This window comes from Argopecten irradians, chromosome 3 (genome assembly GCF_041381155.1).
Source record: "Argopecten irradians isolate NY chromosome 3, Ai_NY, whole genome shotgun sequence".
In the NCBI taxonomy this organism is placed as follows: Eukaryota; Metazoa; Mollusca; class Bivalvia; order Pectinida; family Pectinidae; genus Argopecten; species Argopecten irradians.
The window spans coordinates 65,218,264-65,290,352 of record NC_091136.1 but is presented as its reverse complement, the minus strand read 5'-3'; the positions used below and the strand labels follow the sequence as shown (position 1 = coordinate 65,290,352).

The window sequence follows — 72,089 nt, the reverse complement described above, 5'->3', positions numbered from 1 at the left end:
CTCACTAAACCATGGATGTAAGTACATGTATATAATGTACAGCTCACTAAACCATGGGTGTAGGTACATGTATATAATGTACAGCTCACTAAACCATGGGTGTAGGTACATGTATATAATGTACAGCTCACTAAACCATGGGTGTAGGTACATGTATATAATGTACAGCTCACTAAACCATGGGTGTAGAAACATGTATATAATTTACAGCTCACTAAACCATGGGTGTAGGTACATGTATATAATGTACAGCTCACTAAACCATGGGTGTAGGTACATGTATATAATGTACAGCTCACTAAACCATGGGTGTAGGTACATGTATATAATGTACAGCTCACTAAACCATGGGTGTAGGCATGTATATAATGTACAGCTCACTAAACCATTGGGTGTAGGTACATGTATATAATGTACAGCTCACTAAACCATGGGTGTAGGAACATGTATATCATGTACAGCTCACTAAATCATGGGTGTAAGTGCATATATATAATGTACAGCTCACTAAAAACCATGGGTGTAGGTACATGTATATAATGTACAGTTCACTAAACCATGGGTGTAAGTACATGTATATAATGTACAGCTCACTAAACCATATGGGTGTAGAAACATGTATATAATGTACAGCTCACCAAACCATGGGTGTAAGTATATGTATATAATGTACAGCTCACTAAACCATGGGTGTAAGTATATGTATTATTGTACAGCTCACTAAACCATGGGTGTAGGTACATGTATATAATGTACAGCTCACTAAACCATGGGTGTAGGTGCATGTATATAATGTACAGCTCACTAAACCATGGATGTAATTGCATATATATAATGTACAGCTCACTAAACCATGGGTGTAGGTACATGTATATAATGTACAGCTCACTAAACCATGGGTGTAATTGCATATATATAATGTACAGCTCACTAAACCATGGGTGTAGGTACATGTATATAATGTACAGCTCACTAAACCATGGGTGTAGGTACATGTATATAATGTACAGCTCACTAAACCATGGGTGTAAGTACATGTATATAATGTACAGCTCACTAAACCATGGGTGTAGGTACATGTATATAATGTACAGCTCACTAAACCATGGGTGTAGGTACATGTATATAATGTACAGCTCACTAAACCATGGGTGTAAGTACATGTATATAATGTACAGTACAGCTCACTAAACCATGGGTGTAGGTACATGTATATAATGTACAGCTCACTAAACCATGGGTGTAGGTACATGTATATAATGTATAGCTCACTAAACCATGGGTGTAATTGCATAATGCATATATAAACCATGGGTGTATATATAGCTAAATACAGCTCACTAAACCATGGGTGTAGGTACATGTATATAATGTACAGCTCACTAAACCATGGATGTAAGTACATGTATATAATGTACAGCTCACTAAACCATGGGTGTAAGTACATGTATATAATGTACAGCTCACTAAACCATGGGTGTAAGTACATGTATATAATGTACAGCTCACTAAACCATGGGTGTAGGTACATGTATATAATGTACAGCTCACTAAACCATGGGTGTAAGTACATGTATATAATGTGTACAGCTCAGACCTATAACCATGGGTGTAGTAAGTTCATGTATTTTACAATAAAGCTCACTAGACATTGTATAAGTACACATAATCCTACCGACATTTTTACAGTCTTGTAAATACATTTTGTATATGTAAAAATCCCAGAGTAAAGATTGCTAAAACTTTATCCTGTTATAGTCTATATTAATCCTCAATAAATTTCTTGTTATCTCAATAAAAGACAAGTTCAAAACATGTTTCCTCTGATCTACATGAATTTTTAATTGGTTTTGTAGTGTAGTTATCTGAGATCAGTGAAATTGATGATGCCTTTCGTCGACCCAGCAGCGTTTTAACCGTGTGTAGTGTCAAAGTTCACCTGTTAATGAGTCATTGGCAACACACCTGGGATGATATGAAAATTTATCTGAAATCTCTAAATGATCTCTGGTTTAAATCCTACCCAGAAGTGGATATAACTGTGGTAAGTATCTGAGATCTCTAAATGATCTCTGGTTTAAATCCTACCCAGAAGTGGATTATAACTGTGTGGTAAGTATCTGAGATCTCTAAATGACCTCTGGTTTAAATCCTACCCAGAAAGTGGATATAACTGTGGTATTTAAGTATTTGAGATCTCTAAATGACCTCTGGTTTAAATCCTACCCAGAAGTGGATATAACTGTGGTAAGTATCTGAGATCTCTAAATGACCTCTTGGTTTAAATCCTACCCAGAAGTGGATATAACTGTGGTAAGTATCTGGAGATCTCTAAATGATCTCTGATTTAAATCCTACCCAGAAAAGGATATAACTGTGGTAAGTATCTGAGATCTCTAAATGATCTCTGGTTTAAATCCTACCCAGAAGTGGATATAACTGTGGTACGTATCTGAGATCTCTAAATGACATCTGGTTTAAATCCTACCCAGAAGTGGATATAACTGTGGTATTTAAGTATTTGAGATCTCTAAATGACCTTCTGGTTTAAATCCTACCCAGAAGTGGATATAACTGTGGTATTTAAGTATCGAGATCTCTAAATGACCTCTGGTTTAAATCCTACCCAGAAGTGGATATAACTGTGGTAAAGTATCTGAGATCTCTAAATGACCTCTGGTTTAAATCCTACCCAGAAGTGGATATAACTGTGGTAAGTATCAGATCTCTAAATGACCTCTGGTTTAAATCCTACCAAGAAGTGGATATAACTGTGGTAAGTATCTGAGATCTCTAAATGACCTCTGGTTTAAATCCTACCCAGAAGTGGATATAACTGTGGTATTTAAGTATTTGAGATCTGCTAAATGACCTCTGGTTTAAATCCTACCAAGAAGTGGATATAACTGTGGTAAGTATCTGAGATCTCTAAATGACCTCTGGTTTAAATCCTACCCAGAAGTGGATATAACTGTGGTAAGTATCTGAGATCTCTAAATGACCTCTGGTTTAAATCCTACCCAGTAGTGGATATAACTGTGGTAAGTATCTGAAATCTCTAAATGACCTCTGCTTTTAATCCTACCAAGAAGTGGATATAACTGTGGTATTTAAGTATCTGAGATCTCTAAATGATCTCTGGTTTAAATCCTACCCAGAAGTGGATATAACTGTGGTAAGTATCTGAGATCTCTAAATGACCTCTGGTTTAAATCCTACCCAGAAGTGGATATAACTGTGGTAAGTATCTGAGATCTCTAAATGATCTCTGGTTTAAATCCTACCCAGAAGTGGATATAACTGTGGTAAGTATTTTAGTATCTGAGATCTCTAAATGACCTCTGGTTTAAATCCTACCCAGAAGTGGATATAACTGTGGTAAGTATCTGAGATCTCTAAATGACCTCTGGTTTAAATCCTACCCAGAAGTGGATATAACTGTGGTAAGTATCTGAGATCTCTAAATGATCTCTGGTTTAAATCCTACCCAGAAGTGGATATAACTGTGGTAAGTATCTGATCTTAGATCTCTAAATGATCTCTGGTTTAAATCCTACCCAGAAGTGGATATAACTGTGGTAAGTATCTGAGATCTCTAAATGACCTCTGGTTTAAATCCTACCCAGAAAAGGATATAACTGTGGTAAGTATCTGAGATCTCTAAATGATCTCTGGTTTAAATCCTACCCAGAAGTGGATATAACTGTGGTAAGTATCTGAGATCTCTAAATGACCTCTGGTTTAAATCCTACCCAGAAGTGGATATAACTGTGGTAAGTATCTGAGATCTCTAAATGATCTCTGGTTTAAATCCAACCCAGAAGTGGATATAACTGTGGTAAGTATTTGAAATCTCTAAATGACCTTCTGGTTTAAATCCTACCCAGAAGTGGATATAACTGTGGTACGTATCGGAGATCTCTAAATGATCTCTGGTTTAAATCCTACCCAGAAAAGGATAATAACTGTGGTAAGTATTTCTAGATCTCTAAATGACCTCTAAATGACCTCTGGTTTAAATCCTACCCAGAAGTGGATATAACTGTGGTAAGTATCTGAGATCTCTAAATGACCTCTGGTTTAAATCCTACCCAGAAGTGGATATAACTGTGGTAAGTATCTGAGATCTCTAAATGACCTCTGGTTTAAATCCTACCCAGAAGTGGATATAACTGTGGTATTTAAGTATCTGAGATCTCTAAATGACCTCTGGTTTAAATCCTACCCAGAAGTGGATATAACTGTGGTAAGTATCTGAGATCTCTAAATGACCTCTGGTTTAAATCCTACCCAGAAGTGGATATAACTGTGGTAAGTATCTGAGATCTCTAAATGACCTCTGGTTTAAATCCTACCCAGAAGTGGATATAACTGTGGTATTTAAGTATTTGAGATCTCTAAATGACCTCTGGTTTAAATCCTACCCAGAAGTGGATATAACTGTGGTAAGTATCAGAGATCTCTAAATGAACCTCTGGTTTAAATCCTACCCAGAAGTGGATATAACTGTGGTAAGTATCAGATCTCTAAATGACCTCTGGTTTAAATCCTACAAAGTGGATATAACTGTGGAAGTATCGCTGAGATCTCTAAATGACCTCTGGTTTAAATCCTACCCAGAAGTGAGATATAACTGTGGTAAGTATCTGATTGAGATCTCTAAATGACCTCTGCGTTTAAATCCTACCCAGAAGTGGATATAACTGTGGTAAGTATCTGAGATCTCTAAATGACCTCTGGTTTAAATCCTACCCAGAAGTGGATATAAAACTGTGGTAAGTATCAATCTCTAAATGACCTCTGGTTTAAATCCTACCCAGAAGTGGATATAACTGTGGTAAGTAAGTTTTAGTATCTGAGATCTCTAAATGACCTCTGGTTTAAATCCTACCCAGAAGTGGATATAACTGTGGTAAGTATCTGAGATCTCTAAATGACCTCTGGTTTAAATCCTACCCAGAAGTGGATATAACTGTGGTAAGTATCAGATCTCTAAATGACCTCTGGTTTAAATCCTACCCAGAAGTGGATATAACTGTGGTATTTAAGTATCTGAGATCTCTAAATGACCTCTGGTTTAAATCCTACCCAGAAGTGGATATAACTGTGGGTAAGTATCTGAGATCTCTAAATGACCTCTGCTTTAAATCCTACCCAGAAGTGGATATAACTGTGGTAAGTATCTGAAGATCTCTAAATGACCTCTGGTTTAAATCCTACCCAGAAGTGGATATAACTGTGGTAAGTATCTGAGATCTCTAAATGATCTCTGGGTTTAAATCCTACCAGAAGTGGATATAACTTTTTTTAGATGTCTGAGGTAAGTATCTGAGATCTCTAGATCTAAATGATCTCTGGTTTAAATCCTACCCAGAAGTGGATATAACTGTGGTAAGTATTGACTCTAAATGATCTCTGGTTTAAATCCTATCCAGAAAAGGATATAACTGTGGTAAGTATTGCTCTAAATGACCTCTGCTTTAAATCCTACCCAGAAGTGGATATAATAACTGTGGTAAGTATCTGAGATCTCTAAATGACCTCTGGTTTTAAATCATACCCAGAAGTGGATATAACTTTGGTAAGTATCTAATATCTCTAAATGAATCTCTGGTTTAAATCCTACCCAGAAGTGGATATAACTGTGGTAAGTAAGTTTTAGTATCTGAGATCTCTAAATGACCTCTGGTTTAAATCCTACCAGAAGTGGATATAACTGTGGTAAAGTATTTGAAATCTCTAAATGACCTCTGGTTTAAATCCTACCCAGAAGTGGATATAACTGTGGTAAGTATCTGAGATCTCTAAATGACCTCTGGTTTAAATCCTACCCAGAAGTGGATATAACTGTGGTATTTAAGTATTTGAGATCTCTAAATGACCTCTGGTTTAAATCCTACCCAGAAGTGGATATAACTGTGGTACGTATCGGAGATCTCTAAATGATCTCTGGTTTAAATCCTACCCAGAAGTGGATATAACTGTGTTATTTAAGTATTTGAGATCTCTAAATGACCTCTGGTTTAAATCCTACCCAGAAGTGGATATAACTGTGGTAAGTATCAGATCTCTAAATGACCTCTGGTTTAAATCCTACCCAGAAGTGGATATAACTGTGGTAAGTATCAGATCTCTAAATGACCTCTGGTTTAAATCCTACCAAGAAGTGGATATAACTGTGGTATTTAAGTATCTTAGATCTCTAAATGACCTCTGGTTTTAATCCTACCCAGAAGTGGATATAACTGTGGTAAGTATCTGAAATCTCTAAATGACCTCTGCTTTAAATCCTACCCAGAAGTGGATATAACTGTGGTAAGTATCTGAGATCTCTAAATGACCTCTGGTTTAAATCCTACCCAGAAGTGGATATAACTGTGGTAAGTATCTGAGATCTCTAAATGATCTCTGGTTTAAATCCTATCCAGAAAAGGATATAACTGTGGTAAGTATTACTCTAAATGATCTCTGGTTTAAATCCTATCCAGAAAAGGATATAACTGTGGTAAGTATTACTCTAAATGACCTCTGCTTTAAATCCTACCCAGAAGTGGATATAACTGTGGTAAGTATCTGAGATCTCTAAATGACCTCTGGTTTAAATCTTACCCAGAAGTGGATATAACTGTGGTAAGTATCTGAGATCTCTAAATGATCTCTGGTTTAAATCCTACCCAGAAGTGGATATAACTGTGGTAAGTATCTGAGATCTCTAAATGATCTCTGGTTTAAATCCTACCCAGAAGTGGATATAACTGTGGTAAGTAAGTTTTAGTATCTGAGATCTCTAAATGACCTCTGGTTTAAATCCTACCAGGAAGTGGATATAACTGTGGTAAGTATTTGAAATCTCTAAATGATCTCTGGTTTAAATCCTACCCAGAAGTGGATATAACTGGTAAGTATCTGAGATCTCTAAATGACCTCTGGTTTAAATCCTACCCAGAAGTGGATATAACTGTGGTAGTTTAGTAATTGAAGATCTCTAAATGACCTCTGGTTTAAATCCTACCAGAGTGGATATAAAATGTGGATATAATCTGCATGGTATTAAATCCTACCCAGAAGATGGATATAACAGTAAGATCTGATGATCTCTAAATGACCTCATGGTTTAAATCCCTACCCAGAAGTGGAAGGATATAACTGTGGTATTTAGAGTATTTGAAACTATCTCTAAATGACCTCTGGTTTAAATCCTACCCAGAAGAGGATATAACTGTGGTAAAGTATCTTGAGATCTCTAAATGACCTGGGTAAGTCTGGTTTAAATTCCTACCCAGAAGTGGATATAACTGTGGGTAAGTATCTGAGATCTCTAAATGATCTTCTGGTTTAAATCCTAATCCAGAAGTGGATATAACTGGTAAGTATCAGATCTCTAAATGACCTCTGGTTTAAATCCTACCAGAAGTGGATATAACTGTGGATTTAAGTATCTGAGATCATCTAAATGACCTCTGGTTTAAATCCTACCCAGAAGTGGATATAACTGTGGTAAGTATCTGAGATCTCTAAATGATCTCTGGTTTAAATCCTACCCAGAAGTGGATATAACTGTGGTATTTAAGTATCTGAGATCTCTAAATGATCTCTGGTTTAAATCCTACCCAGAAGTGGATATAACTGTGGTAAGTATCTGAGATCTCTAAATGATCTCTGGTTTAAATCCTACCCAGAAGTGGATATAACTGTGGTAAGTATCTGAGATCTCTAAATGACCTCTGGTTTAAATCCTACCCAGAAGTGGATATAACTGTGGTAAGTATCTGAGATCTCTAAATGACCTGGATATAACTGGTTTAAATCCTACCCTACCAGAAGTGGATATAAACTGTGGTAAGTATTTGAGATCTCTAAATGACCTCTGGTTTAAATCCTACCAGACAGTGGATATAACTGTGGTAAGTATCTGAGATCTCTAAATGATCTCTGGTTTTAAATCCTACCCAGAAGTGGATATAAACTGTGTTATTTAAGTATCTGAGATCTCTAAATGACCTCTGGTTTTAAATCCTACCCAGAAGTGGATATAAATGTGGTAAGTATCTTAGATCTCTAAATGACTATGCGTTTAAATCTCTGGTTTAATAAATCCTACCTCTGGTTTAGAACTGGATATAACTGTGGTAAGTATCTTAGATCTCTAAATGACCTCTGGTTTAAATCCTACCCAGAAAGTGGATATAACTGTTGGTAAGTATCTGAGATCTCTAAATGACCTCTGGTTTTAAATCCTACCAAGAAGTGGATATTAACTGTGGTATTTAAGTATCTTTAGATCTCTAAATGACCTCTGGGTTTAAATCCTACCCAGAAGTGGTTTAAAATATAACTGTGGTAAGTATCTGAATCTCTAAAAATGACCTCTGCTTTAAATCCTACCCAGAAAGTGATATAACTTGTGGTAAATATCCTGAGATCTCTAAATGACCTCTGGTTTAAATCCTACCCAGAAGTGGATATAACTGGTGGTATTTAAGTAAATTGAGATCTCTAAATGACCTCTGGTTTAAATCCTACCCAAAGTGAGGATGGATATAACTGTGGTAAGTATCCTGAGATCTCTAAATGACCTCTGGTTTAAATCCTACCCAGAAGTGGATATAACTGTGGTAAGTATCTGAGATCTCTAAATGACCTCTGGTTTAAATCCTACAAGAAGTGGATATAACTGTGGTATGTTAAGTATTTGAGATCTCTAAATGACCTCCTGTTTAAATCCTACCCAAGAAGTGGATTATAACTGTGGTAAGAGTATCTGATCTCTAAATGACCCTCTGGTTTAAATCCTACCCAGAAGTGGATATAACTGTGGTAATGTACGTATCAGATCTCCTAAATGACCTCTGGTTTAAATCCTACCCAGAAGTGGATATAACTGTGGTAAGTATCTGAGATCTCTAAATGACCTCTGGTTTAAATCCTACCCAGAAGTGGATATAACTGTGGTAAGTATCTGAGATCTCTAAATGATCTCTGGTTTAAATCCTACCCAGAAGTGGATATAACTGTGGTATTTAAGTATTTGAGATCTCTAAATGACCTCTGGTTTAAATCCTACCCAGAAGTGGATATAACTGTGGTAAGTATCAGATCTCTAAATGACCTCTGGTTTAAATCCTACCCAGAAGTGGATATAACTGTGGTAAGTATCTGAGATCTCTAAATGACCTCTGGTTTAAATCCTACCCAGAAGTGGATATAACTGTGGTAAGTATCTGAGATCTCTAAATGATCTCTGGTTTAAATCCTACCAGAAGTGGATATAACTGTGGTAAGTAAGTGATCTTGGTTTTAAATCCCTATCCAGAAGTGATAATAACTTTGGTAACGTGATATACTTAAATGATCTCTGGTTTAAATCCTATCCAGAAAAGGATATAACTGTGGTAAGTATTGCTCTAAATGACCTCTGCTTTAAATCTACCCAGAAGTGGATATAAACTGTGGTAAGTATCTGAGATCTCTAAATGACCTCTGGTTTAAATCTCTACCCAGAAGTGGATATAACTATTGGTAAGTTATCTTTATATCTCTAAATGATCTCTGGGTTTAAATCTCCTACCCAGAAAGTGGATATAACTGTGGTAAGTAAGTTTAGTATCTGAGATCTCTAAATGACCTCTGGTTTAAATCCTACCCCAGGAAGTGGATATAACTGTGGTAAGTATATTGAGATCTCTAAATGATCTCTGGTTTAAATCCTACCAGAAGTGGATTATAACTGTGGTAAAGTATCTGAGATCTCTAAATGACCTCTGGTGTTTTTAAAATCCTACCCATGAAGTGGATATAATCTGTGTATTTAAGTATTTGAGATCTCTAAATGACCTCTGGTTTAAATCCTACCCAGATAGTGGATATAACTGGTGGTACGTATCGGAGATCTCTAAATGACTCTCTGGTTTAAATCCTAACCCAGAAGTGGATATAACTGTGTTTTTTAGTATTGAGATCTCTAAATGACTACTGGTTTAAATCTACCCAGAAGTGGGATATAATTGTGGTAAAGTATCGATCTCTAAATGACCTATGGTTTAAATCCTACCAGAAGTGAGATATAACTGTGGTATAGTATCTTAGATCTCTAAACTGACCTCTGGTTTAAATCCTACCAAGAAGTGGATATAACTGTGGTAAGTAAGTATCTGAGATCTCTAATGACCTTGCCTTTAAATCCTACAAGAAGTGGATATATAACTGTCTCTAAATGGACCTAATCCTACTCCAGTAGTGATCTGTGGTAAGTATTGAGATCTCTAAAATGACCTTCTGGTTTTAATCCTACCCAGAAGTGGATATAACTGTGGTAAGTATCTGAGATCTCTAAATGAACACCTCTGGTTTAAATCCTACTCCAGAAGTGGATATAACTTTGGTAAGTGGTTACTGATCTGTATGTGATCTCTGGTTTACATGTACACTACATATACCTGGTAAAGATGGTACTGATCTGTTTAATCCAAGACAACTGGAGAAAATGTATAAACTGTATCTAATGCTAGGTCTATGACCTGGTTACCTACCCAGAAGTAGCTATCAAAAACTGTCTCTTCATCAGTAAAGTGGAGAAGAAATGACCTGGTTTAAATAAATGTATACCCAGAAGTAGTATACCTGGTTACTGATCTGGTTATAGCCCAGAGACAGACTGAGACAGAGATGCTACATGTATACACTTGAAGAGTCCCTGGATTACTGATCTGTAGCCAGAGAACAGACTGGAGAAGAGATGCACATGTATACGCGTAGATACCTGTACGATCTATTAGCAGAGACAGTCGAGAAAGATCTACAGGTGATAGCACACTAGATACCCTGTTTACTGTTCTGTTAGCCAGAGACAGACTGGAGAAGAGATGCTACATGTATAAATCATCTGTTAGATACCTGGTTACTGATCTGTTAGCCAGAAGAACAGACTGGAGAAAGAGATATGCTACACATATATGACACTGGTAGATCACCGTGGTTACTGGATCAGATTTATAGTTAGCCAGAGACGACTCGGAGAAAATAGTGCGACACGTATACACTGGTAGAAATCCTGTTCACTGAGGGACTGCGATATCCAGAGACAGACACGTAGAAGAGGTGGCTTACAGTTATCACCTGGAGTTTTACTGGTTACGATTCTGTTATAGCCAGAGACAGACTGGATAAGAGATCTACATGGTATACCCTATGTAGATACACTGGTTTGCCTGATCAGGTTAGCCAGAGAAAGACGGAGAAGACGAGATGCCTAACAGGGATACACTAGTATGATACCGATACCTTCTTAATGACTCTTGTTAGCCAGTAACAGACTAGAGAGAAGAGGATGCTACATGGTAAACACTATACGTTATAACCTGGGTTCTGATCTGTTTATGCCAGAGATCAGACTGGAGAAGCAGAAGCTAACATGGTTACACGATTGTTACCTGGTTTACTGATCTGTGTAGCCAGAGGACAGACTGGAGAATAGATGCTACATGTATAGCGCACTGTAGATACCTGGTTTCAACTGATCTGGTTATAAGCCAGTAAAGACAGACTGGAGAAGAGTTGCTACATGTATACACTGTAGAACCCTGGTTACTGATCTGTTTAGCCAGAGACAGACTGGAGAAGAGGTGCTACATGTATACACTCTGTAGATACCTGGTTACTGATCTGTTAGCCAGAGACAGACTGGAGAAGAGATGCTACATGTAATACACTGTAGATACCTGGTTAACTGATCTGTTATAGCCAGAGACAGACTGGAGAAGAGGTGCTACATGTATACACTGTAGATACCTGGTTACTGATCTGTTAGCCAGAGACAGACTGGAGAAGAGATGCTACATGTATACACTATAGATACCTGGTTACTGATCTGTTATAGCCAGAGACAGACTGGAGAAGAGATGCTACAATGTATAGCACTGTAGATACCTGGTTAACTGATCTGTTAGCCAGAGACAGACTGGAGAAGAGAATGCTACATGTATACACTGTAGATACCTGGTTACTGATCTGTTAGCCAGAGACAGACTGGAGAACAGATGCTACATGTGTGCTAATACACTATAGATACCTGGTTACTGATCTGTTAGCCAGAGACAGACTGGAGAAGAGATGCTACATGTATTAACACTGTAGATACCTGGTTACTGATCTGTTTAGCCAGAGACAGACTGGAGAAGAGGTGCTACATGTATACACTGTAGATACCTGGTTACTAGATCTGGTTAGCCAGAAGACAGGACTGATGCTGTATACCAGATACCTTGTTACAGACTGTTAGAGAGAGAGGAGAAAAGATGCTACATGTATACACTGGTAGATACCTGGTTACTGATCTGTTAGCCAGCCAGAGACAGACTGGAGAAGAGATGCTACATGGAGATACACATGTAGATAGATACCTGGTAACTGATCTGTTAGCCAAACAGAGCCAGAGACAGACTGGAGAAGAGATGCTACATGTATACACTATAGATACCTGGTTACTGATACTCCTGATTAGCCATGAGACAGACTTGGAGAAGAGATTGCTTACATGTATACACTATAGATACCTGGTTACTGATCTGTTATAAGCCAGAGACAGACTGGAGAAGAGAATGCTATCATGTGATACACTGCATAGTACCTGGTTACTGATCTGGTTACTAGCCAGAGACAGACTGGAGAAGAATGTGCTACATGTATACACTGTAGATACCTGGGTTACTGATCTGTGAGCCAGAGACAGACTGGAGAAGAGGTGCTACATGTATACACTGTAGATACCTGGTTACTGATCTGTTAGCCAAACAGAATCGGGAGAAAGAGATGCTACATGTATACACTGTAGATACCTGGTTACTGATCTTTATAGCAGAAACAGACTGGAGAAGAGTGCTACATGTAATACACTATAGATACCTGTTACTGATCTGTTAGCACAGAGACAGACTGGAGAAGAGATGCTACATGTATACATATAGATACTGATTACTGATCTGTTTGCCAGAGACAGACTGGAGAAGAGATGCTACATGTATAAGCTGTAGATACTGGTTACTGATCTGTATAGCCAGAAACAGACTGAGAAGAGATGTGCTACATGTATACACTGTAAGATTACCTGGTAACTGATCTGTTATAGCCAGAGACAGACTGGAGAAGAGGTGCTACATGTATACACTGTAGATACCTGGTTACTGATCTGTTAGCCAGAGACAGACTGGAGAAGAGATGCTACATGTATACACTGTAGATACCTGGTAACTGATCTGTTATAGCCAGAGACAGACTGGAGAAGAGATGCTACATGTATACACTGTAGATACCTGGTAACTGATCTGTTATAGCCAGAGACAGACTGGAGAAGAGATGCTACATGTATACACTATATGATACCTGGTTACTGATCTGTTATTTTTAAGCCAGAGACAGACTGGAGAAGAGATGCTACATGTATACACTGTAGTACCTGGTAACTGCATCTGTTATAGCCAAAGACAGACTGGAGAAGAGATCCTACATGTATACACTGTAGATACCTGTAGATCTGATCTGATTAGCCAGAGACAGACTGGAGAAGAGATGCTACATGCTACATTATACACTGATAATACCTTGTAACTGGATTCTGTTATAGCCAGAGACAGACGGAGAAGAGGCTGGACATGTATACCACTGTAGATACCTGGGTAACTGAAGCTGTTTAGCCAGAGACAGACTGGAGGGGGGGGAGATGCTACATGTATACACTATAGATACCTGGTTACTGATCTGTTAGCCAGAGACAGACTGGAGAAGAGGTGCTACATGTATACACTGTAGATACCTGGTAACTGATCTGTTATAGCCAGAGACAGACTGGAGAAGAGATGCTACATGTATACACTGTAGATACCTGGTAACTGATCTGTTATACGCCAGAGACAGACTGGAGAAGAGATGCTACATGTATACACTGTAGATACCTGGTTACTGATCTGTTAGCCAGAGACAGACTGGAGAAGAGGTTAGCTACATGTATACACTGTTAGATACCTGGTTACTGATCTGTTATAGCCAGAGACAGACTGGAGAAGAGGATGCTACATGTATACGCTGTAGATACCTGGCTTAGATCTGTTATTGCCAGAGACAGACTGGAGAAGAGATGACTACATGTATACACTGTAGATACCTGGTAACTGATCTGTTATAAGCCAGAGACAGACTGGAGAAGAGATGCTACATGTATACGCTGTAGAGATACTGGTTACTGATCTGTTATAGCCAGAGACAGACTGGAGAAGAGATGCTACATGTATATACTGTAGATACCTGGTTACTGATCTGTTAGCCATGGCCAGAGACAGACTGGAGAAGAGATGCTACATGTATACACTGTAGATACTGGTTACTGATCTGTTCGCCAGAGACAGACTGGAGAAAGATGCTACATGTATACACTGTAGATACCTGGTAACTGATCTGTTATAGCCAGAGACAGACAGAGATACCTGTTACTGATCTGTCGCAAGAGAGAGAGAAGAGATGCTACATGTATACACTGTAGATACCTGGTAACTGATCTGTTATAGCCAGGAGACAGACTGGAGAAAGAGGTGCTACATGTATACACTGTAGATACCTGGTATACTGATCTGTTACTTCCAGATGACTGGCGAGCAAGATCTGTGAAATCAATGAACACCCCCTCAGCATTATCACATGTACAATACATGTGACTGTGAGATCACAAAAAATTTGATGAAAGTATTTGATGCTTTATCCACCTACATAGAATATATGTATGTGTGTGTCATGTGTGATGTAAACTACCTTAGCTCGATATATATATACAGCCTTTCAGTTTTTAGTGTGAGTATATGCAAGGTTTTTATTAGTAGACCTTTATAGTGGTGAGTATGGCCATGTTTTATATTGGTAGACCTTTTTAGTGTGAGTATGGCCATGTTTATATTAGTAGACCTTTAGTGTGGGTATGGCCATGTTTGTATTGGTAGACCTTTAGTGTGAGTATGGCCCTTTATGTTTATATTAGTAGACCTTTATAGTGTGAGTATGGCCATGTTTATATTAGTAGACCTTCAGTGTGAGTATGGCCATGTTTATATTAGTAGACCTTTATAGTGTGAGTATGGCCTGTTTATATTAGTAGACCTTTATAGTGTGAGTATGGCCATGTTTATATTAGTAGACCTTTATAGTGTGAGTATGGCCATGTTTATATTAGTAGACCTTTATAGTGTGAGTATGGCCATGTTTATATTGGTAGACCTTTAGTGTGAGTATGGCCATGTTTATATTAGTAGACCTTTATAGTGTGAGTATGGCCATGTTTATATTAGTAGACCTTTATAGTGTGAGTATGGCCATGTTTATATTAGTAGACCTTCAGTGTGAGTATGGCCATGTTTATATTAGTAGACCTTTAGTGTGAGTATGGCCATGTTTATATTAGTAGACCTTTAGTGTGAGTATGGCCATGTTTATATTAGTAGACCTTTAGTGTGAGTATGGCCATGTTTATATTAGTAGACCTTTAGTGTGAGTATGGCCATGTTTATATTAGTAGACCTTTAGTGTGAGTATGGCCATGTTTATATTAGTAGACCTTCAGTGTGAGTATGGCCATGTTTTTATTAGTAGACCTTTATAGTGTGAGTATGGCCATGTTTATATTAGTAGACCTTTATAGTGTGAGTATGGCCATGTTTATATTAGTAGACCTTCAGTGTGAGTATGGCCATGTTTATATTAGTAGACCTTTAGTGTGAGTATGGCCATGTTTATATTAGTAGACCTTTAGTGTGAGTATGGCCATGTTTATATTAGTAGACCTTTAGTGTGAGTATGGCCATGTTTATATTAGTAGACCTTTAGTGTGAGTATGGCCATGTTTATATTAGTAGACCTTTAGTGTGAGTATGGCCATGTTTATATTAGTAGACCTTTAGTGTGAGTATGGCCATGTTTATATTAGGTAGACCTTCAGTGTGAGTATGGCCATGTTTATATTAGTAGACCTTCAGTGTGAGTATGGCCATGTTTATATTGGTAGACCTTTAGTGTGAGTATGGCCATGTTTATATTAGTAGACCTTTAGTGTGAGTATGGCCATGTTTATATTTAGTAGACCTTTAGTGTGAGTATGGCCATGTTTATATTAGTAGACCTTTAGTGTGAGTATGGCCATGTTTATATTAGTAGACCTTTAGTGTGAGTATGGCCATGTTTATATTAGTAGACCTTCAGTGTGAGTATGGCCATGTTTATATTAGTAGACCTTTAGTGTGAGTATGGCCATGTTTATATTAGTAGACCTTTAGTGTGAGTATGGCCATGTTTATATTAGTAGACCTTTAGTGTGGGTATGGCCATGTTTATATTAGTAGACCTTTAGTGTGTGAGTATGGCCATGTTTATATTAGTAGACCTTTAGTGTGAGTATGGCCATGTTTATATTAGTAGACCTTTAGTGTGAGTATGGCCATGTTTATATTAGTAGACCTTTAGTGTGAGTATGGCCATGTTTATATTAGTAGACCTTTAGTGTGAGTATGGCCATGTTTATATTAGTAGACCTTTAGTGTGAGTATGGCCATGTTTATATTAGTAGACCTTTATAGTGTGAGTATGGCCATGTTTATATTAGTAGACCTTTAGTGTGAGTATGGCCATGTTTATATTGGTAGACCTTTAGTGTGAGTATGGCCATGTTTATATTAGTAGACCTTTATAGTGTGAGTATGGCCATGTTTATATTAGTAGACCTTTATAGTGTGAGTATGGCCATGTTTATATTAGTAGACCTTTATAGTGTGAGTATGGCCATGTTTATATTAGTAGACCTTTAGTTTTTAGTGTGAGTATGGCCATGTTTATATTAGTAGACCTTTATAGTGTGAGTATGGCCATGTTTATATTGGTAGACCTTTAGTGTGAGTATGGCCATGTTTATATTAGTAGACCTTCAGTGTGAGTATGGCCATGTTTATATTAGTAGACCTTTATAGTGTGAGTATGGCCATGTTTATTATTGGTAGACCTTTAGTGTGAGTATGGCCATGTTTATATTAGTAGACCTTTAGTGTGAGTATGGCCATGTTTATATTAGTAGACCTTTATAGTGTGAGTATGGCCATGTTTTATATTGTAGACCTTTAGTGTGAGTATGGCCATGTTTATATTAGTAGACCTTCAGTGTGAGTATGGCCATGTTTATATTAGTAGACCTTTATAGTGTGAGTATGGCCATGTTTATATTAGTAGACCTTCAGTGTGAGTATGGCCATGTTTATATTAGTAGACCTTTATAGTGTGAGTATGGCCATGTTTATATTAGTAGGACCTTTAGTGTGAGTATGGCCATGTTTATATTAGTAGACCTTTATAGTGTGAGTATGGCCATGTTTATATTAGTAGACCTTTAGTGTGAGTATGGCCATGTTTATATTAGGTAGACCTTTAGTGTGAGTATGGCCATGTTATATTAGTAGACCTTTATAGTGTGAGTATGGCCATGTTTATATTGGTAGACCTTTAGTGTGAGTATGGCCATGTTTATATTAGTAGACCTTTAGTGTGAGTATGGCCATGTTTATATTAGTAGACCTTTAGTGTGAGTATGGCCATGTTTTATATTAGTAGACCTTTAGTGTGAGTATGGCCATGTTTATATTAGTAGACCTTTAGTGTGAGTATGGCCATGTTTATATTGGTAGACCTTCAGTGTGAGTATGGCCATGTTTATATTAGTAGACCTTTAGTGTGAGTATGGCCATGTTTATATTAGTAGACCTTTAGTGTGAGTATGGCCATGTTTATATTAGTAGACCTTTAGTGTGGGTATGGCCATGTTTATATTAGTAGACCTTTAGTGTGAGTATGGCCATGTTTATATTAGTAGACCTTTAGTGTGAGTATGGCCATGTTTATATTAGTAGACCTTTAGTGTGAGTATGGCCATGTTTATATTGTTAGACCTTTAGTGTGAGTATGGCCATGTTTATATTAGTAGACCTTTAGTGTGAGTATGGCCATGTTTATATTAGTAGACCTTTATAGTGTGAGTATGGCCATGTTTATATTAGTAGACCTTTAGTGTGGGTATGGCCATGTTTATATTAGTAGACCTTTAGTGTGAGTATGGCCATGTTTATATATTAGTAGACCTTTAGTGTGGGTATGGCCATGTTTATATTAGTAGACCTTCAGTGTGAGTATGGCCATGTTTATATTAGTAGACCTTTAGTGTGAGTATGGCCATGTTTATATTAGTAGACCTTTAGTGTGAGTATGGCCATGTTTATATTAGTAGACCTTTAGTGTGAGTATGGCCATGTTTATATTGGTAGACCTTTAGTGTGAGTATGGCCATGTTTATATTAGTAGACCTTTATAGTGTGAGTATGGCCATGTTTATATTAGTAGACCTTTAGTGTGAGTATGGCCATGTTTATATTAGTAGACCTTTATAGTGTGAGTATGGCCATGTTTATATTGGTAGACCTTTAGTGTGAGTATGGCCATGTTTATATTAGTAGACCTTTATAGTGTGAGTATGGCCATGTTTATATTGGTAGACCTTTAGTGTGAGTATGGCCATGTTTATATTAGTAGACCTTTAGTATGTGAGTATGGCCATGTTTATATTGGTAGTTTAGACCATTTTATATTAGTAGACCTTTAGTGTAGTATGGCCATGTTTATATATACCTTTAGTGTGGGTATGGCCATGTTTATATTAGTAGACCTTCAGTGTGAGTATGGCCATGTTTATATTGGTAGAGCTTTAGTGTGAGTATGGCCATGTTTATATTAGTAGACCTTTAGTGTGAGTATGGCCATGTTTATATTAGTAGACCTTCAGTGTGAGTATGGCCATGTTTGTATTGGTAGACCTTTATAGTGTGAGTATGGCCATGTTTATATTAGTAGACCTTTAGTGTGAGTATGGCCATGTTTATATTAGTAGACCTTCAGTGTGAGTATGGCCATGTTTATATTAGTAGACCTTTAGTGTGAGTATGGCCATGTTTATATTAGTAGACCTTTAGTGTGAGTATGGCCATGTTTATATTAGTAGACCTTTATAGTGTGAGTATGGCCATGTTTATATTAGTAGACCTTTAATGAAGGGGTACCAAGTTTGTTCAAATAAATGACCTTGACCTTCATTCAAGGTCACAGGGGTCAAATAGGCTAAAATCCTTTAAACAACTTTTTGTGAATAACTAAGAGGCCTAGAGACCTGATATTAGGCCTGTGGCATGCTGGGATGAAGGGCTACCAAGTTTGTTCAAATAAATGACCTTGACCTTCATTCAAGGTCACGAGGGTCAAATAGGCTAAAATCTTTAAACGACTTCTTCTCAAGAACCAGAAGGCCCAGGGTACTGATATTGGGCCTGTGACATGCTTGGATGAAGGGCTACCAAGTTTGTTCAAAAGAATGACCTTAACCTTCATTCAAGGTCACGGGGGTCAAAAAGGCTAAAATATTTAAACGACTTCTTCTCAAGAACCAGAAGGCCCAGGGTACTGATATTTTGGCCGGTAGGATGCTGGGATGAAGGGCTACCAAGTTTGTTCAAATAAATGACCTTGACCTTCATTCAAGGTCACAGGGGTCAAATAGGCTAAAATCATTTAAACAAATTCTTGTGAATAACTAAGAGGCCTAGAGACCTGATATTAGGCTGTGGCATGCTAGGATAAAGGGCTACCAAGTTTGTTCAAATGAATGACCTTGATCTTCATTCAAGGTCACAGGGGTCAAATAGGCTAAAATCTTTAAATGTCTTCTTTTCAAGAACTAGAAGGCCAAGGCTACCGATATTGGGCATGTAGCATGCTTGGATGAAGGGCTACCAAGTTTGTTCAAATGAATTACCTTGACCTTCAATCAAGGTCACAGAGGTCAAATAGGCTAAAATCTTTAAACGACTATGTTGTATTGTACTAATAGTCAGATGACCGTTAAGGCCCATGGGCCTCTTGTTAAAAAACCACGTGTAGTTGAAAGATAAACAAAATGCTAGCCAGTTAGAGTTTTTAAAGTAAAATCATGGTCGACATACACAACATGTTGTCAAATATTCAAATTGAACACGACTATTGCTGGTACCGCATCACTTTCGCGATATTCACGTTGCATATACATGTAGCATATACACGGTAGAATTATGTTTATCATTCAACTACACGTGGAAATTAAAAAATAAAACCGGAAGCGAAGTAGATTGGCTGTCGTTGGCTCTACTAAATGTGTATACGGCGGCTATTACAAATGTGTGAAATAAAAGGGTCTCGGAAGTATTTCATTGTACACAGTTGTTTAATTTCATATATGGAATGTAACATGGGGGCAAAGGAGTACATAAGATCCTAATATAAAGGTATGTGTACGTTTTCCCCGCATTGAATGGATGATATATTAGAAATATGCCGCTGACGTAGCGTAGGCCAAATCTGGCCTACGATTTCACATTTTTAAGAGTACCTACCGCGAGCTGACTATATATTAGGCCAAAAAAAAAAAAAAAAAATATAAAAAAGCCTAATAATATAGGCAGGTTTAGCGGACTAAGGTAAGACAAGCTAGGTTTGTTATAATTCACCATCTGATTAGAACACTGTCATACAGTTGGTTATAATTCACCATCTGATTAGAACACTGTCATACAGTTGGTTATAATTCACCATCTGATTAGAACACTGTCATACAGTTGGTTATAATTCACCATCTGATTAGAACACTGTCATACAGTTGGTTATAATTCACCATCTGATTAGAACACTGTCATACAGTTGGTTATAATTCACCATCTGATTAGAACACTGTCATACAGTTGGTTATAATTCACCATCTGATTAGAACACTGTCATACAGTTGGTTATAATTCACCATCTGATTAGAACACTGTCATACAGTTGGTTATAATTCACCATCTGATTAGAACACATGTCATACAGTTGGTTATAATTCACCATCTGATTAGAACACTGTCATACAGTTTGGTTATAATTCACCATCTGATTAGAACACTGTCCATACAGTTGGTTATAATTCACCATCTGATTAGAACACTGTCATACATTTGGTTATAATTCACCATCTGATTAGAAGAAATATCATACAGTTAGTTATAATTCACCATCTGATTAGAACATTGTCATACAGTTGGTTATAATTCACCATCTGATTAGAACATTGTCATACAGTTGGTTATAATTCACCATCTGATTAGAACATTTGTCATACATTTGGTTATAATTCACCATCTGATTAGAACACAGTCATACAGTTGGATATAATTCACCATCTGATTAGAACACTGTCCATACAGTTGGTTATATATCACATCTGATTAGAACAAATGTTCATACAGTTGGTTATAATTCCACCATCTGATTAGATACACTTGTCATACAGTTGGTTATAATTCACCATCTGATTAGAACATTGTCATACAGTTGGTTATAATTCACCATCTGATTAGAACATTTGTCATACATTTGGTTATAAATTCACCATCTGATTAGAACACTGTCATACAGTTTGATATAATTCACCATCTGATTAGAACAATGTCATACAGTTGGTTATAATTCACCATCTGAATAGAACACAGTCATACAGTTGGATATAATTCACATCTGATTAGAACACTGTCATACAGTTGGTTATAATTCACCATCTGATTAGAACATTTGTCATACAGTTGGTTATAAATTCACCATCTGATTAGAACACTGTCATACAGTTTGTTATAATTCACCATCTGATTAGAACACTGTCATACAGTTGGTTATAATTCACCATCTGATTAGAACACAGTCATACAGTTAGGTTATAATTCACCATTTGATTAGAACACTGTCATACAGTTGGTTATAATTCACCATCTGATTAGAACACTGTCATACAGTTGGTTATAATTCACCATCTGATTAGAACACGTCATTCATGTCATTCACCATCTGATTAGAACATTGTCATACGATGGTTATAATTCACCATCTCATTAGAACACAGTCATATAGTTGGTTATAATTCACCATCTGATTAAAACACATTGTCATACAGTTGGTTATAATTCACCATCTGATTAGAACACAGTCATACAGTTGGTTATAATTCACCATCTGATTAGAACACAGTCATACAGTTGGTTATAATTCACCATCTGATTAGAACAATGTCATACAGTTGGTTATAATTCACCATCTGATTAGAACACTGTCATACAGTTGGTTATAATTCACCATCTGATTAGAACACTGTCATACAGTTGGTTATAATTCACCATCTGATTAGAACACTGTCATACAGTTTGGTTATAATTCACCATCTGATTAGAACACAATCATACAGTTGGTTATAATTCACCATCTGATTACATAAGAACACAGTCATACAGTTGGTTATAATTCACCATCTGATTAGAACATTGTCATACAGTTGGTTATAATTCACCATCTGATTAGAACATTTGTCATACAGTTGGTTATAATTCACCATCTGATTAGAACACTGTCATACAGTTGGTTATAATTCACCATCTGATTAGAACACTGTCATACAGTTGGTTATAATTCACCATCTGATTAGAACACTGTCATACAGTTGGTTATAATTCACCATCTGATTAGAACACTGTCATACAGTTGGTTATAATTCACCATCTGATTAGAACACTGTCATACAGTTGGTTATAATTCACCATCTGATTAGAACACTGTCATACAGTTTGTTATAATTCACCATCTGATTAGAATCACTGTCATACAGTTGGTTATAATTCACCATCTGATTAGAACACTGTCATACAGTTGAATATAATTCACCATCTGATTAGAACACTGTCATACATTGGTTATAATTCACCATCTGATTAGAACACTGTCATACAGTTGGTTATAATTCACCATCTGATTAGAACACTGTCATACAGTTGGTTATAATTCACCATCTGATTAGAACACTGTCATACAGTTGGTTATAATTCACCATCTGATTAGAACACTGTCATACAGTTGGTTATAATTCACCATCTGATTAGAACACTGTCATACAGTTGGTTATAATTCACCATCTGATTAGAACACAGTCATACAGTTGGTTATAATTCACCATCTGATTAGAACACTGTCATACAGTTGGTTATAATTCACCATCTGATTAGAACACTGTCATACAGTTGGTTATAATTCACATCTGATTAGAACACTGTCATACATTTGGTTATAATTCACCATCTGATTAGAACACTGTCATACAGTTGGTTATAATTCACCATCTGATTAGAACACTGTCATACAGTTGGTTATAATTCACCATCTGATTAGAACACTGTCATACAGTTGGTTATAATTCACCATCTGATAAGAACACTGTCATACAGTTGGTTATAAATTCACCATCTGATTAGAACACTGTCATACAGTTGGTTATAATTCACCATCTGATTAGAACACTGTCATACAGTTGGTTATAATTCACCATCTGATTAGAACACTGTCATACAGTTGGTTATAATTCACCATCTGATTAGAACACTGTCATACAGTTGGTTATAATTCACCATCTGATTAGAACACAGTCATACATTTGGTTATAATTCACCATCTGATTAGAACACAATCATACAGTTGGTTATAATTCACCATCTGATTAGAACACTGTCATACAGTTGGTTATAATTCACCATCTGATTAGAACACTGTCATACAGTTGGTTATAATTCACCATCTGATTAGAACACAGTCATACAGTTGGTTATAATTCACCATCTGATTAGAACACTGTCATACAGTTGGTTATAATTCACCATCTGATTAGAACACTGTCATACAGTTGGTTATAATTCACCATCTGATTAGAACACTGTCATACAGTTGGTTATAATTCACCATCTGATTAGAACACTGTCATACAGTTGGTTATAATTCACCATCTGATAAGAACACTGTCATACAGTTGGTTATAATTCACCATCTGATTAGAACACTGTCATACAGTTGGTTATAATTCACCATCTGATTAGAACACTGTCATACAGTTGGTTATAATTCACCATCTGATTAGAACACTGTCATACATGTTGGTTATAATTCACCATCTGATAGAACACTGTCATACAGTTGGTTATAATTCACCATCTGATTAGAACACAGTGTCATAAAACAGTTGGTTATAAATTCACCATCTGATTAGAAACACTGTCATACAGTTGGTTATAATTCACCATCTGATTAGAACAATGTCATACAGTTGGTTATAATTCACCATCTGATTAAAACACATGTCATACAGTTTTGTTATAATTCACTCATCTGATTAGAACACTGTCATACAGTTGGTTATAATTTACCATCTGATTAGAACACTGTCATATAGTTGGTTATAATTCACCATCTGATTAGAACACAGTCATACAGTTGGTTATAATTCACCATCTGATTAGAACACTGTCATACAGTTGGTTATAATTCACTATCTGATTAGAACACTGTGTCATACAGTTGTTAAAATTCACCATCTGATTAGAACACTGTCATACAGTATTGGTTATAATTCACCATCTGATTAGAACACATGTCATAACAGTTGGTTATAATTCACCTATCTGATAAAAAACAAATGTCATAACAGTTGGTTATAATTTACCATCTGATTAGAACACTGTCATATAGTTGGTTATAATTCACCATCTGAAAAGAACACTGTCATACAGTTGGTTATAATTCACTCATCTGATTAGAACACTGTCATACAGTTGGTTATAATTCCCCATCTGATTAGAATAACAAATGCCATAATTACCATTTGTTATATATTCACCATCTGATTAGAACACTGTCATACAGTTGGTTATAATTCACCATCTGATTAGAACACTGTCATACAGTTGGTTAATAATTCACCATCTGATTAGAACACTGTCATACAGTTGGTTATAAATTCACCATCTGATTTAGAAACACTGTCATACAGTTGGTTATAATTCACCATCTGATTAGAACAATATCATACAGTTGGTTAAAATTCACCATCTGATTAGAACACTTGTCATACAGTTGGTTATAATTCACCATCTGATTAGAACAACACTGTCATAACAGTTTGGTTATAATTCACCATCTGATTAGAACACCGTCATACATTTGGTTATAATTTCACCATCTGATTAGAACACAATCATACAGTTGGTTATAATTCACCATCTGATTAGAACACTGTCATACAGTATGGTTATAATTCACCATCTGATTAGAACACTGTCATACAGTTGGTTATAATTCACCATCTGATTAGAACACTGTCATACAGTTGGTTATAATTCACCATCTGATTAGAAACAATCATACAGTTGGATTATAATTCACCATCTGATTAGAACACTGTCATACAGTTGGATATAATTCACCATCTGATAAGACAAACACTGTCATACATTTGGTTATAATTCACCATCTGATTAGAACAATGTCATACATGTTGGTTATAATTCACCATCTGATTAGAACACAATGTCATACAGTTGGTTATAATTTACCATCTGATTAGAACACTGTCATACAGTTTGTTATAATTCACCATCTGATAGAACACTGTATAAGTTGGTTATAATTCACCATCTGATTAAACACTGTCATACAGTTGGTTATAATTCACCATCTGATAAGAAACACTGTCATACAGTTGGTTATAATTCACCATCTGATTAGAACACTGTCATAAAACAGTTGGTTATAATTCACCATCTGATTAAGAACACAATGTCATATAGTTGGTTATAATTTACCATCTGATTAAGAACAATGTCATATAGTTGGTTATAATTCACCATCTGATTAGAACACAGTCATACAGTTGGTTATAATTCACTATCTGATTAGAACACTGTCATACAGTTGGTTATAATTCACCATCTGATTAGAACACAGTCATACAGTTGGTTATAATTCACCATCTGATTAGAACACTGTCATACAGTTGGTTATAATTCACCCATCTGATTAGAACACAGTCATAAAGTTTGGTTATAATTCACCATCTGATTAGAACAAATGTCATATATTGGTTAAATAATTCACCATCTGATTAGAACACTGTCATACAGTTGGTTATAATTCACCATCTGATCAATAGAACACTGGACATCTGATAGAGAACATACAGTTGGTTGGTTTATAATTCACCATAGAACACCATCTGAGATTAGAACACTGTCATACAGTTGGTTATACATCCATCATTTGTTATAATTCCACCCATCTAGAATTAAAACAATGTCGTAGCAGTTTGGATATAATTTTACCACTGATTAAGAAACACCTGTTCATATAGTTGGTAATAAATTCCACACACTGATAAGAACCCATCATACAGTTTGTTATACAATACACCATACCCCCTGATATAAAACACAGTCATACTAGTTTGTTATAAATTCACTATCTGAATTATAACAATGACCATATAGGTTGGTTATAATATTACCATCTGAATATAGAACACAGTCCATATAGATGTCAAATTCACCAACTTATTAGAACACAGACATACAGTTGGTTATAATTCACCATCATGATTAGACCACAGTCATACAGGTGGTTATATAAACACTATCAGATTAGAACAGCTTTCGATACATATGTTAATCATTCACATCAGATTTTACTGTATAAGTAACTATGGTCCATACAGGTTCGTTTATAAATCAATATCTGATTTAGACCACTGTCAAATAACTATGGTTGATATATTCACTAAAGGTTCGTTAGTATCCATATTTTAGTATATAAGAAACTATGGTTTTCCCTAGAGGTTTGTTATGACCATGATATAACCGTGAAAGTAACTTATGGTTCCTATAGGTTTCGTAATAAACCATATATTTAACCATATAGAAGCTACACTAATGGGTTCCAAGAGGTTTCGATATAAGACCATATTTTTTACTATCAGAAGTAACTATGGTCCCTAGAGGTTTGTTATATACTATGTTTTAACCGTAGAAAGTAAACTTATGGTTCCTAGAGGGTTCGTAATATCCATATTTTACTATATAAGTAACTATGGGTTCCTAGAGGTTCGTTATAACCTATGTTTTAAACCGTAGAAGTAAACTAACTATGGTCCCTAAGGTACTTTATAACCATGTTATACCGTAGAATAACTAGGTTCCTAGAGTTCGTAATATCCATATTTACTGTATAAGTAACTATGGTCCCTAAGTTTCGTTAAAACCAAGTTTTAGTGCAGGTGAGTAAATATCGGAACCCACAGGGTTCCCTTGTTCTAGGACTATATCTAGTTACTTATGATCCCTAGAGGTCGTTGTAACCATGATTTAAGTGTAAAAGTAACTATTAGTCCCCTAGAGGTTTCATGTTATACACCGTGATTACTGTAAAGTAACTATGGTCCCTAGATGTTCGTGTAAACCAAATTTTGATAGTAATAAGTTAACTCTGGTCCCTAGATGTTCGTTAAAAGTTATAACCATATTTTATTGTAATAGGTAACTCTGGTCCCTAGAGGTTCGATTAATAAAAACCATATTTTTATTTTTACTGTATAAGTAACTATGGTCCCTAGAGGTTCGTTAAAACCATATTTTATTGTATAAGTAAAAATATGGTCCCTATGAGGTTCGTGTTATATAACCATATTTTCCCCTGTCGTATAAGTAATTAAAACTATGGTCCCTAGAGGTTCGATAAACCATATTTTTATTGTATAAGTTACTATGGTCCTAGAGTTCGTTAAACCATATTTTATTGTATAAGTAACTAATGTTCCCTAGAGTTTCCGTTATAATCATGTTTTTACTGTATAAAGAACTCTATGGTCCCCTAGAGGTTTCGTTCTAACCATATTTTAACTGTATAAGTCAACTTTGTTCCCTATATGGTTATAACCTATTTTTACTGTATAAGAGTAACTTATGGTCCCTAGAGGTTCGTTAAACCATATTTTACTGTATAAGTAACTATGGTCCCTAGAGGTTTTTATAACCATATTTTATGTTTATAAGTAACTATGGTCCCTAGAGGTTTTCGTTTTAACCATAATTTTATTGTATAAGTAACTATGGTCCCTAGAGGTTTCGTTTAACCATAAATTTTATTGTATAAGTTACTATGGTCCCTAGAGTGTTCGTTTAAACCATATTTTATTGTATAAGTAAGTACTATGGTCCCTATGTCCCTAGAGTTTCGTTATAACCATGTTTTTACTGTAGAAGTAAACTAATGGTACTATGGTCCCTAGAGGTTGTATTTAACCTATAGGGTTCCTAGGAGGTTTTTATATCATATGTTTACTGTATAAGTAACTATGGTCCCTAGAGGTTTTGTTTATAACCATGTTTTACTGGTAGAAGTAACTATGGTCCCTAGAGGTTCTTTATAACCATATTTTACCTGTATAAGTAACTATGGTTCTCTAGAGGTTCTTTATATCCAATATTTTACTGTATAAGTAACTATGGTTTCTCCTAGAGGTTCGTAATATAACATATTTTTACTGTATAAGTAACTATGTCCTAGAGGTTTGTTATAACCATGTTTTACTGTAGAAGCTAAACTATGGTCCCTAGAGGTTCGTAATAACCATATTTTACTATATAAGTAACTTTGGTTCCTAGAGGTTTTCCAGATTTAACCATATATGTTGACTATAGTCCTATATTGTTTATAACTATGTTTTACTAGAGGTTTAGAGTTTATAACCATGTTTTACTGATATATAAAACAATGGTAACTATTTGTCCTTAATTTACTGTATAAGTAACTATGGTTCCTAGAGGTTTGTTATATAACCATGTTTTACTGTATAAGTAAACTATGGTCCCTAGAGGTTCGTTATAACCATGTTTTTACTGTATAAGTAACTATGGTCCCTAGAGGTTCGTATTATAACCATATTTTATTACTTATAAGTAACTATGGTCCCTAGAGGTTCGTTATAACCATGTTTTACTGTATAAGTAACTATGGTCCCTAGAGGTTCGTTATAACCCATGTTTTACTGTATAAGTAACTATGGTCCCTAGAGGTTTACTGTTTATATCCATGTTTTACTGTATAAGTAACTATGGTCCCTAGAGGTTTCGTTATAACCATATTTTACTGTATAAGTAACTATGGTTCCTAGAGGTTCGTTAATTACCATATTTTTACTGTTATAAGTAACTATGTGCCCCTGAGGGTTTCGTTTATAACCATATTTTACTGTATAAGTAACTATGGGTCCCTAGAGGTTTCGTTATAACCATGTTTTTATTGTTTATAAGTATACTATGGTCCCTAGAGGTTCGTTATAACCATGTTTTACTGTATAAGTAACTATGGTCCCTAGAGGTTCGTTTATCCATGTCTTTTTTTACTGTATAAGTAACTATGGTTCCTAGAGGTTCGTTAATATACATATTTTACTGTATAAGTAAACTATGGTCCCTAGAGGTTCGTTATAACCATGTTTTACTGTATAGGAAAACTATGGTCCCTAGAGGTTCGTTTAACCATATTTTACTGTATAAGTAACTATGGTCCCTAGAGGTTCGTTTAACCATATTTTACTGTATAAGTAACTATGGTCCCTAGAGGTTTCGTTTAACCATATTTTACTGTATAAGTAACTATGGTCCCTAGAGGTTTCGTTTAACCATGTTTTACTGTATAAGTAACTATGGTCCCTAGAGGTTCGTTTAACCATATTTTACTGTATAAGTAACTATGGTCCCTAGAGGTTCGTTATAACCATGTTTTACTGTATAAGTAACTATGGTCCCTAGAGGTTCGTTATAACCATATTTTACTGTATAAGTAACTATGGTCCCTAGAGGTTTCGTTTAACCATATTTTACTGTATAGTAAACCTATGGTCCCTAGAGGTTCGTTTAACCATATTTTATTGTATAAGTAACTATGGTCCCTAGAGGTTCGTTATAACCATATTTTACTGTATAAGTAACTATGGTCCCTAGAGGTTCGTTTAACCATATTTTATTGTATAAGTAACTATGGTCCCTAGAGGTTCGTTTAACCATATTTTATTGTATAAGTAACTATGGTCCCTAGAGGTTCGTTATAACCATATTTTACTGTATAAGTAACTATGGTCCCTAGAGGTTCGTTATAACCATATTTTACTGTATAAGTAACTATGGTCCCTAGAGGTTCGTTTAACCATATTTTATTGTATAAGTAACTATGGTCCCTAGAGGTTCGTTTAACCATATTTTAAATGTATAAGAAACTATGGTCCCTAGAGGTTTTCGTTATATACCATGTTTTACTGTATAAGTAACTATGGTTCCTAGAGGTTCGTTTTAATATCCATATTTTACTGTATAAGTAACTATATGTCCCTAGAGGTTTGTTATAACCATGTTTTACTGTAGAAGTAACTATGGTCCCTAGAGGTTCGATCATAACCGTGTTTTTAATAATAAGTAACTGTGTTTTTATAAGTAACTATGGTCCCTAGAGGTTTGTTTATAACCATGTTTTACTATATAAGTAACTATGGTTCCTAGAGGTTCGTTATAACCATGTTTTACTGTATAAGTAACTATGGTTCCTAGAGGTTTGTTATAACCATGTTTTACTGTATAAGTAACTATGGTTCCTAGAGGTTCGTTATAACCATATTTTACTGTATAAGTAACTATGGTCCCTAGAGGTTTCCGTTATAAACCATAGTTTTTACTGTAGAAGTAACTATGTGTCCCCCTAGAGGTTTGTTATAACCATGTTTTACTGTATAAGTAACTATGGTTCCTAGAGGTTCGTTATAACCATATTTTACTGTATAAGTAACTATGGTCCCTAGAGGTTTGTTATAACCATGTTTTACTGTATAAGTAACTATGGTCCCTAGAGGTTCGTTATAACCATATTTTACTGTATAAGTAACTATGGTCCCTAGAGGTTTGTTATAACCATGTTTTTACTGTATAAGTAACTATGGTTCCTAGATTTTTCGTTATAACTATAACATGTTTTTATCTGTATAAGTAACTATGGTCCCTAGAGGTTTGTTATAACCATATTTTACTGTATAAGTAACTATGGTCCCTAGAGGTTTGTTATAACCATATTTTACTGTATAAGTAACTATGGTCCCTAGAGGTTCGTTTAACCATATTTTACTGTATAAGTAACTATGGTCCCTAGAGGTTTGTTATAACCATGTTTTACTGTATAAGTAACTATGGTCCCTAGAGGTTCGTTATAACCATATTTTACTGTATAAGTAACTATGGTCCCTAGAGGTTTGTTATAACCATGTTTTACTGTATAAGTAACTATGGTCCCTAGAGGTTCGTTATAACCATATTTTACTGTATAAGTAACTATGGTCCCTAGAGGTTCGTTATAACCATATTTTTACGTGTATAAGTAAACTATGGTCCCTGAGAGGTTCGTTATATGGTTCCTAGACCATTTGTTATAAACCATGTTTTAGTGTAGAAGTACTAATGGTCCCTAGAGGTTCGTTTATAACCATATTTTACTGTATAAGTAACTATGGTCCCTAGAGGTTCGTTATAACCATGTTTTACTGTATAAGTAACTATGGTCCCTAGAGGTTTGTTATAACCATGTTTTACTGTAGAAGTAACTATGGTTCCTAGAGGTTCGTTATAACCATGTTTTACTGTATAAGTAACTATGGTTCCTAGAGGTTTGTTATAACCATGTTTTACTGTATAAGTAACTATGGTCCCTAGAGGTTTGTTATAACCATGTTTTACTGTATAAGTAACTATGGTCCCTAGAGGTTTGTTATAACCATGTTTTACTGTATAAGTAACTATGGTTCCTAGAGGTTTGTTATAACCATGTTTTACTGTATAAGTAACTATGGTTCCTAGAGGTTCGTTATAACCATGTTTTACTGTATAAGTAACTATGGTCCCTAGAGGTTTGTTATAACCATATTTTACTGTATAAGTAACTATGGTCCCTAGAGGTTTGTTATAACCATGTTTTACTGTATAAGTAACTATGGTCCCTAGAGGTTTTGTTATAACCATAGTTTTTACTGTAGAAGTAACTATGGTTCCTAGAGGTTCGTTATAACCATGTTTTTACTGTATAAGTAACTATGGTCCACTAGAGTTTGTTATAACACATGTTTTACTGTATAAGTAACTATGGTTCCCTAGAGCTTCGTGTTATAATCCATGTTTTACTGTATAAGTAACTATGGTTTCCTAGAGGTTCCGTTATAACCATAGTTTTTTTATACTGTATAAGTAACTATGGTCCCTAGAGGTTCGTTTAACCATATTTTACTGTATAAGTAACTATGGTCCCTAGAGGTTCGTTTAACCATATTTTACTGTATAAGTAACTATGGTCCCTAGAGGTTCGTTTAACCATATTTTACTGTATAAGTAACTATGGTCCCTAGAGGTTCGTTATAACCATATTTTACTGTATAAGTAACTATGGTCCCTAGAGGTTCGTTATAACCATATTTTACTGTATAAGTAACTATGGTCCCTAGAGGTTTCGTTTATAACCATGTTTTACTGTATAAGTAACTATGGTCCCTAGAGGTTTGTTATAACCATGTTTTACTGTAGAAGTAACTATGGTCCCTAGAGGTTTGTTATAACCATGTTTTACTGTATAAGTAACTATGGTCCCTAGAGGTTTGTTATAACCATATTTTACTGTATAAGTAACTATGGTTCCTAGAGGTTCGTTATAACCATGTTTTACTGTATAAGTAACTATGGTCCCTAGAGGTTTGTTATAACCATGTTTTACTGTATAAGTAACTATGGTTCCTAGAGGTTTGTTATAACCATGTTTTACTATATAAGTAACTATGGTTCCTAGAGGTTTGTTATAACCATGTTTTACTGTATAAGTAACTATGGTCCCTAGAGGTTTGTTATAACCATGTTTTACTGTATAAGTAACTATGGTCCCTAGAGGTTTGTTATAACCATGTTTTACTGTAGATAAGTAACTATGGTTCCTAGAGGTTTGTTATATAACCATGTTTTACTGTATAGGTAACTATGGTCCCTAGAGGTTTAGTTATATAACCATGTTTTAACTGTATAAGTAACTATGGTTCCTAGAGGTTCGTTATAACCATATTTTTACTGTATAAGTAACTATGGTCCCTAGAGGTTCATTATAACCATGTTTTACTGTATAATGTAACTATGGTTCCTAGAGGTCGTTGTTATAACCATGTTTTACTGTATAACAGTAACTATGGTTCCTAGAGGTTTGTTATAACCATATTTTACTGTATAAGTAACTATGGTTCCAAGAGGTTTGTGTATAACCATGTTTTACTGTATAAGTAACTATGTTCCCCCTAGAGGTTTTGTTATAAACCATGTTTTACTATATAAGTAACTTTGGTACCTAGAGGTTTGTTAAAACCATGTTTTTTACTGTATATGTAACTATTGGTCCCCCTAGAGTGTCGTTGATATAACCATGTTAATTACTGTATAAGGAAACTATTTCCTAGAGGTTCGTTATAACCATGTTTTAACTGTATAAGTAACTATATTTTACATTTTCACTGCAGTCCCATTATGTAACCTTACCCAAGCACAGTTTGCATTCATATAGTCTTTGAACTTCAGCGCATTTTATGACTTCATTATCATTGTGACATCACACAATTGTCGTGCCAGCAATCAAGGAGAAATAGCTTTCCGTCCATGATGAATATCGAATGATTTAATTCATTATAGATGTAAAATCAATCACTTGGAATTTCATCATTAAATTGTAAAAATGTAAATATAAGCATTTGAAGGTCTTTCAGTTGGCATTCATAACCAATATGAATGCCAACTGAACGAAGGCAAATTCATACTGGCTATGAATGCCAACTGAAAGACCTTCAATGCTTAAATGGTCCCTAGATGTTTGTTATAACCGTATTTTACTGTATACTGCTAGTAGTGCCTGTGCTCATTGGTTGGTTTTTGTTCAGGGACGTCCAACTGGTCCGGGGATTACTTTATAAACACTGGAGGTATAGGTCTAGTTGTTAACCAGAAGAGGAACAAAGCTACCTCATCTACAGAGGGGGATGTACGACAACAACTAGAGGACGTCTTTCTCCGAGACTGGAACTCACAGTACGCTTGGGACTTGAACGACATGAAACATAAACTCTGTGGAAGGACACACAGAGTTGTGATGATAGGGTCATAACGAACACTGCGAATATAAAATTATTAAAAAGTATAAGTGAGATATGTCACAGTTTATCAACTTTTCAGTTAACAGTGCTTGTAACAAAGCTCTTAGGTTATCATTCCGTCTACCAAGGGATACTAACATCTTACACAAATAGTTCTCATTAAAAATTCTACTACTTTTGTCATTATTTTTATTTCAATTTTTGTTAATACAATGATAAACCAAATTATAATCTTGTTTAATCCTATAGCTCATTGTAAATAAATGTATACTGGTAACTTGTTATCAAATTACTGGGATTAACACGTTAAGCATGTACATATGATTATATTTTATGACATTTAGTTTAAACTTTCTTTATTCAGATAATTTGCAATATACAATGAAACAAAACATTTTCTAGAAACAGGAAATAGAAACAAGTGTCTTGGACATGTCTTATGACATTTAGTAACAAAGCAGAATATGTATTCCAATTTCAATATTCCACTTTGAATTGGCTTACTGCCATCATGTGAATGGTACATTGACAATACACTGTGATACACACCAGTAGTCCATGACTTGTCATACACATGTATACAGGGTACAAATACCATTGCTATATTTTTTATGTAATAACTAGTCGTAATGTTATTTTGTGCTCAATGAATGGTCAGGATGTACATTTCACATGTTCTAAAGTTATGATATATAATTGTTGTAGACCTTGTTTATGTTACATTGTACATTATGTATGTAAGTTTGAAATGTTTTTAATGTCTGCTATCTGGTTTCGTAAACATAAAGAAACCTTTACAACATGTATACTATATTGGTATAATATTTTTAGGTAGGTAACAACATGTATTACATTTAGGTAGGTAACAAACATGTATACATAGGTAGGTAACATGTATACATTAGGTAGGTAACATGTATACATTAGGTAGGTAACATGTATACATTAGGTAGGTAACATGTATACATTAGGTAGGGTAACAACATGTATACATTAGGTAGGTAACATCTGTATACATTAGGTAGGTAACAATACATTCGGTATGGGTAACATGTATACATTAGGTAGGTAACAACATGTATAACATTAGGTAGGGTAACATGTATAGACATTAGGTTAGGTAACAACATGTATACATTAGGTAGGTAACAACATGTATACATTAGGTAGGTACACAACATGGTATACATTAGGTAGGTAACATGTATACATTAGGTAGGGTAACAACATGTATACATTTAGGTAGGTAACATGTATACATTAGGTAAGGTAACAATCATGTATAACATTAGGTAGGTAACATGTATACATTAGGTAGGTAACTGTAACATGTATACATTAGGTAGGTAACATTCATGTATATCATTAGGTAGGGTTAAACATGTATACATTAGGTAGGTAACATGTATACATTAGGTAGGTAACATGTATACATTAGGTAGGTAACATGTATACATTAGGTAGGTAACTGTAACATTAGGTAGGTAAATGTATACATTTGGTAGGTAACAACATGTATAACATTAGGTAGGTATGTACATTAGGTAGGTAACATGTATACATTAGGTGTAGGTAACATGTATACATTAGGTAGGGTAACAACATGTAATACATGTAGGTAGGTAACATGTATACATTAGGTAGGTAACATGTATACATTAGGTAGGTAACAAACATGTTATACATTAGGTAGTAAACAACATGTATACATTAGGTAGGTAACAACATGTATACATTTAGGTTAGGTAAACATGTATACTCATCTAGGTAGGTTATCAACATGTATACAATTAGGTAGGTGGGTAACATGTATACATTAGGCTAGGTAACAACATGTATTACATTAGGTAGGGTAGGTAACATGTATACATTTGGTAGGTAACATGTTATAATACATGTAGGTAGGTAACATTATGTACTACATTAGGTAGGTAACATGTATACATTAGGTAGGTAACATGTATACATTAGGTAGGTAACTTCATGTATACATTAGGTAGGTAACATGTATAACATTAAGGTAGGTAACACATGTATACATTAGGTAGGTAACAATTGTATACATTAGGTACGGTAACATCATGTATAACATTAGGTAGGTACAGGGAACTATGTATACATTAGGTAGGGTAACACAACATGTATACATTAGGTAGGTAACATGTATACATTAGGTAGGTATACATGTATACATTAGGTAGGTAACACATGTATAACATTAGGTAGGTAACAACATGTATACATTAGGTAGGTTAAAAACATCATGTATACATTAGGTAGGTAACATGTATACATAAGGTAGGGTAGTAACATGTATACATTAGGTAGGTAACAACATGTATACATTAGGTAGGTAACATGTATACATTAGGTAGGTAACAACATGTATACATTAGGTAGGTAACATGTATACATTAGGTAGGTAACATGTATACATTAGGTAGGTAACATGTATACATTAGGTAGGTAACAACATGTATACATTAGGTAGGTAACATGTATACATTAGGTAGGTAACAACATGTATACATTAGGTAGGTAACAACATGTATACATTAGGTAGGTAACATGTATACATTAGGTAGGTAACATGTATACATTAGGTAGGTAACATGTATACATTAGGTAGGTAACAACATGTATACATTAGGTAGGTAACATGTATACATTAGGTAGGTAACATTAGGTAGTATACATGTATTAGGTAGGTAACAACATGTATACATTAGGTAGGTAACATGTATACATTAGGTAGGTAACATGTATACATTAGGTAGGTAACATGTATACATTAGGTAGGTAACATGTATACATTAGGTAGGTAACAACATGTATACATTAGGTAGGGTAGTAACATGTATACATTAGTAAGGTAACATGTATACACATTAGGTAGGTAAACATGTATACATTAGGTAGGTAACATTGTATACTTTAGGCAGGTATACATTATACATTAGGTAGGTAACACTGTATACATTAGCGCAGGTCTAACAACTATGTATACATTAGGTAGGTAAACATGTATACATTAGGTAGGTAACATGTATACATTAGGTAGGTAAAAACATGTATAACATTTAGGTAGGTAACATGTATACATTAGGTAGGTAACAATGTATACATTAGGTAGGTACACATGTATACATTAAGGTATACATTATTATTCATTAAGGTAGGTAACAAACATGTATACATTAGGTAGGTTACAACATGTATACATTAGGTAGGTAACATCATGTATACATTAGGTAGGTAACAAACTCATGTATACATTAGGTAGGTAACAACATGTATACATTAGGTAGGTAACATGTATACATTAGGTAGGTAACATTATGTATACATTAGGTAGGTAACATGTATACATTAGGTAGGTAACATGTATACATTAGGTAGGTAACATTATGTATACATTAGGTAGGTAACATGTATACATTAGGTAGGTAACATTAAATTAGGAGTTTGAAGAATACATAGGTAGGGTAACATTTAACATGTATAACATTAGGTAGGTAAAACATGTATACATTAGGTAAGGTCAACATTATGTATACATTAGGTAGGTAACAACATGTTATACATTAGGTAGGTAACATTATGTATACATTAGGTAGGTAACAACATGTATACATTAGGTAGGTAACATGTATACATTAGGTAGGTAACAACATGTATACATTAGGTAGGTAACAACATGTATACATTAGGTAGGTAACAACATGTATACATTAGGTAGGTAACAACATGTATACATTAGGTAGGTAACAACAGTTATACATTAGTGTAGGTAACAACCTGTATACATTAGGTCTAACAAAATGTATACATTAGGTGGTAACATTGTATACATTAGGTAGGTAACAAACATGTATACATTAGGTAGGTAACATGTATAACATTAGGTAGGTAACATGTATACATTAGGTTAGGGAGGTAACATGTATACATTAGGTAGGAGCAAACATGTATACATTAGGTAGGTAACAACATGTATACATTAGGTAGGTAACATGTATACATTAGGTAGGTAACATGTATACATTAGGTAGGTAACATGTATACATTAGGTAGGTAACATGTATACATTAGGTAGGTAACAACATGTATACATTAGGTAGGTAACAACATGTATACATTAGGTAGGTAACAACATGTATACATTAGGTAGGTAACAACATGTATACAGTATTAGGTAAGGTAACACCATGTATTACCATTAGGTAGGTAACAACATGTATACATTAGGTAGGTAACAACATGTATACATTAGGTAGGTAACAACATGTATACATTAGGTAGGTAACAACATGTATACATTAGGTAGGTAACAACATGTATACATTAGGTAGGTAACAACATGTATACATTAGGTAGGTAACAACATGTATTACATTAGGTAGGTACTACATCATGTATACTATAGGTAGTAACACATGTATAACATTGAGGTAGGTAACAACAGTATACATTAGTAGTGTAACATGTATACAGGTAGGTAACAACATGTATACATTAGGTAGGTAACAACATGTAAAAAACATTAGGTAGGTAACATGTATACATTAGGTAGGTAACAACATGTAATACATTAGGTAGGTAACATGTGATACATTAGGTAGGTAACATGTATACATTAGGTAGGTAACATGTATCATTAGGTATACATATAGACATTAGATGGGTAACATGTATACATTAGGTAGGTAGACAATGTATAATTTCGTTAGGTAACATGTATACATAGGTATGGTAACATGTATACATTAGGTAGGTAACGTCATATACATTAGGTAGGTATGTAACAACATGTATACATTAGGTCGTAACATAACATGTATACATAAGGTTGGTAACATCATGTATACCATTAGGTAGGTAACATGTATATACATTAGGTAGGTAACCAACATGTATACATTAGGTAGCGTAACATGTATACATTAGGTAAGGTAACATCATAGTATACATTAGGTTAGGTAACATGTTATATACATTAGGTAGGTAACATGTATACATTAGGTAGGTACCAACATGCTATACATTAGGCAGTTAACATGTGTATACATTAGGTGAGTAACAACATGGTATACATTAGGTAGGTAACACATGTATACATTAGGTAGGTAACAACATGTATTCATTAGGTAGGTAACATGTATACATAGCGTAGGTAACATGTATTACATTAGGTAGGTAACAACATGTAATACATTAGGTGGGTAACATGTATACATTAGGTATGCGGTAACATGTAACATTAGGTGGGTAGGTTACATGTATTACATTATGTAGGTAACATTGTATACATTAGGTAGGTAACATGTATACAATTAGGTAGGTAACATGTATACATTAGGAGTAACAATGTATAACGATTAGGTAGGTAACAACATGTATACATTAGGTAGGTAACATCATGTATACATTAGGTAGGTAACATCTGTAGCGTACATTAGGTAGGTATCAACATGTATACATTAGATAGGTAACATGTATACATTAGGTAGGTAACAACATGTAATACATTAGGTAGGTAGGAAACATGTATACATTAGGTTAGGTAACATGTAGTTACATTAGGTAGTAACATGTATAGATACATTAGTAATAGGATACATAGATAGTAACAACATGTTATACATTAGGAAGGTTAAACAATGTATAGCAATAGGTAGGTAACCCCATGTATACATTAGGTAGGTATAACATGTATACGTATTATGTAGGTAACATGTATACATTAGGGTGGTTAGGTACTACAGTAGGTAGGTAACATGTATACCCATTAGGTAGGTAACATGTATACATTAGGTAGGTAACAATGTAGTACATACATAGGTAGGTAGTAACATGTATACAATTAGGTAGGGGGGTAACATGTGTATACATTAGGTAGGTAACATCATGTATACATTAGGTAGGTAACATATGGTATACATTAGGTAGGTAACATGTATACATTAGGTAGGTAACAACATGTATACATTAGGTAGGTAACATGTATACATTAGGTAGGTAACATGTATACATTAGGTAGGTAACAACATGTATACATTAGGTAGGTAACAACATGTATACATTAGGTAGGTAACATGTATACATTAGGTAGGTAACATGTATACATTAGGTAGGTAACATGTATACATTAGGTAGGTAACAACATGTATACATTAGGTAGGTAACATGCTATACATTAGGTAGGTAACATCATGTTATACATTAGGTAGGTAACATGTTATACATTAGGTAGGTAACATGTATACATTAGGTTAGGTAACAAACATGTATACATTAGGTAGGTAACATCGTATACATTAGGTAGGTAACATGGTATACTTGTAGGTAGGTAAACATGTTATACATTAGGTAGGTAACATGTTTATACATTAGGTAGGGTAAACATGTATACATTAGGTAGGTAACAACATGTAACATTAGGTAGGTAACATGTATACATTAGGTAGGTAACACATGTATACATTAGGTAGGTAACAGGTATACATTAGGTAGGTAACATGTATACATTAGGTAGGTAACAACATGTATACATTAGGTAGGTAACATTTACATGTATGTACATTAGGTAGGTAACAAACATGTATACATTAGGTAGGTAACATGTATACATTAGGTAGGTAACATACATGTATACATTAGGTAGGTAACATCATGTATACATTAGGTTAGGTAACATCATGTATACATTTAGGTAGGTAACATGTATACATTAGGTAGGTAACCAACAATGTATACATTAGGTAGGTAACAGGTATACATGTAAACATTTAGGTAGGTACATCATGTATAATTCAGGTAGGTAGTACAACATTTATACATTAGGTAGGTTACAAACATGTATACATTAGGTAGGTACAACATGTATACATTAGGTAGGTAACATGTAGGTGGGACATGTATACATTAGGTAGGTAACATGTATACATTAGGTAGGTAACATGTTACATTAGGTAGGTAACAAACATGTATACATTAGGTAGGTAACATGTATACATTAGGTAGGTAACATGTATACATTAGGTGGGTAACAACATGTATACATTAGGTAAGGTAACATTGTATACATTAGGTATTACATTACATGTATACATTTAGGTAGTACAACATGTATACATTAGGTAGTGTAACAACATGTATACATTAGGTAGGTAACATGTATACATTTTAGGTAGGTAACATGTATACATTAGCTAGGTAGGTAACAATGTATACATTAGGTAGGTAACAACATGTATACATTAGGTAGGTAACATGTATACCATTAGGTAGGTAACATGTATACATTAGGTATGGTAACACCATGTATACATTAGGTAGGTAACAAACATGTATACATTAGGTAGGTAACATGTATACATTAGGTAGGTTAACATGTATACATTTAGGTAGGTAAAAACATGTATACATTTAGGTAGGTAACATGTATACATTAGGTAGGTAACATGTATACATTAGGTTAGGTAACATGTATACATTAGGTAGGTAACATGTATACATTAGGTAGGTAACATGTATCATGTATACATTAGGTAGGTAACAACATTGTATACATTAGGTAGGTAACATGTATACATTAGGTAGGTAACATGTATACATTAGGTAGGTAAACATGTATACATTAGTAGGTAACATCATGTATACATTAGGTAGGTAACATGTATACATTAGGTGGGTAGGTAACATGTATACATTAGGTAGGTAACATGAATGTATACATTAGGTAGGTAACATGTATACCATTAGGTAGGTAACAACATGTATACATTAGGTAGGTAACATGTATACATTAGGTAGGTATACATTAGTAGGTACATGTATACATTAGGTAGGTAACATGTATACATTAGGTAGGTAACAAAACATGTATACATTAGGTAGGTAACAACATGTATACATTAGGTAGGTAACATGTATACATTAGGTAGGTAACATGTATACATTAGGTAGGTAACATGTATACATTAGGTAGGTAACATTGTATACATTAGGTATGGTAACAATAGTAGTAACAATGTATACATTAGGTAGGGTAACATGTATACATACATTAGGTAGGTAACAACATGTATACATTAGGTAGGTAAACATGTATACATTAGGTAGGTAACATGTATACATTAGGTAGGTAACATGTAACAACATGTATTACATTAGGTAGGTAACATGTATACATTAGGTAGGTAACATGTATACATTATAATTAGGTAGGTAACATTATGTATACATTAGGTAGGGTAACAACATGTATACATTAGGTAGGTACATGTATTACATTAGGTAGGTAACATTATGTATACATTAGGTAGGTAACATGTATACATTAGGTAGGTAACATGTATACAATTTGGTAAGGTAACAATATGTATACATTAGGTAGGTAACATGTATACATTAGGTAGGTAACATTATGTATACATTAGGTAGGTAACATGTATACATTAGGTAGGGAACAGGTGTTATACATTAGGTAGGGTAACAACTTGTATACATTAGGTAGGACCGGGTATACATGTATAACATTAGGTAGGTAACAACATGTATACATTAGGTAGGTAACAACATGGTATACATTAGGTAGGTAACAACATGTATACATTTAGGTAGGTAACATGTATACATTAGGTAAGGTAAATGTACACATTAGGTAGGTAACCATGTATACATTAGGTATACATATGTATATCATTAGGTAGGTAAACATGTAGTACATTAGGTAGGTAACACATGTATACATTAGGTGGGTAACAACATGTATACATTAGGTAGGTAACAACATGTATACATTAGGTAGGTAACAACATGTATACATTAGGTATTAACAACATGTATACATTAGGTAGGGTAACATTCATGTATACATTAGGTAGGTAACATGTATACATTAGGTAGGTAACATGTATACATTAGGTAGGTAACATGTATACATTAGGTCTATTTGTATACATTAGGTAGGTAACATGTATACATTAGGTAGGTAACAACATGTATACATTAGGTAGGTAACATGTATACATTAGGTAGGTAACAACATGTATACATTAGGTAGGTAACATCATGTATACATTAGGTAGGTAACATCATGTATACATTAGGTAGGTAACATGTATACATTAGGTAGGTAACATGTATACATTAGGTAGGTAACAACATGTATACATTAGGTAGGTAACAACATGTATACATTAGGTAGGTAACAACATGTATACATTAGGTAGGTAACAACATGTATACATTAGGTAGGTAACAACATGTATACATTAGGTAGGTAACATCATGTATACATTAGGTAGGTAACATGTATACATTAGGTAGGTAACAACATGTATACATTAGGTAGGTAAACATGTATACATTAGGTAGGTAACATGTATACATTAGGTAGGTAACATCATGTATACATTAGGTAGGTAACAACATGTATACATTAGGTAGGTAACATGTATACATTAGGTAGGTAAATCATCATGTATACATTAGGTAGGTAACATGTATACATTAGGTAGGTAACACATGTATACATTAGGTAGGTAACATCATGTATACATTAGGTAGGTAACATGTATACATTAGGTAGGTAAATGTATACATTAGGTAGGTAACATGTATACATTAGGTAGGTAACACATGTATACATCATAGGTAGGTAACATGTATACATTAGGTAGGTAACATTATGTATACATTAGGTAGGTAACAACATGTATACATTTAGGTAGGTAACATGTATACATTAGGTAGGTAACACACATGTATACATTAGGTAGGGTAACATGTATACATTAGGTAGGTAAACATGTATACATTAGGTAGGTAACATGTATACATTAGGTAGGTAACATTTATACATTAGGTGGGTAACAACATGTATACATTAGGTAGGTAACATGTATACATTAGGTGGGGTAACATATGTATACATTAGGTAGGTAACATGTATACATTAGGTAGGTAACATGTATACATTAGGTAGGTAACATGTATACATTAGGTAGGTAACATCATGTATACATTAGGTAGGTAACATCATGTATACATTAGGTAGGTAACATGTATACATTAGGTAGGTAACAACATGTATACATTAGGTAGGTAACAACATGTATACATTAGGTAGGTAACATGTATACATTAGGTAGGTAACATGTATACATTAGGTAGGTAACATGTATACATTAGGTAGGTAACAACATGTATACATTAGGTAGGTAACATGTATACATTAGGTAGGTAACATGTATACATTAGGTAGGTAACATGTATACATTAGGTAGGTAACATCATGTATACATTAGGTAGGTAGGTAACATTAGGGAGGTATAATGCATTACAATAGGTAGGTAACATCATGTATACATTAGGTAGGTAACATGTATACATTAGGTAGGTAACATGTATACATTAGGTAGGTAACATGTATACATTAGGTAGGTAACATGTATACATTAGGTAGGTAACATGTATACATTAGGTAGGTAACATGTATACATTAGGTAGGTAACAACATGTATACATTAGGTAGGTAACATGTATACATTAGGTTAGGTAACATGTATACATTAGATAGGTAAACATTACATGTATACATTAGGTAGGTAACATGTATACATTAGGTAGGTAACATGTATACATTAGGTAGGTAACATCATGTATACATTAGGTAGGTAACATGTATACATTAGGTAGGTAACATCATGTATACATTAGGTAGGTAACATGTATACATTAGGTAGGTAACATGTATACATTAGGTAGGTAACAACATGTATACATTAGGTAGGTAACACATGTATACATTAGGTAGGTTAACATGTATACATTAGGTAGGTAACATGTATACATTAGGTAGGTAACAACATGTATACATTAGGTAGGTAACATGTATACATTAGGTAGGTAAACATGTATACATTAGGTAGGTACAACATGTATACATTAGGTAGGTAACATGTATACATTAGGTAGGTAACATGTATACATTAGGTAGGGTAACATGTATACATTAGGTAGGTAACATGTATACATTAGGTAGGTAACATGTATACATTTAGGTAGGTAACATGTATACATTAGGTAGGTAACATGTATACATTAGGTAAGGTAACATGTATACATTAGGTAGGTAACTCATGTATACATTAGGTAGGTAACATGTATACATTAGGTAGGTAACATTGTATACATTAGGTAGGTAACATGTATACATTAGGTAGGTAACATCATGTATACATTAGGTAGGTAACATCATGTATACATTAGGTAGGTAACAACATGTATACATTAGGTAGGTAACTCATCTATGTATACATTAGGTAGGTAACATGTATACATTAGGTAGGTAACAACATGTATACATTAGGTAGGTAACATGTATTACATTTAGGTAGGTAACTTGTGTATACATTAGGTAGGTAACAACATGTATACATTAGGTAGGTAAACAACATGTATACATTAGGTAGGTAACATGTATACATTAGGTAGGTAACATGTATACATTAGGTAGGTAACATCATGTATACATTAGGTAGGTAACAACATGTTTACATTAGGTATAGGTAACACATGTATACATTAGGTAGGTAACATCATGTATACATTAGGTAGGTAACATGTTACCATTAGGTATACATTAGGTAGGTAACATCATGTATACATTAGGTAGGTAACATGTATACATTAGGTAGGTAACATGTATACATTAGGTAGGTAACATCATGTATACATTAGGTAGGTAACACATGTATACATTAGGTAGGTAACATCATGTATACATTAGGTAGGTAACATGTATACATTAGGTAGGTAAACATGTATACATTAGGTAGGTAACATCATGTATACATTAGGTAGGTAACAACATGTATACATTAGGTAGGTAACATGTATACATTAGGTAGGTAACATGTATACATTAGGTAGGTAACATGTATACATTAGGTAGGTAACACATGTATACATTAGGTAGGTAACATGTATATACATTAGGTAGGTAACATGTATACATTAGGTAGGTAACATGTATACATTAGGTAGGTAACATCATGTATACATTAGGTAGGTAACATGTATACATTAGTAGGTAACATGTATACATTAGGTAGGTAACATCATGTATACATTAGGTAGGTAACAACATGTATACATTAGGTAGGTAACATGTATACATTAGGTAGGTAACATCATGTATACATTAGGTAGGTAACATGTATACATTAGGTAGGTAACATGTATACATTAGGTAGGTAACATCATGTATACATTAGGTAGGTAACATGTATACATTAGGTAGGTAACATGTATACATTAGGTAGGTAACAACATGTATACATTAGGTAGGTAACATGTATACATTAGGTAGGTAACATGTATACATTAGGTAGGTAACATGTATACATTAGGTAGGTAACATGTATACATTAGGTAGGTAACATGTATACATTAGGTAGGTAACATGTATACATTAGGTAGGTAATCATGTATACATTAGGTAGGTAACACATGTATACATTAGGTAGGTAACATGTATACATTAGGTAGGTAACATGTATACATTAGGTAGGTAACATGTATACATTAGGTAGGTAACATGTATACATTAGGTAGGTAACATGTATACATTAGGTAGGTAACATGTATACATTAGGTAGGTAACATGTATACATTAGGTAGGTAACATGTATACATTAGGTAGGTAACAACATGTATACATTAGGTAGGTAACATGTATACATTAGGTAGGTAACATGTATACATTAGGTAGGTAACATGTATACATTAGGTAGGTAACATGTATACATTAGGTAGGTAACAACATGTATACATTAGGTAGGTAACAACATGTATACATTAGGTAGGTAACATGTATACATTAGGTAGGTAACATGTATACATTAGGTAGGTAACAACATGTATACATTAGGTAGGTAACATGTATACATTAGGTAGGTAACATGTATACATTAGGTAGGTAACATGTATACATTAGGTAGGTAAATCATGTATACATTAGGTAGGTAACATCATGTATACATTAGGTAGGTAACATGTATACATTAGGTAGGTAACATGTATACATTAGGTAGGTAACATGTATACATTAGGTAGGTAACATCATGTATACATTAGGTAGGTAACATGTATACATTAGGTAGGTAACATGTATACATTAGGTAGGTAACAACATGTATACATTAGGTAGGTAACATCATGTATACATTAGGTAGGTAACATCATGTATACATTAGGTAGGTAACATGTATACATTAGGTAGGTAACATGTATACATTAGGTAGGTAACATGTATACATTAGGTAGGTAACATGTATACATTAGGTAGGTAACATCATGTATACATTAGGTAGGTAACATGTATACATTAGGTAGGTAACATGTATACATTAGGTAGGTAACATGTATACATTAGGTAGGTAACAACATGTATACATTAGGTAGGTAACACATGTATACATTAGGTAGGTAACATGTATACATTAGGTAGGTAACATGTATACATTAGGTAGGTAACATGTATACATTAGGTAGGTAACATGTATACATTAGGTAGGTAACAACATGTATACATTAGGTAGGTAACATGTATACATTAGGTAGGTAACATGTATACATTAGGTAGGTAACATGTATACATTAGGTAGGTAACATCATGTATACATTAGGTAGGTAACATGTATACATTAGGTAGGTAACAACATGTATACATTAGGAACATTAGGTAGGTAGGTAACATGTATACATTAGGTAGGTAACATGTATACATTAGGTAGGTAACATGTATACATTAGGTAGGTAACATGTATACATTAGGTAGGTAACATGTATACATTAGGTAGGTAACAACATGTATACATTAGGTAGGTAACATGTATACATGGTAGGTAACATTTAGGTAGGTAAACATGTATACATTAGGTAGGTAACATCATGTATACATTAGGTAGGTAACATGTATACATTAGGTAGGTAACATCATGTATACATTAGGTAGGTAACATGTATACATTAGGTAGGTAACATGTATACATTAGGTAGGTAACATGTATACATTAGGTAGGTAACATGTATACATTAGGTAGGTAACATGTATACATTAGGTAGGTAACAACATGTATACATTAGGTAGGTAACATGTATGTATACATTAGGTAGGTAACATGTATACATTAGGTAGGTAACATGTATACATTAGGTAGGTAACATGTATACATTAGGTAGGTAACATGTATACATTAGGTAGGTAACATGTATACATTAGGTAGGTAACATGTATACATTAGGTAGGTAACATGTATACATTAGGTAGGTAACATGTATACATTAGGTAGGTAACATGTATACATTAGGTAGGTAACATGTATACATTAGGTAGGTAACATCATGTATACATTAGGTAGGTAACATGTATACATTAGGTAGGTAACATGTATACATTAGGTAGGTAACATGTATACATTAGGTAGGTAACATCATGTATACATTAGGTAATAGTAGGTAACATGTATACATTAGGTAGGTAACATGTATACATTAGGTAGGTAACATCATGTATACATTAGGTAGGTAACATCATGTATACATTAGGTAGGTAACATGTATACATTAGGTAGGTAACATGTATACATTAGGTAGGTAACATCATGTATACATTAGGTAGGTAACATGTATACATTAGGTAGGTAACAACATGTATACATTAGGTAGGTAACATGTATACATTAGGTAGGTAACATGTATACATTAGGTAGGTAACAACATGTATACATTAGGTAGGTAACATGTATACATTAGGTAGGTAACATGTATACATTAGGTAGGTAACATGTATACATTAGGTAGGTAACAACATGTATACATTAGTAGTAACATATAGGTAGGTAACAACATGTATACATTAGGTAGGTAACAACATGTATACATTAGGTAGGTAACATGTATACATTAGGTAGGTAACATGTATACATTAGGTAGGTAACATGTATACATTAGGTAGGTAACATCATGTATACATTAGGTAGGTAACATGTATACATTAGGTAGGTAACATGTATACATTAGGTAGGTAACATGTATACATTAGGTAGGTAACATGTATACATTAGGTAGGTAACATCATGTATACATTAGGTAGGTAACAACATGTATACATTAGGTAGGTAACATGTATACATTAGGTAGGTAACATGTATACATTAGGTAGGTAACATGTATACATTAGGTAGGTAACATGTATGTACATTTATACATTAGGTAGGTAACATGTATACATTAGGTAGGTAACATCATGTATACATTAGGTAGGTAACATGTTATACATTAGGTAGGTAACATCATGTATACATTAGGTAGGTAACATGTATACATTAGGTAGGTAACATGTATACATTAGGTAGGTAACATGTATACATTAGGTAGGTAACATGTATACATTAGGTAGGTAACATGTATACATTAGGTAGGTAACATGTATACATTAGGTAGGTAACATGTATACATTAGGTAGGTAACATGTATACATTAGGTAGGTAACATGTATACATTAGGTAGGTAACATGTATACATTAGGTAGGTAACATGTATACATTAGGTAGGTAACATGTATACATTAGGTAGGTAACATGTATACATTAGGTAGGTAACATGTATACATTAGGTAGGTAACATGTATACATTAGGTAGGTAACATGTATACATTAGGTAGGTAACATGTATACATTAGGTAGGTAAAATGTATACATTAGGTAGGTAACAACATGTATACATTAGGTAGGTAACATGTATACATTAGGTAGGTAACATGTATACATTAGGTAGGTAACAACATGTATACATTAGGTAGGTAACATGTATACATTAGGTAGGTAACATGTATACATTAGGTAGGTAACATGTATACATTAGGTAGGTAACATGTATACATTAGGTAGGTAACATCATGTATACATTAGGTAGGTAACATCATGTATACATTAGGTAGGTAACATGTATACATTAGGTAGGTAACATCATGTATACATTAGGTAGGTAACATCATGTATACATTAGGTAGGTAACATGTATACATTAGGTAGGTAACATCATGTATACATTAGGTAGGTAACATGTATACATTAGGTAGGTAACACATGTATACATTAGGTAGGTAACATGTATACATTAGGTAGGTAACATCATGTATACATTAGGTAGGTAACATGTATACATTAGGTAACAGTAACATTAGGTAATAACATTATACATTAGGTAGGTAACATGTATACATTAGGTAGGTAACATGTATACATTAGGTAGGTAAACATGTATACATTAGGTAGGTAACATCATGTATACATTAGGTAGGTACATGTATACATTAGGTAGGTAACATCTGTATACATTAGGTAAGTATGTATACATTAGGTAGGTAACATGTATACATTAGGTAGGTAACAACATGTATACATTAGGTAGGTAACATGTATACATTAGGTAGGTAACATGTATACATTAGGTAGGTAACAACATGTATACATTAGGTAGGTAACATGTATACATTAGGTAGGTAACATGTATACATTAGGTAGGTAACATGTATACACATTAGGTAGGTAACATGTATACATTAGGTAGGTAACAACATGTATACATTAGGTAGGTAACATGTATACATTAGGTAGGTAACATGTATACATTAGGTAGGTAACATGTATACATTAGGTAGGTAACAACATGTATACATTAGGTAGGTAACATGTATACATTAGGTAGGTAACATGTATACATTAGGTAGGTAACAACATGTATACATTAGGTAGGTAACATGTATACATTAGGTAGGTAACATGTATACATTAGGTAGGTAACATGTATACATTAGGTAGGTAACATGTATACATTAGGTAGGTAACATGTATACATTAGGTAGGTAACATGTATACATTAGGTAGGTAACATCATGTATACATTAGGTAGGTAACATGTATACATTAGGTAGGTAACATGTGTATACATTAGGTAGGTAACATGTATACATTAGGTAGGTAACATGTATACATTAGGTAGGTAACATGTATACATTAGGTAGGTAACATGTATAAATTAGGTAGGTAACATGTATACATTAGGTAGGTAACATGTATACATTAGGTAGGTAACATGTATAAATTAGGTAGGTAACATTATGTATAATGTGTGTGTTATTGCATGTTGATATAAAATGTATGTCATTGACCAGTTATAATTAGAACATGTTTTTAACCATTTTTTTTTTCACTTATTTTGTAATTGTATATATTCCATAGTAACATTTCTACTTGTTTATTGATGATGTATGGGGGGAAAAAACATTCCATTTATTCCACTGCAGCTGTATTTTATGAATTTATTCTGTACCATAATGTTTCCAACAATTCATTCCCAGATCATCCTTAACCATTACAGGAACAATTTGGTGCTAATTTAGGGTAATTGATGCAAATTTTGGAGAATATTGTGGAAAGCCAATGTGGTGCTAATTTAGAACAATTTGGTGCTAATTTAGAACAATGTGGTGCTAATTTAGAACAATGTGGTGCTAATTTAGAACAATGTGGTGCTAATTTAGAACAATTTGGTGCTAATTTAGAACAATTTGGTTCTAATCTTCCCATTGTTTGAAATACTCATTAATTGATATTCACCTACCTACACAATTCATACTTAAATAAAAAATAATTCTGATATTCAATGCATTTTATTTGTTATATATATAATTATCGTATAGCCCATTTTTAACCCACCATCTGTATTCAAATCGCCTTTCGTCCGTGGTCCTTCCATCCATTAACAATTCTTGTTATCGCTATTTCTCAAAAAGTGCTGAAGGGATATTTCTCAAATTTCATATGTAGGTTCACCTAGGGCCCTAGTAATGCATACTGCATTTTGGGACAAATCAGTTTTCAAGATGGCCGCCAGGCAGCCATCTTGGATTTTGATAGTCAAAGTTTGTTATCGCTATTTCTCAGAAAGTACTGAAGGGATAATTCTCAAATTTTATATGTAGGTTCCCATAGAGCCCTATTTTACATTTTGCATTTTGGACCCAATCGGTCAAGATTTTGGTAATTAAAGTTTGTTATAGCTATTTCTCAGAAAGTGCTGAAGGGATCATTCTCAAATTTCAGATGTAGACTCCCATAGGGCCATATTTGTGCATATTGCGTTTTGTAACCAATCGGTCAACAATATGGCTGACCAGTTGCCATCTTGAATTTTGATAGTTGAAGTTTGTTACCATTATTTCTCAGAAAGTTATGCAAGGATCTGTCTTAAATTCCATATGTAGATTCTCCTTGGGCCCTAGTTGTGCAGTTTGCATTTTGGAACTAATTGGTCAACAAGATGGCTGATAGGTCGCCATCTTGGATTTTGATAGTTGAAGTTTGAAAAGTAGAGAAAAGATCCATCTGACAATTGTCAGATATAGATCAACCTTTGGTGGGCTCCAAGACTTTTTTTTTCTTTGAGGGAATGAGATTTTTGTGATTTCGCAGCACAATACTGTGATTGTGAAAATTTGTTCTGCAAACATTGAGAAATGTTACATTATATATACCATAAAAGCCAGATCATGCGAAGTAAAAGCCGCTAAATGTTACCCGCATAACTAACCTACTATAGAGTATATTTGGTGTCCAATCATTCATTATGTCCCAGAATCCTTTGCCGTGTCTCTATAGTAACAGTACAACATCGCTCTGGAGGTTCTGTTCCTTTCTGTACAAACACAATTATGGCCCAGAATCCTTTGCTGTGTCTCTATAGTAACAGTAAAATATCACTCTGGAGTTTCTGTTCTTTTCTGTACAAATACAATTATGGCCCAAAATCCTTTGTCATGTCTCTATAGCAACAGTACGATATGGCCCTGGAGTTTCTGTTCCTTTTTGTACAAATACGATTATGCCCAGAACTTTGTCATGTCTCTATAGTAACAGTACAAATCGCCCTGGAGTTTCTGTTCCTTTTTGTACAAATACGATTATGGCCCAGAAGCCTTTGTCATGTCTCTATAGTAACAGTACAATATCGCCCTGGAGTTTCTGTTCCTTTTTGTACAAATACGATTATGGCCCAGCCTCTTTTGTCATGTCTCTATAGTAACAGTACAACATCGCCCTGGAGTTTCTGTTCCTTTCTGTACAAATACGATTATGGCCCAGAATCCTTGGCCATGTCTCTATAGTAACAGTAAATATCACTCTGGAGTTTCTGTTCCTTTCTGTACAAATACGATTATGGCCCAGAAGCCTTTGTCATGTCTCTATAGTAACAGTACAATATTGGCCCTGGAGTGTCTGTTCCTTTCTGTACAAATACGATTATGGCCCAGAATCCTTGGCCATGTCTCTATAGTAACAGTAAAATATCACTCTGGAGTTTCTGTTCCTTTCTGTACAAATACGATTATGGCCCAGAAGCCTTTGTCATGTCTCTATAGTAACAGTACAATATGGCCCTGGAGTGTCTGTTCCTTTCTGTACAAATACGATTATGGCCCAGAATCCTTTGTCATGTCTCTATAGTAACAGTACAACATCGCCCTGGAGTTTTCGTTCCTTTATGTACAATTACGATTATTGCCCAGCCTCTTTTGTCATGTCTCTATAGTAACAGTACAACATCGCCCTGGAGTTTCTGTTCCTTTCTGTACAAATACGATTATTGCCCAGTCTCTTTTGTCATGTCTCTATAGTAACAGTACAACATCGCCCTGGAGTTTCTGTTCCTTTCTGTAAAAATACGATTATTGTCCAGTCTCTTTTGTCATGTCTCTATAGTAACAGTACAACATCGCCCAGGAGTTTCTGTTCCTTTCTGTACAAATACGATTATGGCCCAGAATCCTTGGCCATGTCTCTATAGTAACAGTACAATATCGCCCTGGAGTTTCTGTTCCTTTCTGTACAGATACGATTATGGCCCAGAAGCCTTTGTCATGTCTCTATAGTAACAGTACAATATGGCCCTGGAGTGTCTGTTCCTTTCTGTACAAATACGATTATGGCCCAGAATCCTTGGCCATATCTCTATATTAATAGTTCAATATCACCCTGGAGGTTCTGTTCTTTTTTGTACAAATATAATTATAGCCCAGAATCCTTTGTCATGTCTCTATAGTAACAGTACAACATCGCCCTGGAGTTTCTGTTCCTTTCTGTACAAATACGATTATTGCCCAGCCTCTTTTGTCATGTCTCTATAGTAACAGTACAACATCGCCCAGGAGTTTCTGTTCCTTTCTGTACAAATACGATTATTGCCCAGCCTCTTTTGTCATGTCTCTATAGTAACAGTACAACATCGCCCTGGAGTTTCTGTTCCTTTCTGTAAAAATACGATTATTGTCCAGTCTCTTTTGTCATGTCTCTATAGTAACAGTACAATTTCGCCCAGGAGTTTCTGTTCCTTTCTGTACAAATACGAATATGGCCCAGAATCCTTTGTCATGTCTCTATAGTAACAGTACAACATTGCCCTGGAGTTTCTGTTCCTTTCTGTACAAATACGAATACGGCCAAGAATCCTTTGTCATGTCTCTATAGTAACATTCTGCATTCCTTACATAAAATTAGAGGAAGTTGAATCATACATTAAAAAGCTTGATGAAACAAAATCAACTGGTATTGATGGAATAGGTCCAAGGGTTATAAAATTATGTAACGTTATTATTTCTCCCTATTTGACTTACATTATAAATTTAAGTTTATCAAAGTGTCGTTTTCCATCGTGTCTTAGTAATGAAGCAAGAGTGACACCATTACATAAGGGTGGCGACAAAGACAATCTTGATAATTACAGACCTATATCTATATTATCAACTTTTTCAAAAATATTTGAAAAACATGTTATAAATCATCTTTATAAATATCTTGTAAAATACAAACTTTTACATGCTGCACAGTCAGGTTTTAGGGCTAAACATTCATGTCAGACAGCCCTAGCCTATTTGATTGATAGATGGATTGATTGCATAGATAAAAATGAAATGGTAGGAGCTATATTTATAGATTTTAGGAAGGCTTTTGACTTAGTAGATCATAATATACTTCTTCACAAGTTAAAATGTTTAAATATTTCACCGTCAAGTATTGGTTGGTTTGCTTCATACTTATGTGGCAGAGTTCAAAAAGTTCAGTATAGAAATAGCTCCTCATCATCTGAATTCATAAAATCGGGAGTTCCACAAGGATCAATACTGGGTCCTTTATTGTTTATAATTTATGTAAATGATATGCCGCTATATGTGAAAAATTGTCAAATTGATATGTATGCAGATGACAGTACTATGCATGTAAAGGGTATTGAATATACTAGTGTTACATGTCAACTACAAGAAAACTGGAATCATTATCAAATTGTAAAATGGTGTACAAATAATAACATGAAACTAAATCAATGGAAGACCAAATCTATGTTAGTTTCCAGTAAACAAAAGTCGGGTGATCATATGCCCATGGTATTGTATGCAGATAATGAGGAAATACATTCTACCTCATGTCAAAAGCTTTTGGGTGTATACATCAAATAAAAACCTCACTTGGGTAGAACAAGTAAAACAAGTTTTATCAAAACTAGCCACGGCAGTTGCTTTACTGCGTAGAATGTCTAGATATTTGAATGTTGATGCCAAAAAAGTTTTTACAATGCATATATTCTCCCAATAATGGACTATGCTGCTGTTGTATGGGGGAATGGCTTGACCCAAGAACAAAAAACTGCAATTACTAGAATTCAAAAACGAGCACTTAGAGTTATTTTGAGCAAATCAACTTTGACTCCAAGCAAAGAGCTGTTTAAAGATACTGATACTCTTCCTTTCGAATTATGTATTATACATGTGTACTTGTTTATAGGTCATTAAATGATCTGGCACCTGAATATTTAAAAACTTGTTTTATTTCTTGCAATGAAATGTATCAATATGGGTTAAGATCAACGACACAAAATAAATCAATCCTACCTAGAGCACACTCTGAATTGTTCAAAAAATCCTAAGCTCTGTAATAACTTACCAGCGAGTTTAAAAACTGTGCCATCACTATTTGCCTTCAAAAAGAATGTTAAAACTTACTTTTTTAACAATGTATTTATCAAACTGAAATTTCTTTGCATTCTCGTTTACATGTAATTTTTATCTATATACATGTATATTATTAACGCCACATAGACTGCTGTCTCCCTACATATATATAGCTAGTAGATACAATATCGTGTTTTAGTTTTTGTAAATGATTGATAAATCATTTTTATGTTTCAATGCAATGGAAATACTGGGTATGTTTGGTATTAATCAACAAAATTTTATTTGTTTCAAAACAAAATCTGTGTTTGAATAAATGTAAATTTGAGTGGAAAAAAAATTGACTAAAAGTTTACAATATAATAATGTTTATTCCTGTCAATATGAATGTATTACATGTTTGTTCTTGTTTTCGTCGTATTGTTGTGAGGGCCATATGTAAGATTAGTACTGTACTAAATATGTAACCCTCGTGAAATAAAGTTTTTAGCCCACCATCATCAGATGATGGGCTATTCAAATCGCCCTGCGTCCGTGGTCTGTGGTCCGTCGTCCGTCCGTAAACAATGCTTGTTATCACTATTACTTAAAAACTGCTGCAGGGATTTTGTTCAAACTTCACATGGAGGGTCTCCTTGGTCCATATTTGTGCCATACAGATTTTGAGGCTGATCAGAAAAACAAGATGGCCGCCAGACAGCCATCTTTGATTTTTGCAGTTGAAGTTTGTTATCGATATTTCTTGAGAACTACTGAAGGGATTTTGTTCAAACTTCACATGGAGGTTACCCTTGGTCCCTTGTTGTGCCATACAGATTTTGAGGCTGATCGGAAAAACAAGATGGCCGCCAGGCAGCCATCTTTGATTTTGGCAGTTGAAGTTTGTTATCGAAATTTCTTGAGAACTACTGAAGGGATTTTGTTCAACCTTCACATGGAGGTTACCCTTGGTCCCTAGTTGTGCCATACAGATTTTGAGGCTGATCGGAAAAACAAGATGGCCGCCAGGCAGCCATCTTTGATTTTGGCAGTTGAAGTTTGTTATCGATATTTCTTGAGAACTACTGAAGGGATTTTGTTCAAACTTCACATGGAGGTTACCCTTGGTCCCTAGTTGTGCCATACATATTTTGAGTCTGATCGGAAAAACAAGATGGCCGCAAGGCAGCCATCTTGGATTTTGATAGTTAAAGTTTGTTATGGCTATTTCTCAGATAGTACTGAAGGGATCTGTCTCAAATTTCATATGTAGGTTCCCCTAGGGACCTAGTTGTGCATATTGCATTTTGGGACCGATTGGTCAACAAGATGGCCACCAGGCAGCCATCTTGGATTTTGTTATTTAAAGTACTGAAGGGATCTGTCTCAAATTTCATATGTAGGTTCCCCTAGGGACCTTGTTGTGCATATTGCATTTTGGGACCGATCGGTCAACAAGATTGCTGCCAGGCAGCCATCTTGGATTTTTATATTCAAAGTTTGTTATCACTATTTCTCAGAAAGTATTGAATGGATCTTTCTCAAATTTCACATGTAGGTTCCCCTAGGGCCCTAGTTGTGCATATTGTAATTTGGGACCGATTGATCAACAAGATGGCCGCCAAGGAGTCATCTTGGATTTTGATAGTTGAAGTTTGTTACCGCTATTTCTCAAAAGGTACTGAAGCGATCTGTCTCAAATTTTATATGTAGTATGTTTGAAAAAGTTTAAAAAGTAGAGAAAAGATCCATCTTTCCTTTGTCAGATATAGATCATTCTTTGGTGGGCGCCAAGATCGCTCTGGGATCTCTTGTTATTATTATTATTATTACAAACTAACCGATACTTACATTATATATAAAATTGGCTTCTTAGGTAAAATCTGTGTTTTCGTTTAAATATCACATACAGTGTGTATAACAATAAAGATAATAAAAAAGCTAACCGAATTTTATAACATATATGTATAAATCATTTTTCACAAAAAATGATACAGGCAGCCACTTGAAACGTCATGATATACACGTGCATATCAAAAGGTCTCCAATACTTTTAAATGACATACGCATCAATTTACTAGTAAACGTTTCAGTCATAATTTGCGTGCACCTGTGTTTTAGCTGAGGCGACCAAGATTGCATTTTACGGTCTCGGAATAGCAGTTGAGAGTGCTTGTTTTACACATGTTCATAGAAATGTAACTGTCGAAAACAGATATATCTAGATTTAATATCCGATGAAAAGTTACATAATATAAGACCACGATCGAGAGTATCGTGGGTAGCGATAGGCCAAGGACACCTCCTTGCAGGCGGTGTAAGGGATTTGCAAATTATTTAGTCTAGATGAAATAAACAATTATTCTAATTACTGGTTTATGTAAATAGTGAATGTACTTGCAATATTTCCAATGTTGGACATTTTTATTTTGCTATAATTAATATCGATGCTGCTATAGTTTGTGCGATGAGATGAGATGAGGAGGTTTTGCTGAGTCATTTCGGTTTTCCCTGTCGACACCACAAGTGACCGTGTATTCTGTTTTTCCTGCAACTTTATCATTATACATACAGAAGATGGTATTCAAAACGAAAGCAAATTGCCTATTATTTACACGATTTCGCTCAAAGCGAAACGCTTCTTTGATGATCAAGAAAAGAATGCATTCACTAAACCGAATGAGTGTACACCTTTTTACTACCGTGGAAATATGTAAGCGACGTCATTCCGGTGATTGTGACGTCAATGTTTGGCGGGACTGACTGCCGTTTCATTCACTCCTACTAAAAGTGACGTCACTGGAATGTTCGGGTAGCAAACCAGAGAAGAACAGCCTGGCCACGGTCTATATTTTTATTAAGTGGGGAGCCCCTGTTTTGAGCCATGCATAAACAATTAAAAATCAAATATATTCTGAAATTGGTACATCCAATATGGAGGGTTTGATATAAGTTTCATTTTTTTCAAAAATAAACATAACAAAAATGGGTTAGAGATTACAATTCTGGGCTCCTCCGGAAGTGCGTCTTGACCGGAAATGCTAGCTTTACTTGAAGGAAAATCCATGGCGCGGGTTTAGGCAAAAATATTGAAAAATCCACCTAATCGACCTATGAAATGAATTAGCTTATTTTGCCATTGTGATAGAAGTGCTCAATTTGAGGTAGGTCTTAAGAAAAAAATTGAGTACAATTTTCTGCAATTTTGGGCTAAAAATCATGATATTTTGCAATTTTTCAGGTATTTTTTTGTTGTTACCATGGTATTCTCATGCATGAATAAGCGCAGAATATGGCCAAATCTGTATCAAAATATCAAATTGTAATTGCAAAAGTTGTGCTGATTAATAATATATATATACTTTTGTACAGGTATTTTTTACAGTTAAATGACTATATCTATATTTCTAAGGCGTGCGCCTTAATTTCATAGATTGTCCAAATCTACTGTTTTCTGCTACCTTATACTGCATGGAAAAATGAGATTTTCGAAGGAAGTGCATTGTCAGTTGTAAATAAGCAGCGCCTCTGTTCATTATAGCTGGGAACCTCAAGAAAACAGGTCATAGACAGGGAGAAATCATGATTTTCACATGGGATGGGTAAGGGGAGGTAATTGGCTTATTTGCTCATTTTCATGGCATGTATACATGCTTATTGTTAAATAATTTGGCTAAAATTCATTTTGCTTTCATTTGTTTGAAAACTAACTCATTATAACTTATTGGATGTTATACAACCCATATTGCATGAATTCTGATTATTTTAACTTGATTTATTGCCCGGTATCCATGGAAACTTAGAGCAATAGTGTTATTTTGTGATTTTTTCTGTAAAAACACTATTTAACTTGTCTTGATCTCAAAAATGCATGTATTTGTCCAAAATTGAGTGTGCGGCAAGGCCGGTATTGTCTATTATTACCAATTTCTTAATTATATGAGGAAAAACAGTCTATTTTTGATAAAATAGGGGTGGCGGAGACTTTTACAGATTATTCATGAAAATGCTTATTTCCAGGGTAAGAATACAAAACCATAATGTCATATACATGAAATTTCCAAATCCTTGATGTCATGTCATTATTTAGATATCAGAATCAGTTTATCTGTTGCAGAGCAACAGTATAAGTAGGGTTTCTGACCTTATTTTTGACGTCATTGAGTATTTATGACGTCATAGATACACACTGATAATGTCATGGTTACTGATGACGTCATAGTAATTATGACGTCATACAGTAGGGTCAATATTGATGAAATCCTTGTTTTTTTTCCACTGCATGTCATAGAGAGAATCTCAAAATAACACATTCAATATTCAAATCCATTTTATTTCAGTAAATGACAGAGTTATAGGACTTTTAATTTTTAAAATTACCTCCCCTTGTTGCTTGTTTGAGAGGAAAATCAATCAAAATGTACCATTCAGGGAAATTGGCAGTACTCGGTGACTATTAAAGATACGCGTTAAGCGGATATGTCATTTTGTTCGTCGCATCATGTTCAAGACAATATTTGGGTTTTCGAGAAGCTTAGAAAGTTATAACTTGGTGTATAAGGTAGCAAACCAGAGAAGAACAGCCTGGCCACGGTCTATATTTTTATTAAGTGGGGAGCCCCTGTTTTGAGCCATGCATAAACAATTAAAAATCAAATATATTCTGAAATTGGTACATCCAATATGGAGGGTTTGATATAAGTTTCATTTTTTTCAAAAATAAACATAACAAAAATGGGTTAGAGATTACAATTCTGGGCTCCTCCGGAAGTGCGTCTTGACCGGAAATGCTAGCTTTACTTGAAGGAAAATCCATGGCGCGGGTTTAGGCAAAAATATTGAAAAATCCACCTAATCGACCTATGAAATGAATTAGCTTATTTTGCCATTGTGATAGAAGTGCTCAATTTGAGGTAGGTCTTAAGAAAAAAATTGAGTACAATTTTCTGCAATTTTGGGCTAAAAATCATGATATTTTGCAATTTTTCAGGTATTTTTTTGTTGTTACCATGGTATTCTCATGCATGAATAAGCGCAGAATATGGCCAAATCTGTATCAAAATATCAAATTGTAATTGCAAAAGTTGTGCTGATTAATAATATATATACTTTTGTACAGGTATTTTTTACAGTTAAATGACTATATCTATATTTCTAAGGCGTGCGCCTTAATTTCATAGATTGTCCAAATCTACTGTTTTCTGCTACCTTATACTGCATGGAAAAAGAGATTTTCGAAGGAAGTGCATTGTCAGTTGTAAATAAGCAGCGCCTCTGTTCATTATAGCTGGGAACCTCAAGAAAACAGGTCATAGACAGGGAGAAATCATGATTTTCACATGGGATGGGTAAGGGGAGGTAATTGGCTTATTTGCTCATTTTCATGGCATGTATACATGCTTATTGTTAAATAATTTGGCTAAAATTCATTTTGCTTTCATTTGTTTGAAAACTAACTCATTATAACTTATTGGATGTTATACAACCCATATTGAATGAATTCTGATTATTTTAACTTGATTTATTGCCCGGTATCCATGGAAACTTAGAGCAATAGTGTTATTTTGTGATTTTTTCTGTAAAAACACTATTTAACTTGTCTTGATCTCAAAAATGCATGTATTTGTCCAAAATTGAGTGTGCGGCAAGGCCGGTATTGTCTATTATTACCAATTTCTTAATTATATGAGGAAAAAACAGTCTATTTTTGATAAAATTAGGGGTGGCGGAGACTTTTACAGATTATTCATGAAAATGCTTATTTCCAGGGTAAGAATACAAAACCATAATGTCATATACATGAAATTTCCAAATCCTTGATGTCATGTCATTATTTAGATATCAGAATCAGTTTATCTGTTGCAGAGCAACAGTATAAGTAGGGTTTCTGACCTTATTTTTGACGTCATTGAGTATTTATGACGTCATAGATACACACTGATAATGTCATGGTTACTGATGACGTCATAGTAATTATGACGTCATACAGTAGGGTCAATATTGATGAAATCCTTGTTTTTTCCACTGCATGTCATAGAGAGAATCTCAAAATAACACATTCAATATTCAAATCCATTTTATTTCAGTAAATGACAGAGTTATAGGACTTTTAATTTTTAAAATTACCTCCCCTTGTTGCTTGTTTGAGAGGAAAATCAATCAAAATGTACCATTCAGGGAAATTGGCAGTACTCGGTGACTATTAAAGATACGCGTTAAGCGGATATGTCATTTTGTTCGTCGCATCATGTTCAAGACAATATTTTGGTTTTCGAGAAGCTTAGAAAGTTATAACTTGGTGTATAAGGTAGCAAACCAGAGAAGAACAGCCTGGCCACGGTCTATATTTTTATTAAGTGGGGAGCCCCTGTTTTGAGCCATGCATAAACAATTAAAAATCAAATATATTCTGAAATTGGTACATCCAATATGGAGGGTTTGATATAAGTTTCATTTTTTTCAAAAATAAACATAACAAAAATGGGTTAGAGATTACAATTCTGGGCTCCTCCGGAAGTGCGTCTTGACCGGAAATGCTAGCTTTACTTGAAGGAAAATCCATGGCGCGGGTTTAGGCAAAAATATTGAAAAAATCCACCTAATCGACCTATGAAATGAATTAGCTTATTTTGCCATTGTGATAGAAGTGCTCAATTTGAGGTAGGTCTTAAGAAAAAAATTGAGTACAATTTTCTGCAATTTTGGGCTAAAAATCATGATATTTTGCAATTTTTCAGGTATTTTTTTGTTGTTACCATGGTATTCACATGCATGAATAAGCGCAGAATATGGCCAAATCTGTATCAAAATATCAAATTGTAATTGCAAAAGTTGTGCTGATTAATTATATATATACTTTTGTACAGGTATTTTTTACAGTTAAATGACTATATCTATATTTCTAAGGCATGCGCCTTAATTTCATAGATTGTCCAAATCTACTGTTTTCTGCTACCTTATACTGCATGGAAAAAGAGATTTTCGAAGGAAGTGCATTGTCAGTTGTAAATAAGCAGCGCCTCTGTTCATTATAGCTGGGAACCTCAAGAAAACAGGTCATAGACAGGGAGAAATCATGATTTTCACATGGGATGGGTAAGGGGAGGTAATTGGCTTATTTGCTCATTTTCATGGCATGTATACATGCTTATTGTTAAATAATTTGGCTAAAATTCATTTTGCTTTAATTTGTTTGAAAACTAACTCATTATAACTTATTGGATGTTATACAACCCATATTGAATGAATTCTGATTATTTTAACTTGATTTATTGCCCGGTATCCATGGAAACTTAGAGCAATAGTGTTATTTTGTGATTTTTTCTGTAAAAACACTATTTAACTTGTCTTGATCTCAAAAATGCATGTATTTGTCCAAAATTGAGTGTGCGGCAAGGCCGGTATTGTCTATTATTACCAATTTCTTAATTATATGAGGAAAAAAAGTCTATTTTTGATAAAATAGGGGTGGCGGAGACTTTTACAGATTATTCATGAAAATGCTTATTTCCAGGGTAAGAATACAAAACCATAATGTCATATACATGAAATTTCCAAATCCTTGATGTCATGTCATTATTTAGATATCAGAATCAGTTTATCTGTTGCAGAGCAACAGTATAAGTAGGGTTTCTGACCTTATTTTTGACGTCATTGAGTATTTATGACGTCATAGATACACACTGATAATGTCATGGTTACTGATGACGTCATAGTAATTATGACGTCATACAGTAGGGTCAATATTGATGAAATCCTTGTTTTTTCCACTGCATGTCATAGAGAGAATCTCAAAATAACACATTCAATATTCAAATCCATTTTATTTCAGTAAATGACAGAGTTATAGGACTTTTAATTTTTAAAATTACCTCCCCTTGTTGCTTGTTTGAGAGGAAAATCAATCAAAATGTACCATTCAGGGAAATTGGCAGTACTCGGTGACTATTAAAGATACGCGTTAAGCGGATATGTCATTTTGTTCGTCGCATCATGTTCAAGACAATATTTTGGTTTTCGAGAAGCTTAGAAAGTTATAACTTGGTGTATAATACTGCATGGAAAAATGAGATTTTCGAAGGAAGTGGTCTATATTTTTATTAAGTGGGGAGCCCCTGTTTTGAGCCATGCATAAACAATTAAAAATCAAATATATTCTGAAATTGGTACATCCAATATGGAGGGTTTGATATAAGTTTCATTTTTTTCAAAAATAAACATAACAAAAATGGGTTAGAGATTACAATTCTGGGCTCCTCCGGAAGTGCGTCTTGACCGGAAATGCTAGCTTTACTTGAAGGAAAATCCATGGCGCGGGTTTAGGCAAAAATATTGAAAAATCCACCTAATCGACCTATGAAATAAATTGGCTTATTTTGCCATTGTGATAGAAGTGCTCAATTTAAGGTAGGTCTTAAGAAAAAAATTGAGTACAATTTTCTGCAATTTTGGGCTAAAAATCATGATATTTTGCAATTTTTCAGGTATTTTTTTGTTGTTACCATGGTATTCACATGCATGAATAAGCACAGAATATGGCCAAATCTGTGTCAAAATATCAAATTGTAATTGCAAAAGTTGTGCTGATTAATTATATATATACTTTTGTACAGGTATTTTTTACAGTTAAATGACTATATCTATATTTCTAAGGCATGCGCCTTAATTTCATAGATTGTCCAAATCTACTGTTTTCTGCTACCTTATACTGCATGGAAAAAGAGGTTTTCGAAGGAAGTGCATTGTCGGTTGTAAATAAGCAGCGCCTCTGTTCATTATAGCTGGGAACCTCAAGAAAACAGGTCATAGACAGGGAGAAATCATGATTTTCACATGGGATGGGTAAGGGGAGGTAATTGGCTTATTTGCTCATTTTCATGGCATGTATACATGCTTATTGTTAAATAATTTGGCTAAAATTCATTTTGCTTTCATTTGTTTGAAAACTAACTCATTATAACTTATTGGATGTTATACAACCCATATTGAATGAATTCTGATTATTTTAACTTGATTTATTGCCCGGTATCCATGGAAACTTAGAGCAATAGTGTTATTTTGTGATTTTCTCTGTAAAAAACACTATTTAACTTGTCTTGATCTCAAAAATGCATGTATTTGTCAGAAATTGAGTGTGCGGCAAGGCCGGTATTGTCTATTATTACCAATTTCTTAATTATATGAGGAAAAAAGAGTCTATTTTTGATAAAATAGGGGTGGCGGAGACTTTTACAGATTATTCATGAAAATGCTTATTTCCAGGGTAAGAATACAAAACCATAATGTCATATTCATGAAATTTCCAAATCCTTGATGTCATGTCATTATTTAGATATCAGAATCAGTTTATCTGTTGCAGAGCAACAGTATAAGTAGGGTTTCTGACCTTATTTGTGACGTCATTGAATATTTATGACGTCATAGATACACACTGATAATGCCATGGTTACTGATGACGTCATAGTAATTATGACGTCATACAGCAGGGTCAATATTGATGAAATCCTTGTTTTTTCCACTGCATGTCATAGAGAGAATCTCAAAATAACACATTCAATATTCAAATCCATTTTATTTCAGTAAATGACAGAGTTATAGGACTTTTAATTTTTAAAATTACCTCCCCTTGTTGCTTGTTTGAGAGGAAAATCAATCAAAATGTACCATTCAGGGAAATTGGCAGTACTCGGTGACTATTAAAGATACGCGTTAACCGGATATGTCATTTTGTTCGTCGCATCATGTTCAAGACAATATTTGGGTTTTCGAGAAGCTTAGAAAGTTATAACTTGGTGTATAATACTGCATAGCAAACCAGAGAAGAACAGCCTGGCCACGGTCTATATTTTTATTAAGTGGGGAGCCCCTGTTTTGAGCCATGCATAAACAATTAAAAATCAAATATATTCTGAAATTGGTACATCCAATATGGAGGGTTTGATATAAGTTTCATTTTTTTCAAAAATAAACATAACAAAAATGGGTTAGAGATTACAATTCTGGGCTCCTCCGGAAGTGCGTCTTGACCGGAAATGCTAGCTTTACTTGAAGGAAAATCCATGGCGCGGGTTTAGGCAAAAATATTGAAAAATCCACCTAATCGACCTATGAAATGAATTAGCTTATTTTGCCATTGTGATAGAAGTGCTCAATTTGAGGTAGGTCTTAAGAAAAAAATTGAGTACAATTTTCTGCAATTTTGGGCTAAAAATCATGATATTTTGCAATTTTTCAGGTATTTTTTTGTTGTTACCATGGTATTCACATGCATGAATAAGCACAGAATATGGCCAAATCTGTGTCAAAATATCAAATTGTAATTGCAAAAGTTGTGCTGATTAATAATATATATACTTTTGTACAGGTATTTTTTACAGTTAAATGACTATATCTATATTTCTAAGGCGTGCGCCTTAATTTCATAGATTGTCCAAATCTACTGTTTTCTGCTACCTTATACTGCATGGAAAAAGAGATTTTCGAAGGAAGTGCATTGTCAGTTGTAAATAAGCAGCGCCTCTGTTCATTATAGCTGGGAACCTCAAGAAAACAGGTCATAGACAGGGAGAAATCATGATTTTCACATGGGATGGGTAAGGGGAGGTAATTGGCTTATTTGCTCATTTTCATGGCATGTATACATGCTTATTGTTAAATAATTTGGCTAAAATTCATTTTGCTTTCATTTGTTTGAAAACTAACTCATTATAACTTATTGGATGTTATACAACCCATATTGCATGAATTCTGATTATTTTAACTTGATTTATTGCCCGGTATCCATGGAAACTTAGAGCAATAGTGTTATTTTGTGATTTTCTCTGTAAAAAACACTATTTAACTTGTCTTGATCTCAAAAATGCATGTATTTGTCAGAAATTGAGTGTGCGGCAAGGCCGGTATTGTCTATTATTACCAATTTCTTAATTATATGAGGAAAAAAGTCTATTTTTGATAAAATAGGGGTGGCGGAGACTTTTACAGATTATTCATGAAAATGCTTATTTCCAGGGTAAGAATACAAAACCATAATGTCATATTCATGAAATTTCCAAATCCTTGATGTCATGTCATTATTTAGATATCAGAATCAGTTTATCTGTTGCAGAGCAACAGTATAAGTAGGGTTTCTGACCTTATTTGTGACGTCATTGAATATTTATGACGTCATAGATACACACTGATAATGCCATGGTTACTGATGACGTCATAGTAATTATGACGTCATACAGCAGGGTCAATATTGATGAAATCCTTGTTTTTTCCACTGCATGTCATAGAGAGAATCTCAAAATAACACATTCAATATTCAAATCCATTTTATTTCAGTAAATGACAGAGTTATAGGACTTTTAATTTTTAAAATTACCTCCCCTTGTTGCTTGTTTGAGAGGAAAATCAATCAAAATGTACCATTCAGGGAAATTGGCAGTACTCGGTGACTATTAAAGATACGCGTTAACCGGATATGTCATTTTGTTCGTCGCATCATGTTCAAGACAATATTTGGGTTTTCGAGAAGCTTAGAAAGTTATAACTTGGTGTATAAGGTAGCAAACCAGAGAAGAACAGCCTGGCCACGGTCTATATTTTTATTAAGTGGGGAGCCCCTGTTTTGAGCCATGCATAAACAATTAAAAATCAAATATATTCTGAAATTGGTACATCCAATATGGAGGGTTTGATATAAGTTTCATTTTTTTCAAAAATAAACATAACAAAAATGGGTTAGAGATTACAATTCTGGGCTCCTCCGGAAGTGCGTCTTGACCGGAAATGCTAGCTTTACTTGAAGGAAAATCCATGGCGCGGGTTTAGGCAAAAATATTGAAAAATCCACCTAATCGACCTATGAAATAAATTGGCTTATTTTGCCATTGTGATAGAAGTGCTCAATTTAAGGTAGGTCTTAAGAAAAAAATTGAGTACAATTTTCTGCAATTTTGGGCTAAAAATCATGATATTTTGCAATTTTTCAGGTATTTTTTTGTTGTTACCATGGTATTCACATGCATGAATAAGCACAGAATATGGCCAAATCTGTGTCAAAATATCAAATTGTAATTGCAAAAGTTGTGCTGATTAATTATATATATACTTTTGTACAGGTATTTTTTACAGTTAAATGACTATATCTATATTTCTAAAGCATGCGCCTTAATTTCATAGATTGTCCAAATCTACTGTTTTCTGCTACCTTATACTGCATGGAAAAAGAGGTTTTCGAAGGAAGTGCATTGTCGGTTGTAAATAAGCAGCGCCTCTGTTCATTATAGCTGGGAACCTCAAGAAAACAGGTCATAGACAGGGAGAAATCATGATTTTCACATGGGATGGGTAAGGGGAGGTAATTGGCTTATTTGCTCATTTTCATGGCATGTATACATGCTTATTGTTAAATAATTTGGCTAAAATTCATTTTGCTTTCATTTGTTTGAAAACTAACTCATTATAACTTATTGGATGTTATACAACCCATATTGAATGAATTCTGATTATTTTAACTTGATTTATTGCCCGGTATCCATGGAAACTTAGAGCAATAGTGTTATTTTGTGATTTTTTCTGTAAAAACACTATTTAACTTGTCTTGATCTCAAAAATGCATGTATTTGTCAGAAATTGAGTGTGCGGCAAGGCCGGTATTGTCTATTATTACCAATTTCTTAATTATATGAGGAAAAAAGAGTCTATTTTTGATAAAATAGGGGTGGCGGAGACTTTTACAGATTATTCATGAAAATGCTTATTTCCAGGGTAAGAATACAAAACCATAATGTCATATTCATGAAATTTCCAAATCCTTGATGTCATGTCATTATTTAGATATCAGAATCAGTTTATCTGTTGCAGAGCAACAGTATAAGTAGGGTTTCTGACCTTATTTGTGACGTCATTGAATATTTATGACGTCATAGATACACACTGATAATGCCATGGTTACTGATGACGTCATAGTAATTATGACGTCATACAGCAGGGTCAATATTGATGAAATCCTTGTTTTTTCCACTGCATGTCATAGAGAGAATCTCAAAATAACACATTCAATATTCAAATCCATTTTATTTCAGTAAATGACAGAGTTATAGGACTTTTAATTTTTAAAATTACCTCCCCTTGTTGCTTGTTTGAGAGGAAAATCAATCAAAATGTACCATTCAGGGAAATTGGCAGTACTCGGTGACTATTAAAGATACGCGTTAACCGGATATGTCATTTTGTTCGTCGCATCATGTTCAAGACAATATTTGGGTTTTCGAGAAGCTTAGAAAGTTATAACTTGGTGTATAAGGTAGCAAACCAGAGAAGAACAGCCTGGCCACGGTCTATATTTTTATTAAGTGGGGAGCCCCTGTTTTGAGCCATGCATAAACAATTAAAAATCAAATATATTCTGAAATTGGTGCATCCAATATGGAGGGTTTGATATAAGTTTCATTTTTTTCAAAAATAAACATAACAAAAATGGGTTAGAGATTACAATTCTGGGCTCCTCCGGAAGTGCGTCTTGACCGGAAATGCTAGCTTTACTTGAAGGAAAATCCATGGCGCGGGTTTAGGCAAAAATATTGAAAAATCCACCTAATCGACCTATGAAATAAATTGGCTTATTTTGCCATTGTGATAGAAGTGCTCAATTTAAGGTAGGTCTTAAGAAAAAAATTGAGTACAATTTTCTGCAATTTTGGGCTAAAAATCATGATATTTTGCAATTTTTCAGGTATTTTTTTGTTGTTACCATGGTATTCACATGCATGAATAAGCACAGAATATGGCCAAATCTGTGTCAAAATATCAAATTGTAATTGCAAAAGTTGTGCTGATTAATTATATATATACTTTTGTACAGGTATTTTTTACAGTTAAATGACTATATCTATATTTCTAAAGCATGCGCCTTAATTTCATAGATTGTCCAAATCTACTGTTTTCTGCTACCTTATACTGCATGGAAAAAGAGGTTTTCGAAGGAAGTGCATTGTCGGTTGTAAATAAGCAGCGCCTCTGTTCATTATAGCTGGGAACCTCAAGAAAACAGGTCATAGACAGGGAGAAATCATGATTTTCACATGGGATGGGTAAGGGGAGGTAATTGGCTTATTTGCTCATTTTCATGGCATGTATACATGCTTATTGTTAAATAATTTGGCTAAAATTCATTTTGCTTTCATTTGTTTGAAAACTAACTCATTATAACTTATTGGATGTTATACAACCCATATTGAATGAATTCTGATTATTTTAACTTGATTTATTGCCCGGTATCCATGGAAACTTAGAGCAATAGTGTTATTTTGTGATTTTCTCTGTAAAAACACTATTTAACTTGTCTTGATCTCAAAAAAGCATGTATTTGTCAGAAATTGAGTGTGCGGCAAGGCCGGTATTGTCTATTATTACCAATTTCTTAATTATATGAGGAAAAAAGAGTCTATTTTTGATAAAATAGGGGTGGCGGAGACTTTTACAGATTATTCATGAAAATGCTTATTTCCAGGGTAAGAATACAAAACCATAATGTCATATACATGAAATTTCCAAATCCTTGATGTCATGTCATTATTTAGATATCAGAATCAGTTTATCTGTTGCAGAGCAACAGTATAAGTAGGGTTTCTGACCTTATTTGTGACGTCATTGAGTATTTATGACGTCATAGATACACACTGATAATGCCATGGTTACTGATGACGTCATAGTAATTATGACGTCATACAGCAGGGTCAATATTGATGAAATCCTTGTTTTTTCCACTGCATGTCATAGAGAGAATCTCAAAATAACACATTCAATATTCAAATCCATTTTATTTCAGTAAATGACAGAGTTATAGGACTTTTAATTTTTAAAATTACCTCCCCTTGTTGCTTGTTTGAGAGGAAAATCAATCAAAATGTACCATTCAGGGAAATTGGCAGTACTCGGTGACTATTAAAAGATACGCGTTAAGCGGATATGTCATTTTGTTCGTCGCATCATGTTCAAGACAATATTTGGGTTTTCGAGAAGCTTAGAAAGTTATAACTTGGTGTATAAGGTAGCAAACCAGAGAAGAACAGCCTGGCCACGGTCTATATTTTTATTAAGTGGGGAGCCCCTGTTTTGAGCCATGCATAAACAATTAAAAATCAAATATATTCTGAAATTGGTACATCCAATATGGAGGGTTTGATATAAGTTTCATTTTTTTCAAAAATAAACATAACAAAAATGGGTTAGAGATTACAATTCTGGGCTCCTCCGGAAGTGCGTCTTGACCGGAAATGCTAGCTTTACTTGAAGGAAAATCCATGGCGCGGGTTTAGGCAAAAATATTGAAAAATCCACCTAATCGACCTATGAAATAAATTGGCTTATTTTGCCATTGTGATAGAAGTGCTCAATTTAAGGTAGGTCTTAAGAAAAAAATTGAGTACAATTTTCTGCAATTTTGGGCTAAAAATCATGATATTTTGCAATTTTTCAGGTATTTTTTTGTTGTTACCATGGTATTCACATGCATGAATAAGCACAGAATATGGCCAAATCTGTGTCAAAATATCAAATTGTAATTGCAAAAGTTGTGCTGATTAATTATATATATACTTTTGTACAGGTATTTTTTACAGTTAAATGACTATATCTATATTTCTAAAGCATGCGCCTTAATTTCATAGATTGTCCAAATCTACTGTTTTCTGCTACCTTATACTGCATGGAAAAAGAGGTTTTCGAAGGAAGTGCATTGTCGGTTGTAAATAAGCAGCGCCTCTGTTCATTATAGCTGGGAACCTCAAGAAAACAGGTCATAGACAGGGAGAAATCATGATTTTCACATGGGATGGGTAAGGGGAGGTAATT

General features: G+C 34.3%; 4 long non-coding RNA genes across 10 annotated transcripts; all 4 read left to right on the top strand.

Moving 5' to 3' along the window:
- Nucleotides 1–36,530: 36,530 nt before the first annotated feature.
- On the top strand, nucleotides 36,531–38,365 carry LOC138320117 (uncharacterized). Of its 2 annotated transcripts, none has more exons than XR_011208105.1 (5): nucleotides 36,531–36,752; nucleotides 36,898–37,031; nucleotides 37,494–37,635; nucleotides 37,782–37,953; nucleotides 38,198–38,365. It is a non-coding gene; the product is annotated as an uncharacterized lncRNA (long non-coding RNA). The 2 variants fall into 2 exon arrangements; XR_011208104.1 differs by having other exon boundaries at nucleotides 36,531–36,865; nucleotides 36,945–37,031.
- Nucleotides 38,366–41,167: 2,802 nt separating this feature from the next.
- LOC138319365 (uncharacterized) lies at nucleotides 41,168–51,929 on the top strand. Of its 5 annotated transcripts, XR_011208004.1 has the most exons (4): nucleotides 41,168–41,255; nucleotides 42,110–42,179; nucleotides 42,610–42,634; nucleotides 51,288–51,929. It is a non-coding gene; the product is annotated as an uncharacterized lncRNA (long non-coding RNA). The 5 variants fall into 5 exon arrangements; XR_011208002.1 differs by lacking the exon at nucleotides 41,168–41,255 and having other exon boundaries at nucleotides 42,069–42,179; XR_011208003.1 differs by lacking the exons at nucleotides 41,168–41,255; nucleotides 42,610–42,634 and adding an exon at nucleotides 43,876–43,900 and having other exon boundaries at nucleotides 42,077–42,179.
- Nucleotides 44,001–44,743, top strand: LOC138320116 (uncharacterized). The gene is made up of 3 exons (XR_011208103.1): nucleotides 44,001–44,107; nucleotides 44,199–44,506; nucleotides 44,573–44,743. It is a non-coding gene; the product is annotated as an uncharacterized lncRNA (long non-coding RNA).
- On the top strand, nucleotides 48,157–49,448 carry LOC138320115 (uncharacterized). Of its 2 annotated transcripts, none has more exons than XR_011208101.1 (3): nucleotides 48,157–48,350; nucleotides 48,929–49,063; nucleotides 49,127–49,448. It is a non-coding gene; the product is annotated as an uncharacterized lncRNA (long non-coding RNA). The 2 variants fall into 2 exon arrangements; XR_011208102.1 differs by having other exon boundaries at nucleotides 49,102–49,448.
- Nucleotides 51,930–72,089: the final 20,160 nt, after the last annotated feature.